The sequence below is a fragment of the Staurois parvus genome, unplaced genomic scaffold (genome assembly GCF_062004578.1).
Source record: "Staurois parvus isolate SC_StPar_1 unplaced genomic scaffold, SC_StPar_1.0 ptg000017l, whole genome shotgun sequence".
NCBI lineage: Eukaryota > Metazoa > Chordata > Amphibia > Anura > Ranidae > Staurois > Staurois parvus.
In genome coordinates, this window is record NW_028317813.1 from 14,453,353 (window position 1) to 14,525,441 (window position 72,089).

The following is a 72,089-nucleotide window of genomic DNA, read 5'->3' on the forward strand; positions in this document are numbered from 1 at the left end:
ACGCCCTAGTGGGGGCGCACTGCGGGCACTGTGTATGGCTGTGAACACCATATGATTTTCATCACAAGATTTTTTTCATCAGCGGACTTTATTTATTTTTCGATCACTGGACATTACTTTGTGATATCATTGTTTTGTTTACTATAGTTGGTTCATTTGAGCACTCATTTTCTGTCCACTGTTATATGTTATATACACATGATATTTATATGTAGTTTGATATATAATGAATTACTGTATTTTTTGCTCCATAAGATGCACTTTTTCCCCCCAAAAAAGGGGGGAAAATGTCAATGCGTCTTATGGAGCGAATATGGAGTGGCCGGTCTGGTATTTCCACCGCCGCCACCATGTCAGAATACCGGGCTGGCCGTCAACTCTTCTCTGCAGCAGGACCATACCTGTTCCTCTGTCCAGTGCTGTGCAGTTTTCCCGTGCCGGCATCTTTAGTGTGTGCATCCGGCTGTGACAGCCGGGTGCCCACTGCGCATGCGCAAGAAACGCTGCGCTTTGTGAATGGTCCGTCGTCTTCTGGGACACATGACTGTGACATAAATGTAAGATTTGAGTAGCTGAGATGTGATCTGTAGAAATATGACATTGTAGATTTAGCTTCATTCCATGTTAATAATAGGATGGGTTCAGGATTCAGTCAGAGACATATGGTCACCAATTAGCATCTGAAAGGACAGAGCTTCCTCTAGGCTGCAGGTGACACCTAGATGTCAATAAAACCTTGTCACCTATGTAGCCAGACTTTGTCACCTTCTGGAAGTTTAAAAGAGGAACCCCAGACGTTTCGGCTTCGAAAACAGCAGGAGACCAGGAGTGGCTCCAATGTGTCTGTCAAGCTATAACTTATATCAGCAAATCAAAGGAATATATTTCATCTCTCATAAAAGCTAAAATATTAGTTGCAGAGAGATGAAAATACTTCCTTCTGATTGGACACACTGTAGGCTACATCTGCATGTAAAACTGCATTTGTAGCCTATGTAGAATTCCAGAGAAATGCATAAAACTGTTATATGGCGCCTGATTGCGACAGCTGAACAGTGATTGGTACTGTCGTGATCGGACTGATGCGCTAGTGTCGGAAATTCAATCCCTGACTTGGTGATTCAAACCGTTCCTGGTCAAATCGACTTTGGGCATTTCAGTACCCAGAATGTCCTGTGGGCTGGTACAGGAACACCCCCCAGAGTTGATTGGCCAAGGGCTAATGTCCAGGCCACATCCATATTCCCATACGTTGAGGACCTGAGATATGGACAGTGTAATTCACACGGAGCCGGTTCTATTGACTTTCGGATCGCGGACTTTCTCTGATTTGCTCCAGTTGCAGGATAACTCTTGGTAAGTTTTATTTGTTTTTATTCCCTTTTATTTTATAGTCAATAGCCAATTGTGTGACTTCTTGTATTTTCCGTATTATTTGTAACTCTTTATGCTTTGTACATATTTTATGCACTGGCCACTTTCGGGATATTAAATCATAAAATTAATAAGTGACTTCTGGGTACTTAAGCTTGGGCTCATATCTCCGGAGAGATTGTATTGTATTACAGTGTCTTTATATGCTTGGTCAAGTTCATTGCCTATCTGTATGCAATTGCACTGCGTGTTGGCAGAGTGCATGCAGATTGTAAGATAGCAGGTCTGCCAGACGGAGGTGTGTGTGTGTGTGTGTGTGTGTGTGTGTGCGTGCGTGCGTGCGTGCGTGCGTTGGCGGCCCAGCAGACCAGTCTGCAGACAAACTGTTGGGTGGTGGCAAGCTACCATTTGTTGTGTGTCCGGTGTGGGGGTGTGTGGACAGTGGAAGAGTGATTACTTTCGGGGTTCTAGCTTGTAGGATAGCTGGAGGAATCCTAGAAGTGAGTGACAATTGCTAGGCTGCTCCTCAACCCTTAGAGTGCACCAGATTGTATGTAAGATTCGTATCTGCCCGTGTGTGTGATCAGCCAGCTGGATTGGAGTCTCCCTCTAGTGGTGGCCAGAGGCAGTGCAGGCTGTGAAAGTGTATCTTATATATATTCAAACTAAGTTCCCCTCATGTTTACTGTTGTATCTTTGTGTCTTTGTTAATTGAGCCATCTATTGTTTCTGCCTGTTGGCTAGTCCTCCTGGAGGTTCCTACATGATGGGATTAGTCTTGTGTCAACTTTCCCTAGTTACCTAATCAGTGTAGGGTGTTTATCCCAATGTGTAATATTTGTTTTTATTGTTCATGTGGGAACTGCCCCTATTTATGAAGTGTATAAAATTCTGTATTTATGTTCCATAATCTGTTCCAGTTTTGCACCTTAGCTAGTGTCGTCTAGTTCTTGGGTGCAATGCCCAGCTATAATACTTTGGTCCCGTGTCCCAGCGGTGAGGAAGCAGTTCTCTGACGGAAGCTCCCAGGTGGGGTGCCAGGTGGTTCATCACTTTTAGAGAGGATACAATGATATAAAATAGATTGGGAGGGTGAAGGTTCACTTTAAGCATGCTCTACCTGTGAGGACTTCACCCTCATTTTTAACATTACCAGTATTATTTTGTAACCCTCCTTGACAGAATTGCATATTATTTTTTTGTAAAAATCTTGCCATCTCCTTGCATCTATCTCTCTTGCCTAGGTAAGAATGACATCAACTGGCACAAGTGTTCTCATTGGACAACACATTTGGAATTATCAAGGGCTCCCACTACTACCTCTCAGGGATGGGGCTGCACCATGCTCTGTGTGTCAATCTCGGCTTGGGATCGAGCATGCACATTTGCCCCCATAACAAGCTGCTTGCTATGTGGGCACTTGGCAGGGGGAGGCGCCAGGAGTGCAATCAGGGGACACCAGAGAAGGAGGGTCTGAGCTGCCCTGTGTAAACCGGTACATAGAGCAGGTAATTATAACATGTTTGTTATTTTAAAGAAAAAATTGGTTTAGAATCACTTTAATCTCAATTTAGATCACATTCGATTGGCCAGGACAGAAAATCACTGGTTTTGTAATTATTGGCAGCATTCAGATGCATCATGCATGAATTCAATCAATCAGATTATGAGATGCATGGTGAAAACAGAGGTGCGATCCCTTGTATCTTCCAGCTCTTGATCAAAATCCACTTCCCTGTGTGTGTCATATCAACTGTGTTGTGATTATCAGTCTTAATGGGAGAGATTGATTAGAAATCGATCCTTTAATGAAGCATGTATGAGCACCACTAAATATAACTAGATTTAGGCAGGACATAGACGGGCCGTTTATCGGCCGAATAAACGAAAAATCGGTCAGCCCTGTTGCCCATGCTGCCACCAATGTCCACAAAAAACGGCCTTTTTTTGCGGATTTTCCAGCATGACCGATAAAAATAAATGAGATCCGCGAAAAACAGCTGACAGGCTGGCCCCACTAACGGCGTGAATATCGGACGATTTTTTGTGCGGACGAAAATTTGGCCAATAAACAACCCGTCCATGGCCTACCTTAGGCCCTGCTCACACCTGTGTGACTTGTTGCGTTTTTGTTGTTGAGCGACAACGCATGTAAAGAAGAATCCATTATTGTCTGAGGGGAATGTTCACATCTGGGCTTCCATGCCACTTGGAAAAAGGTGCAGGAGTAGACTCATCCTTGGATGTGGTAATGTTCAACTCTAGAGAATGTGTGTTTTGATGACAGAGCATTGAAGATGCAACATGCACTGCGCCTAAAACATACGTAAAACACACAGGTGTGATGGACAGCACAATGCTCGAAATGTTAATAATTGAAACAACTGGACATGTATATCTACATTAAAAGACAACAGACACCCAAATGGATGTTTTTTTTCTGCATCCAAAATGCATAGAAAGTAAGTTATATGGTTATCAATGTCATAGTTCACATCAGTGCGTGCAGTTGCAGTGCGTTCTGGCTGCAGAAAAAAGTAGAACAGGATGCATCTTTCCTACACAGAACTGTGCTGTAAACCCTGGTTCACATATGTGCGTTCCTGCGGTCCGCGTTTTGCATGGGCACGAGAGCCCATTCATTTGAATGGACTCCCGTGCCCCGGGACACGCAGGGAAGAAGTCCCTGCACTTCTTCTGAAAATGCAGCCCGCACGGGAACCTCGGTTCCTAGTATGGCTGTGATTTTCAGTGTGGGCGGCGTGCCATTAGAATTAATGGAACCCGCCCGCGGGTCCGCATTCCTCTGAGCGGGTGGTGCAGCTGCACGGATTTTCGTGCGGATCTGCAATGGCACCACCTGCACATATGTGAACCTAGTGTAAAGAAAAAAAAGGGGAACATTTTCACCAGAAAGCATGAGAAACACACCAGAACGTGTTAAAAACGCATAAAAACCCCCCCACCTAATGCGCAAAAAACACACCTGCAGAAACGCATCTGGACTGGGCATTCTTCTGTGTGGGTGGTGTGGCTGATTTTTGTGCCAATCCACAGTGGCACCACCCACACATATGTGAACCTAGCCTTAAACACAAAAAAAACGCACCAGAACACACCAAAAATGCACTGGCACACACATGTCCCTATTTCAATTAACCCCTGGTTCACATATATGCAGCTGTACAGGCCACGTTTTGCATGGGCACGAGAGCCCATTGATTTGAATGGACTCCCATGCGCGTGACACGCAGGGAAGAAATCCCTGCACTTGTCTGGAAAATGCAGTCCGCGCGGGAACCTCACTTCCCAGTACAGTTGTGTTTTCCAGTGCAGGCGGCATGCCATTAGAACTAATGGCACCCACCCGCGGGTCCACATTCCTTTAAGCGAGTGGTGCAGCTGCGTGGATTTTCGTGCGGATCTGCAACGGCACCACCTGCACATATGTGAACCTAGTGTAAAGAAAAAAAAGGGGAACATTTTCACCAGAAAGCATGAGAAACACACCAGAACGTGTCAAAAGGCATAAAAAAAACCCCACCGAATGCGCAAAAAACACACCTGCAGAAACGCATCTGGACTGCGTTTCTATAGTGTGAACCGGCCCTTAAAACAGAAAAATGAAGATGTGCTCCTCCTGCATACAGCATACCGAGAAACGGAAAGCCTTCTAGTTTGGCCTCTGCCGTTTACCGTCCTGAACTCTCAACCAAAGCGATGCAAGGCGCTTCCGTCAACAAGCTGTCTGCTCGTAGCCTTCTCTTTCCAGGCGTCTGATTGGTTGCTGCTGTTTGCGGCCCTACACCATCCTATTCTGATTGGTAGACTGAGCTATCCGTCACCTTGTGCTCGGAGGCGGCGATAGGTTGTGGCGGGATTGGCTGCATACAAAGATGGGATCCTAGCAGGTAATGATGGAGCTGGTTCAATGTGGGAGATGGATGCCATGTGTGCTGCGGGGTCATGGATGGACGTGACGCCCGTCTATTACCATCCTCCATGTATATCTCTACACCTCCTATTCCTATACTGCACTGTGCTAGGAGAAGTCCCTGCACTTGTTCTAGTGTCTGGGGTGGGGGGGAGGATGTCTTCAGCTCCTATTAGATCTGTCTTTATTGTAGCAGCAGATATCCATTTCTTTTTCTCTCTCTAATTATAAAATATATCTTTGTTTTATTACCATTATTTTGAGCTATAAACATTTTTATATATTTACATTATGCCTGTATTTATTTTCTTATTTTAAGAGGTGAACACAATTATATCCTATAGTTTATTTTATAGTTTTTTTTTTTGTTTTTTTTTAAAGAGGGACAATATGTTACATATATCCTAATTTATTATTATTTTTTTTTTTATATAGAATAAATACTATACAAATGTTAAATGGGGAAAACCAACATATTATTATTTTACCAATGTTAAATTGGGGGGGGGGGGGGGAGCTATATGTGTTTTTTTTTTATATAATACCCATTTTATTTTTTTATCTTAAGAAGGGACATATATTAAACACAGCCTATATTATTATTATTATTATTATATATTTTTTTTTTTTTTTTAAGAAGGACAATATATTAAACATATAGCCTATGTTTGTTGTTCAAATGTTAAATAGGGGTGAAAAAATATATATTCCCCCCCCCCCTATAATAATTGTGTGTATAAATTTAAAAAATGTTGACATAAGAAGAGTAGTATTTATTTTAAGAGGGAAATTGGTAAAAAAAAAATTTTTTTTTAACTAGTACTTTAATAAAGTTTTCTACATGGATTATTTTTTCTTGCATACATTTTACCTTTTTTGGTTTTGAGGCTTCCTGATGCACAGGCATGACTTTGTGAAATGATCTTTCCTTAGCCATTAGACAAATGTTATTTTACTTGAATAAATATCCTCTGCAAGTCTTCCCAGATGATGAAAATAACTTTTCCTTTTTCAGTTATCCAGCAGCAGCCATACATGCCAGCCAATATGAATTTTGATGGCTTGGATCCGGGTTTGGCAGAATATGGCCCTGCCTTGCATGCTCCTTTGGATCCAGTCCTTGATCCCCACTTGAACCCTAGTCTTCTGCAGCCCGTGGAGCTGGACCATGACCGTGTTGGGCTGGAAGGCTTGCCTGTCCCGGAGCCTGTGCGCATCATGGAAGGGATGTATTCTGAGCTGCACACAGCTGTTTCTGAGGTTGGCGTTCCTGTCTCTGCTGTGCACTTTGATGTCCATGAGGAGATGCTGTGGGTTGGCAACCAGGGGGTAAGTGTTAATGGGCTGCCTCTTGGCATACCTGCCTTAATTTATCCATTGCTATATAGGTTCTCCTAGACTAAACTTAGTATTGCACTATGCGGCAGGGCCTTGACAAGGCAAGACAATCCTTGATATTTAATTCAGATTCTTAGACATTGTAAAGTGTATGTGTAGCTTTTGTTTATTTGCAGTTTTGGAAAGCGTAAAAAAAGATAAGTTTCAACCTTTTTTCCTTAAAGTCAAACTGTGGGATTTAAAAAAAAAGCCTTGTAGGCCCCATGTACACAGGACACTTCTGAACGATTGAAACTGACTACTGGAAAATGTAGGTTAAAAAGTCTGTTTAGCTGAATTTGCTTAATGCGTTTATGCGCGTTTGGAAGTGTTTTTTTTAAAGAGAAGCACAGGAGAAATGCCCAAAAGTGGTAAATTAACTATTTCAGAGAGAGCAGTATGTGTTGAGAGTAGCTTAGGTGTGAGTTGCTCATTAACATTTCTTTTGTTTCCAAGGGTGGGAAGGTGTCTGGTGGAGGGAGTCATTAAGGCCACCTGGCAGGGGGTCTACATGAGGAATTTGAGGTGTGAATGGTCATTAACATATCTTTTGTTTCCAGGGGTGGGAGAGGTCTGAGGTGTGAATTGGTCATTACAATGTGTGACAATCTTGGTAGGAACATACTGTGTTCAGTGTCCATTTGAGTACCTTAAACGCTTTGCATGCATTTTTCATGATTAAAAAAGGCTCTGGACAATACTGGGAACTGGAACAGTTTAAAAAAAAAAAAAATTTTTTTTCAACGGTTTATAAACGCGTTTAGCTGCGTTTACAAGCATTTTGTGTTTGAAACGCTGATAACATCGACTGCTGAACGCAAGTTTTCTGCGTTCAAAAAAACTACTGTAAACTCAAATGCCTGTAAACGAAGATATGTACAAGGGCAAATAGGAAAACATTAGGGCGAGTTCAGGGGCTGCTGAGAAAACAGCTAAACAGCTCCTAAACGTGAGTTTATCAGCTGCAGTGTACATGAGCCCTAAAGGTTAAATGCTTAACTCAAGTAGATGAGGAATAAGATGTAATATTTGCTCTGGTGCTCCCCTGCACAGAGTTGTGGGCAGTGTTCCTTATCCTCCCATACATAGACTTCAATTTTCTATTAGTTTGCTACAGGAATCGGGCTGGGAGAGCTGTCCTGGACCCAGCTGTATTGCTTTAACTACAACAGAGGGCAATGAGGTCAAAACGTATCTTTGCTGTATAACAAGGATGTCTTGTCTTACAAAACTACCTGAGCAGAGCTCCAATCTTTTGGCACAGTTTACACTTGGGTATTTTAACAATACATTTAGCTGCTTGGCTACACTCTTGTTAATGCAATTCTGTGACGATTCCTAAACAAATACTGCTGTCAGTCATGAGGTGCCTTCAAGCTGTTACACCCAAATTTTGGGCAACTCTGAAGGTATAACTCTGGGGTTCTCTGGTATTGTCAAAACTTGCCCATCCTTCTTCCTTTTTTTTTTTTTTTTTTTTTTTTTTTTTTTCTTCCTCCTTTAGACATTCCTGTTGCCCAGGATAAGTCAGCCAATCATAGTGATGGACCAATAGGAATATATGTGTGCATGAGCCCTACAGCTCAGAAGGCTGAGCAAAATGGTAGAGACAAGAAGGCTCACTCTGTATGAGCAGGCCTCTCTAGGTGCTTTATTTACCTGACAACTGTTACTTTATAGTGAAAGTTTAATATAAATCCCATCTTGTAGTGCTAGGGCTACATGCTCGTTTAAGGCTAATGGTAAACCCATTTCATTCAACTATTTATAGTTTGCCTGAAGGAAGGGGCATGTTTGAGTATTGCAGCCTGCTGTATTTATCTTGAAACATGTTTAACAAGGTGTACACATGAAGTATAAAGTTTATTTCCCCCACAGGGGCATGCCTCCTCCTTCTTCAGTCCTGCTCTTGAGAGATATTCATCTTTCCAAGTTCATGCTGCAAATGATATCCGGCAGATTCAGAGTCTGGAGAATGGGGTTGTTTTCCTCACAAAGAATAACCTGAAATACATGACTCGTGGTGGACTGATCATCTTTGACTACCTGTGAGTTATTGATTTTTCTGTACCTGTACAAGCAACACTACTTAACACCCAGTGAGATGGCATTGGGACTGGTTCATAAATGTTGCCTCTTGGACTTTGATTTCTTTTACTGATGGCTGTCGTCTGATTTACTGTGGGCAGTGAACCACTTTTCTTCCTCCCTTTATGCTCGCAGATCTTGCCCTGCTTCTGTTAGGTTGCTTTACATTACTTCATTGCAATGTATCTAATGTTTATTGTAACCATATTCACAAACTTAAAGTGGTTGTAAACCTAAAAAACACAAATCAATCTAATCCTATAGTTGAATAGATTTTACACTTTTTTTTTTTTTTTTTTTTTTTTTTTTTTTTACTAAGCATTTGAGCTTAGTTTGGTATCTTGAAGCAGTCCCCTTCTCCAGAAATCCTCCCCCCCCCCCCCCCCCCCCGTCTTCCGTCTTCTGAACAGAATAAATCCTACACAAGCAGAAAAATGGTGTCGCCACTCCCCTTCTCCTGTGAGTGACAGACTGTGCTGAAGACAAGACCAGCATGAGCCTCCATGTAACCCACTGTAAAGGGGTGGGGGATCGGGTGTCCCTCTCCCTGCTGGTCTCTGTCTTCACAAGATCGAGAACTCTGCACCAGTGATTTATGACATAGATCGGCATCACTTCAGTAATGCTGTAGTTATCTAGGCACGTCTGCTGATAGCTGATTATTGTCCTGCTCTATTCACAGGACCTAGCTTGTGAATTGCTGTTTACATAGGAATGTTTCTTGGTCCACATTGCCACCTTAGGCTGCAGGATTCCTAGTATTTTTAACATTAACCCCTTCCTACCAGCTTTCTCCTCATTAGCACAGATCCTGTACTGTGAGCAGAGGATGACATGGTCACTGGCAGCTGTGCATTCCCCTGAATGCACTCAGAAGACCTGTTCGCAGGCATATGTCAGATAGCTGTGGAGGGTCTGTATAACTGAGGGTTTGTGACATCACATCTCCACCTAATATTCTCTGGTCCTGAGTCACGCCCACAGACAAGCAGTTTTTGGAGGGCTGAGACAAGCTAATTTTTTTTTTTTTTTTTTTTTTTTTTTTTTTTGTCTGAGGTACACTCACAACTGTATGTTTGTTTTGCCATAAATTAATACATTTTATTGTATGTTAAGAACCACTTTAAATATGTTTTTGTTTTTTTTAAGGATGGATGAAATGGTAGACAATCACAGTCTATTGCTCATGGACAGCAACACCCTGCTAATGGCAGGAATGCAAAATCAGGTCATTCAGATGGATCTCAACACTGTGCAGGAGACACAAAAGGTACCACCTATATGCCGACGACACACAAATCTATCTCTCAACCCCCCCCACCTCAGTCTCCACCCGAATCACACACCTACTGAGCGACATATCAGACTGGATGTCGCTCCATTTCTTTAAACTGAACCTCTCCAAAACCGAGTTTGTCTTCCCTCCCAGCCCGCACACCACCCCCCATTGACTTCTCCATCACATCCAACAACGCCACCATCAAACCCGCCCCGCAGGCCAGAGTACTTGGTGTCATTCTGGACTCCAACCTATCCTTCAGCCCCAAGTCCAATCTTTAACAAGCTCGTGCAGACTCCACCTCCCCAACATCGCCAAAATACGCACGTTCTTAACCCCAGAAACCACTAAACAGCTCATCCACTCCTTCATCATCACGACTCGATTACTGTAACTCCCTCCTTACTGGCCTGCCTCGCCGCTGGCTATCCCCGCTTCAGTCGATCCTGAATACGGCTGCCTGACTCATTCACCTTTCCAACCGCTCCATTTTCGCCACCCCCCTCTGCCAATCCCTTCACTGGCTTCCGATTGCGCAACGGATCAAATTCTAAATCCTAACACTGACGTAAAAAGCCGTCCACCATACTGCCCCAAATTACATCACTGACCTAATATCCAAGTACCACCCAACACGCACACTCCACTCCTCACAAGACCTCCTTCTCTCTAGTTCCCTGGTCTCCTCCTCCCATGCCCGCCTCCAGGACTTCTCCAGGGTGTCACCCATCCTCTGGAACTCCCTGCCCCAACCCATCAGATTATCGCCTACTCTCCTCTCCTTTAGGCGCACCCTGAAAACCCACCTCTTCAGGGAAGCATACCTCACCCCCTGCTAACTTGCCAACCTCCTCCACTCTTCCTACCACCCCATCCCCCACAGCTATCTCCTCCTGTGCTACCATCCCCTCCCTCCTAGATTGTAAGCTCGAAAGAGCAGGGCCCTCGATCCCCTCATGTTTTGCATTGTATTGTTGTTGTTCTGTCCCCCTTTGTAATGTACAGTGCTGAGTGAACTATTGACGCTTTATAAATACTGTATAATAATAATTTTTTTGCTTACTATTGAGCTGCTGGCCTAAATAAACCCCAGATAGCTAAACGTTACAAAAAGTATTTACCAAGAAGAGCAGTAGGCCTACATAAAAAAAAAAAAAAAAAAATTAATACTTGGCATTACAGGAAAATACATTGTTACTTGCTGTATATAAAATGTGTGCAATATAAGGAAACCTGGTATTAAATTTGGCTGCTGCTTTTTACCATGTTTACTGAAATATTTCCTAAAACATCTGTACCACTAAGGAACCTATTCTCCAGAATATTTGGAACTTGCAGTTAATAGTATCTTCACTTCTCTCCCTTTTTTTGTACTGGTAATGCCAATTTCTTTCTTTATACAGGGCACATATAAGTGCCTAACCTATCGTGTGTCTGTCTCTATGCCCATAGACGTTAATAGTAGCACTTTGAAAACTGCATATTTTGTGCTTCGTCTACATGATGTAGCTACTGTGTACTCTTGTTTGATTTGTATAGAGAATTTTTTTGTGAACTATGAAAATTGCTCTTTTCACAGTATACAGTGGACGTCCCTGGTATTACAGTTATGCGACAATCCAATCGCTTCTTTTTCTGTGGGCACACCTCAGGAAAGGTATGTCAGTCACTGTCACATTTTAAATGTTTAGTGGAATACTTGCACCTCTCCATCCTAAATGCAGCCCACTTGATCTTATACGTTCAGCCTTGATCTAGTGACCTCAGCTGCGTGGTCCCACTTAGGGCCACTTGGCATTTCTACGGAAAATGGCTGGTCTGCACTGCACATATACTTCAGTTTCATTCACTTCTGCAGGAAAGCCATACTACTAGCCACCTCAAGTGGCCACTTAGAGTATGGCCTTCCCATAAGCATGTATAGGGTCATAGTACATGTTCAAAGTATGAACCATCCATTCCCCCCCCCCCCCCCCCTTCAAGTTTGTTTTGTTGTTTTTGTTTGTTTTCCCAGTTAACCCTTTGAGGACCAAGGGATGTATTTTTCCCATGTTTTTAATTGCGTGTATCATCTGATTAAGAACTTTTTTTTTTTTTTTTTTTTTTTTTTTTGAGTCAAAATATTAGTTCTTATCAACAAACAACAAATGGATCTAGCTTTTTGCCAATTATTTTATGAAATGGCTTAGTTACAGCAACTGAAGAGTACAAACTTTGAAAGCAAAAAAATTCTTTTGGCATTCCAAAACCTTACGGTCCTCAAAGGGTTAATAGAGTAGAGAACTAATTAAAGACAAAACAATGTAGCTTACAATACAAAAAGCATAATCTATGATGTAATTACATGAGAAATTTGTGTACAGTTTAATGAAACTAACTCTGGTCTGTGGCACTTAGGCTGGCCATACATTATACAATTATTTGCAGATTTTTGGTTTAGATTTACCAAAAACCATATAATAGGAGGACAAACCTAAACAACACTTTCAGTTGTATCCAATTAGGCAGGCCCTTGCACTACATAGTTGAAGGTAAATCTAAAGGAAATTGGGCAGAAAATCTGCAGATAATTGTATAATGTATGGCCAGCCTAATGCAGGCCATAGATGGGGAGAAAAACGGCCGATTTTTCGTCCGAAAATAAAACCGGCCGATTATCTTATCGTTAGTGGACGATTTTGTCGGCCGTTTTTCGTGTATTTTGGACTTTCAGATTATCGGTGATGTTGGAAAATTTTCGAAAAACGCCCGACTTTATCCTCATTGATGGTCAAAAATGAACGATCGTTTTCCGAAAAAGGATCACAAAGGCCACAAAATGACATCATTTCCCGTTATAGGTTACTCATTAATCGGCCGATTTTCGTAATAATTGGTCAGGTAAGTTTTTTTAGACCGACCGATAGTTCGTTAATCGGCGGAAAATCTGCCGTTTTTCTCCCCATCTATGGCCTGCATAAGCGTGTGATGTTAAAATACACAGGTGGGGTTATTTACTAAAATTAGAAATTGCTAAATCTGTTGCAGCTCTACAGAGGAACCAATCCGCTTCCAGGTTTTCTAGTCCAAGCCTAATTAAACAAGCTGAAGTTAGAAGCTGATTTGGCTACCATGCACAGCTGCACCAGGTTTAGTAAATAACTGGAAAGGGACACAAATATACCTGTTCTAGGTCACTGACTTTTGTCAGCAAGTATTGCTTGACTGTCATGTATATGCACTGGCTTCAACTAGCATTTTTAGAAAGAGATCAACAATGGCAGCATACATGTTTTGTTCATGACAGGATTCCTTTTAGCAGTCCTTGGAGGATTTTTGTAACATTTCCTATCATAGTATGATTACTGAGAGCAGTTTTCATGTTGCTATAGAGGAGTGCACTTTGAGAGTTAAAGTTCAGCACCTGCTGAGCAGTGGGCAAGCGATAAAGTGTGTGGGAATTATTTTGCATTCTGCTTTTCTGGTATCTGTGCTGATCTGTTGATGTTGTAATCCATTTGAGACCCCAGTGAATGAAGCCAGAGGCTTTTCATGGAAGGTTTTTTTTTTTTTTTTTTGTTTTTTTTTGTTTTCCCCCAAATATAAAAGAACCTGCAATACAGACTCACTGCTGACCTCTTTCAGAGAATTCTACTTGCCTGGCTGACATGCTAATCCAATGGCTTCTTTTTCTGAATCTCCTAATTGGAACATGTATGCAGATCAAGGGTACTGACTTCATTTCAATTTTCTATTTTGCGTACTTCTGGGCTGATTACTCTGAATGTATTGCATCCAGAGAGCCAGGAAACCATTTTACCTCTGGGCTGGTCTGTTTACACACTCAAAGTGCAGCAACAGGCTTCTTTGCTTTAAAAAATACACCTTTTTAGTGCAGTATTTTGCTGTAGTTTGTAGTTCCCTCTTAAAGTTAAACTGCATAACATTGTATATACCTGTGCCGGTAAGTTCACAACACAACGAAAATACAACCTATTCATGCTCACTCGCACTCCTCAGAAGTTCTAAAACCCATAAGGTGACCTCTAGCAGACAAACCGGTCTTTTTTTTTTTTTTTTTTTTTTGCATAATGTTCTACTTTGCCTCTACAGCTGTTGCAAAAGAGGCAGGGAAATTGCAGTGTGCTCCGAAGAACCACTAAGATTGCACTTTCCATTTTAGGTTGAGATGCCGCATTTTTCGCTCCATACGATGCACTTTTTTTTTTCCTCCAAAAAAAAATGGGGGGGAGGGGGGAAATGTCTGCATCTTATGGAGAGGCTGACCCAGTATTGCTATGTCAGAATACTGGGCTGGCCGCTCAGCTCTTCTCTGCAGCAGAACCTTACCTGTTCCTCAGTCCAGCGGTGTCCTCACGGTCTTCTCTCCCGGTGCAGGCATCGTTAGTGTGGGCACCTGGCTGTGACCGCTTACGGCTTCACAGCTGGGTGCCCACTGCGCATGCCTGGGAAGCGCTGCGCTTTGTGAATGGTCTGGCAGTTTTCTGGGACCTGTCCTGTGTCGGAAGTGGGAGCGGGTACCTGTCAAATTCAAGTACCCACCCTAACCAAATGTCCGCAGTATCTGGTCATCCCTGTAGTGTTTGTAGATAGTGAGTTTATATTTAAAAAAAAAAAAAAATCTTCCATACAGAATTTCTTTGCTAACCTGTTTGACAGAATTTAGGGACTTTGTGTCCACGATTGGCATGTCTAGCTTTTATTTTTCATGTAAAATTATAATTTTCAATTACTTGGCTTTTTTTTTTTTTTTTTTTTTTTTTTTTTACCAGGTTTCCCTTAGAGATCTGCGCACTTTCAAAGTGGAACATGAATTTGATGCCTACTCTGGTAGCTTGTCTGACTTTGATGTCCATGGAAATCTGGTAGTGACCTGTGGTTTTACGAGTCGTATGGGTGTGCTGGCTTGTGACCGGTTCCTAAAAGTATATGATTTACGAATGATGCGGGCCATCACCCCTCTGCAAGTCCATGTTGACCCCCTCTTTCTGCGATTTGTTCCTACCTATACATCACGGCTAGCAATTATTTCTGAACGAGGTGAGTGGGGTGTTTTTAAAAAAAAAAAAAAAAACATTTCTTTCCATAGTTAAAATGCTCTTCTCCTAGTGGCAAGTCTCTCAGCTCTATTTTCAGTCTGAAACATTGTACACTTGGTACATATATCTTTGACCAATATAGGTCCCCATCTATTGATCCCTTACAATTCTTTCTCTTTCTGATTTTATAGGTCAGTGTCAGTTTTGTGAACCAACTGGTTTGGCCAATCCTGCAGACATCTTCCATGTCAGCACAGTAGGTCAGCTAATAATGTCCTTTGATGTGTCTGCTAGCAAGCAAGTTCTGGCATTTGGAGACTCCGATGGCTGCATCCATTTGTGGGCAGATACCCCAGAAGCAACATTTAACACTTACCCACGTGACTCAGAATTTGCATTGCCCTGCATGGTGGACAACTTGCCACATCTAGACTGGAATCAAGACCTTATGCCTCTTTCCCTTATCCCCGTTCCACTGATTAATGAAACCTTGCTTTCTGATTGGCCTGCTGCTAACTGCACTCCTGCGCCTCGGTATGTTAGTCCTTTCCCATGTCAGAAACACACAATTGCGTACGCACACACATTATTCACTCTCTTTGGGTCAAGATGTAAAACTGCTTTCTGTTTAAGAAGGTTTCTCCCTATACTAAATAAAAAAAAAAAAAAAAATTGTGTGGGTAGCTAGATCTGTTAGCTGTCAACTGAGCTGCAACATATTTTTGTATTGCCTACTCTTGTATCCCTATCCTGAATGGATGTATCTAATACACAAGTGTAGTAATCAATTTCCTATACACTTCCATATAGGTAAAAAGGTCAAGTTGTCTGTCCAAGCGTGTGTGGGGTGGATGTTTGCAGGAACATGCTTTTAAATACTGAAAACTATTAAGCTGTGTGGTCTGACAACAGATGTGGTTGAGCTTGAGCTGTTACCCTTCACACACAGATTTCTCTTCAATCGTATCTCTTCTCCACATTTACTGACCATTGTCTCTTCTTCAGTCGCGCTCCCCCTGTAGATCAAGAGATACTGCGCACAATGAAGCAAGTTGGGTTCATTGGCTACTCTCCCAATCCTAGAACAAAGCTCCGGAATCAGGTCTGCCTTTTTTTACGTTCTGTATTCTTTGCTTTATGTGGTAGTCGTATAAAAACTGCATAAGTGTTTTGCAGAGAAAAAAAAATGAATTTTTCAATTTTCCTTGGACTGTTTTCATAATTTGGTCTTCCGGAGAGAGATGTATAGCAATTTGATGCGAGTATTGGTGTGTGGGGCGCCTTTTTTTTTTTTTTTTTTTTTTTTTTTTATAGGGTGAATGGACTTGTAAAGATGCTGTAATGGCAGTGATTTTTCCAGCAGTCTCTTGTAACATGTTCAGTCTCTCATTGTCTCCTGCAACATGTCCCCATGCATGACTGCATTATTTCCCCATCTACTACAGGATATCGTGTGTGTGTGTGTGTGTTTGTCTACTACAGGATATCGTGTGTGTCATTCTCCATGTAATACTCGGCTGTTCTCTTGTTTGCTCATACATTTTCTAGGCAGCTGTGGCAAGCTAGCCACTGCAGATGCTTGCTATATTTGTTTTATGTGGCTAGGGTTATCTTGACACACTAATAAAGAAGCCGATATAATTTAACTTCTCTTATGTGCCTTTTTTTGTTTAGGTGCCCTATCAACTGGAAAACGATTTTGATACCTTTAACCAAGTTCCTGAATCGCCAATAGGACGCGAGGAAGAGCCTCACCTCTACATGGTGCCCAAAAAGTACCGGAAGGTCCAGTAGCCAATTATCATCCTCTGTTCTCTTCTGTGCTTTTCTTGAGATGTATTGATACCATAGTAACCAATTTACTAAAGCAGTCTCTTTTCCCATGCTGCATATATAGCCATATTAACACAGATTGCAAATTTTAGAAATATATTGGTTGTAAAAAAATTTTATGTACTGTGAAATGTTGAGTACTTGTAGGATTGCCAGACCTCGAGTAGAATCAAGCTTGATTCCTGTTGTGCCTTTGCTGCTGCTCCAGGGCTTGGGGTACAGAGGTCTCTCTACTAGTTAGGCATGGTTGTAACAAGCTAAGTTTGTTTTGCCATGGGCTGTATACCAGCCATATTCCCCCAGCAAATCTGCTAAAGAGGAAAGATGTCAAAGTGGTATTTTACCTCTTGTGGCTATTTCTGCAGGAATGTGTGGATGGCTTAGGTTGGTGGCACCCCCCCCCCCCCCGAGTGCGCAATATGTGAATTCGTGCAGTTAATAGGCAGCAGCTGTCGGGTTACAATTGTACCCGGACACTCCAGCTCAAATGAACTAATTCTATTTCTATAGCCTGGTCCAATAAAGACCACTTCACTAGAGGTACTATAGTTTTTGTGCTTTTCTCACATTGCATGCCTGTATGCACTACCAGCTTAGTTGCAGTAGATGGTATTGACAGGTGGAAGTCACTGTATATTTCCTGTAACTGTAATGCTACTCATGGCCATGGACAAAGTGAAGTCAGTGCAAGCTGAATGTGTGACCATTCACAGCAATCACTTAATAAAGCAATGTTGTATAAAGACTGTACAGTACGTTTCACACAGGATTCAGCTTGTATATGAGTAGTGTGGACAGAAAACGTATGAAAATTTTCAGCGAACGTCTGCAAAGCTTTTGGCAAGCTTTGAGCAGCTTTGTTTTAAGCCTTTAAAGTGTATGTATTATAGCAGGCTTTCAAAAAGCTTCTAGTAGTGCTGATACCTCATCTTGTAGTGACTGTTAGCACACCATTAGGGCTGGAGTTGAACAGTAGCTTTAAACGCTTCAGCAAAGCTAGGTGAAAGCTGCAAATGCTTTGTAAAGGCTTGCTGTTCACACTAGCTCTCATACAAGCTGAAGCCCTACTGAAATAAGCCTACCATAGATTTTTCATTCTGGCCCTTATTGCCAATGGGTAGAGAGATGTGAAATGCTACACTGTGCTTAAACCCTTTGTAGCTACTTAAAATATTAGTCTGGCCATTAGGGCACAAACACCTCAGCCACAATGGGGTAGAAGAGCAAATTTCTTTTGAAAAGGAGATCAGAAAGTGTCTGTTGCCTATAGGAATTTTGGGGGTGATACCAGCCATCTTTTTACTAACTTGCAGTCTAGCAAGAGTAGAGTGTGTGTTCGTTCGTTCGTTCGTTCTGCAGTTAAGAGCATAAATGGTAAAAATCTATAATTTTGAGATTCTCTTCTGCAGATGTCCAAAGTGTCGTCATAGGAAGCAGGAAGATGTGCTGTAATAGTCCTCCAGAAATGTTATCTTTTTCCACATCCTGCAGGAATAGGATATTCTAACCTTCAAGAGTTATTTTTTTTTCATATGTTTTGCAAAGTAAAATTTAATTTTTAGATTAGCTGAGAAAATCCATGATTCACGATGGGGTTTTTTTTTTTTTCTGTTTTGTTACAGGTAACCATAAAATATTCCAAACTTGGACTAGAAGACTTTGATTTTAAACACTACAATAAAACCTTGTTTGCTGGCCTTGAGCCTCATATTCCCAACGCCTACTGCAACTGCATGATTCAGGTAAGTAGGGGCCTGTCTCGCTGTGTGTAGGCGATGCTGGCTGACTGGTCACAAGTGTTGCCTGTTGTGCTGCACACAGGTGCAGTCATGTCTGATTGGGAGTAGGGAAGCGGCACTTGACAAGCTTAATATATGTTTAGTACTTTACACAATAAGCCAAGAATTGAGGGTGATTGTTTGACATAAAGTAGCAATCTGAGACAATCTCCTCCCTCCTTTTTTTTTTTTTTTTTTTTTTTTTTTTTTAACAAAATCCCAGGCACTCAGTCACATGGTCTCCGGCTTATCGGGCTGGAAATGCATTGATGTGAGGGCTTCATCTTTGGTGCATACTGTCTATATGGGCAGAGGGAGGTTTTTGCTTGAATTTCTCTTGCTTGGGCATAGCCCTTAAACTGCAGCATGTCATGCACCCATTCTGCTGGTAGTGTCAAAGGGGTGTTTGTTGCCAGTTAAGGTATAGACGGAGAATATAGAATCGTGAATAATTAAAATGAAGCGAGGACCTAGGCAAATAAGAAGCCAATTTTGTAGGCATAATGCATTTTAGGTTTATAATGAACTCCTGTTTGAAACAGACTGGTTACATGATGGCCTTTAAAAAAAGCTGCAATTCTAAGAATGGGGAGAAGGGTAGGCTAAACCCCTTTACTGATTCGGCACGCTCCCCCTTTCCTGTTTAAGTAATGTAAAGCTTTAAACATGCTCCTGTGCTAGCAAAAAATGCCCTAGGCCAGGGCTTGACAAATCCTAAGTCACGATGGCAAATTAGAAAGTGCGTCCCGGTTCACACACTGCCTCCTATTTGACTTTAATGCAAAAAACTGCACCCTTATTGACTTCAATGCAAAAACTCCTGTCTATAGCATTCTTATGTGAACACTTGTCTCCGCATGCCACTCTCCTCTATCACTTGCAAATCTGGAATGCACTGCTATAAACTTGCACAGGACCCTTTTTCCTATTGGAACTCGAAATGCAATGCATGTGGATCACATCTGTGTGAACCTCCTCAATAGGAACGTATAATATATAGCCTGTCATGCAAATCTGAGTTTGAAAACTGATCCAGAATTGCATATGTATGAACCAGGGTGGCTCAATTCATACCTGGGCATCTTGGGATCGTGGCAGAATCGCTGTGATTGCACAGAGCAAGTTCAGATGACATTTTTTCCAATGGTGTGATTGGCACGTGACAAATGGCGTCAAATGAAGCTTGTCGCCCAAAAGATGCCTTGCTCTGGTCACTGACAACTCTCACTACACAAAAATCCTGTCTCCCAACTCTTAGCTGGCTGATAGGTTCAAACCAAATTTGTAAAGCCCTGCTCTATGGCCATGTGGGAATGTTACTTTAGAATCTTAATGCCTTCTTTTGTAAATATACCTCTTTAAATGTAGAAATAGGCTTTGTGATGAACCATAGCCAAATATATTCAAATTACACCCTTGAGTAACTGGCAAAGAATCCTGTGCTAGCTCTGGTCAGAAAGGGGTTCCGAAAGAGTGTCAGATATTTTATTACTTAGGATTTTGGGCAGTGTGAGCCAGGGTTCCAAACGTGTGTTTTTGTTTTAAACCATATTGATTTACATCGCTGAAGGTGTGACTTGTTAAAATGGCATTCCATATGATAGGCTGGTAGAGTTGAAGGCCCTGACTCTGTTCTGTTATGGTTGTTCCAGTTTGTCATAGAACATGTATGTATGTATTTTATGGCTCTAATTGCACCAAAAAGGTGCAGGACCCTTTTTGGGGTCCACACTAGAATCTGATGACATGGGTATTCACACCTATGCGATCAGATTCTGCACATTACACCATGTTTTTGCAAACTGCTTTCAGGGTCTTAATATACACACCCGCAGCAATTCGCATGAACAGGGTGTGATTCTAATGTGGTGTGGAATACGCTGTGAATTCCACACCACATCAGTGAACAAGGGCTCAGCGTTTGTATTCTCTTTTCTCCCCAGGTGATGTATTTGATGGAGCCAGTTCGATGCCTTGTACAGAACCATCTATGTCAAAAGGAGTTTTGCCTAAGCTGTGAATTGGGATTCTTGTTCCACATGCTGGATTTGTCACGTGGTGATCCTTGCCAAGTATGTATATTACCGTGGGGATATAAGCAAATTCTAGAGACTTGGGAAGTTTTCAACAAACTGCTGCTACCTGTCTGTCGGTGAATAGATACTTGATAAACTCACTGGTTGCTTTGTTGCTGATCAGTGTAATGTATTGGAAGTTGCTCTTCAGGAACTCAAATGTGTATGCTGTACGGAGCTGGTTTCAGTTGCATTTACTCTGTTTTACAATTCTTACCATTTGTCAGCAGGATGAAACCTCTTATGTAGCAGAGTGTGTGAAATGTGGTGTGTGGGGTTTTTTTTTAATGGTACATTTTGTCGTGTGTGTGTGTGTGTGTGTGTGTGTGTGTCCTATCTGAAGGAAAATCACATTTTTTACTATAAAAAGTGTAACATTTTTGTTTTGTAGTGCTGAAGAATGTCTGTCTGTATTGTGTACCACCCAAGTTGCCAATCTACAATGTTTCTACACAAAGGGCTTCTGCTACACTACCCTTTTTACAGGAATTAAGATCTATTGTCTGCACCAACTTTGACCGTAGTTGTCTGCAAGTGGACCTCTGTCCTTTATAAATGAATAACTGCAGGTTTCTTGAGTACCTGAGCTGACTGTTTTTTGTAGGAACCTCTATTCATCCTAGCAATGAACAGAGGTCCATTTACCACAAGTGAGAGCTGTCAAAGCTGTTGCATGATTGGGGGTGCAACAAACAAGGATCTTTATGCTTTTAATTCATTTTCCTTCGTATTTGCCACATTTTGCAGCCATAGCCCTGCTGTGAATACCTGCAATTGCTCGTTCTTAATACTATGAGGCTGAACCCTGATCTATTGTATGAGTTGATACCTAAATTGGTGCTTTCGCAGTGGCTACATTTTATATTCCGAAGTATCCAGGGACTTATGATTCCTAGAATATCACACCTGATACCCTGGGCTGTTTTTATGAAGCCGACTTCTTTAAAGATTCCCTGAAGTAAGCATTGCAATTGAGGTATCTTCCCAGCCTTAGCACAACACAGAAGAATGTAGAGTCAAATTTATGTAGTGGGTTCATGCATTATCTATAATGAACATTTCAATTTATTTTAATAGTCCCAAGTGCCAGAGCCACTGGCTCTGGAGAACATATTGAGACAAATGGCTCAGTGTAAGCTTTCACATTCATAAGGCATAATGTCTGGAGTCCCTGTAATGGTGCTTGTAATACCTTGTGTGTGTTCCACCATAATCTTATGTTTTTACATTATTTTGTAAGGCCAGTAACTTCTTGAGAGCTTTCCGAACCATTCCTGAAGCAGCAGCACTGGGACTTATTTTGGCCGATTCAGATGAGGCAACTGGAAAGGTCAATCTTGGCCGTCTGATTCAAAGCTGGTGCCGCTTCCTTCTGACTCAACTTCACCAAGAGACACAAGAGCTAGAAGGCCCACAGGCTTATCGTGGTATTGGAAGTGCCAGGTATAATAAGTGTGTGTGTTGGGTCTTTGTTTTGGTTTTGTTTTTTGTCCCCCCCCCTCCAGGCAGCGATGTGCTTTTATGTTAAAGTGATCAGTGGCTTTACAGATGCCTCCAGGGCCTCTGCTTTCAGAAAATACATAATGTTCAGATGCTTAGTAAAAAAACCAGTGCTAGAAAATTACTTTTTAATTTATTTTTTAAACTAGTATGAGAAATGTCTAAGTTGCCATGGATGGCAAGCAGATCAGTACATCTGCACTTAAAAGCATGCAGATGTTTTTTGTTAATTGCTGCATTTTGAAACCTAATAGGAGGTAATGGACACAATCTTACAGACTTTGCCATTCTACTGATAAATAAGTAAAAGGTTATTGAGACCTTGGAAAGTTAATGCCTCATATGCTGAAAATGCATCCTTAGAAATGGCAACCTAGGTATACTCCATTTATTCATTTTAATATTCTTGGAATTGACTAATATTACTGCACAATAATTGTTCAGATTGCCTCTTCTCTTACCATGCTGGACACCTATGTGTCTGGAAACCTATTTTGCTCAGTTGTTTACACTGAAGGATTTACAAAAATTATTCAGATAACTGGGAAATGTAATAGATTTAAGATTAATAGATTATCTAGTTTGGTGACAGGATTGTACTTTTTACAGATTCTTTAGGGAGTTTCATATTTTTAGTATGCTGTTGCTGGCATTGAACCCCTATTTTTCTTTCCCCCCCCCCCCCCAGCATGTTTGCATCCACAGGGGGCTCTGTGATTGGACAGCTGTTTGGATGTGAAGTGGAGAACTGTAGCATGTGCAGATGCGGCAAGGAAACCGTGCGCCTTTCCACAACCCTACTCTTTACCTTGTCATACCCTGAAGTCAACAGTAATCGTGAGTATAACATCTCTTGGATATCAGGAGCAGTAATCTTTCAGACACCTACACTTTTTTTTTTTTTTTTAAAAATTCACAAAGAGCTCATGTCCAGTGTTTGGCTTACTACCTCAGAGAACAGCCTATGATAGAGCTTGATTTGACTCTGTTTCTATCAAGGTGTTCTTTTCAGTGCAGAATCACTGACCATGTTAGCAGCCAGCCTCCCCTATAATTCTGTAGTGAGAAGAAAGCAAAAACTGTTCTAGGGATGCACCGAAATTTTGGTGGCCGAAACGTTTTGGCCGAAATGAGAAGTACTGATTACAGGTGCCGAAAAAACCCCGCCGCTCAGTAGTTCTCAGCCTTGCCTGAGAAACCATTGAACGATGCTGGTGCTGGGCATAGAGTTGAGTGAAGGAAAGATGGCCTCTACTCACCTCTATGCCCTTGGAGGACCGGAGCAATGTCACTTCTGGGCTTTTTAAGAAAAAAAAAAATAGTGGGGGCCCCCCCCCCCCCCCCCCACGTAAGAGCAATAATTCTTGCACTAGATCTACTCTAAAAATTTCTACTGGTTAGCAGTGTAAAGTTAAAGCCTCGCCAATGGATATTTTAAGTACCGCAGTTTCACGCCATTCCACAAGCGCACACAATTTTAAAGTGGGACGTGTTGGGTATCTATGCTCTGCAACATGCTCTTTCATGTTTTACAAATATATTGTGTTTTCCCCCCAAAAAAATTTCATTTTTAAAATGCGCATTTGTTTTTGGCAAAGTGCATTTTGAAGTTTCAGTACACCACTAGACTGTTCAGGTGTGATATGTATGTCCTTTAGCGACTATTTCACTGTTTATGCCAATGTTTGTTTTTTCAGAGTTGGCTATCATTCATACCCAGATCTTGTGCATGTGCTTCGGTGTATGTGGTTTCAGCACATATAAGAATTGGGAAGGGGGTGGGCTACTTATGTAGCAGGGTACTTTTTTTTCAGGTCTTTCCAAGGAGCAGCAGGGAAACCCCACTGAATGTATAATTGTCCAAACCTTTGTAATTCCTACTTCTGCATGAAAGGATTTTACTGAATATGATTTTTTTTTATGTATTACCATACAGTTACCTGAAATATATTTTAAGTGGGCCTTTATAACTTTACCTACACTCTATAGCAGATTTAATGCTACAGGGTGGACGTTCTGTGCAAAATCGCATATATAAATATAATTTTGCACTTCCGCCACAGGTGGATGCCCGCCTGCTGCCAGAGTGCTGCTTCTGCTGTGATTGGACACCGCAGAAGTCAATTAACAGGTGCTGGCCAAAAGATGAGCGCTGGCACCCGCTGATTGCCAAGGACACTGACATAACACAGCTTTGATTGTGTTAAGTCAACAGCGATCTGCTAGGTTTTATTCAGAAAATAAAATCTTAGCCGTTTGCCTAGTATAAACAGTGCACACACAAACCCTAGCTAGGCACACAATTATCCCTTTTGATCACCCTAGATGTTTAACCCCTTCCCAGTGTCATTAATGACAGTGTATATTTTTAGCACTGTATTGTCACTGGTTCCCACAAAGTGTCAATTATTGTAAAAATGTCTGCCACACTATCTCAGTCCTGCTATAAGTCGCTGACCACTGCACTACTCCTGGTGATCATAAAGAACCCCAATCTATAGGCAAAGAATGACACTCTGCCTGCGAATGTAAGATCACCCTTTCAAATGCTCGGGAACAAGAGTCAAACCTTCATTTTAAAGCTGAAGATTAATCTACCTATATTTATGCAAATATCCAATGCTTTCATGGGCATGTGTCAGTATGGAAGAGGGCATGCAAATCCCCCTAGGTAACAACCGCATGTAACGCTGAGCCTGAAATCCAATGAATGCAAGGGGAAGGTCAGACAGTCAGGCTGGAGAGGAAATGGCTAGATGCAAAGCCTCATCCAGCCAGGAATGAGGCAGGCTATATCTGACTTTTATTTCAGTGCATATGTTGAGCTTATCAGTGTACATCAGAAGCTGCAGCAAGCAATTTTTTAGGAGCCTGTACAGCTATGCAGGACTGAAGGTAAGGCTGGCGTTTCAGCTTTAAATGAAATATGTAGTGAATGTGCAGCTTCTGCTGTGTTCTCAGTAATGCTCTGTGATACCAATGTCTTTGTCGGTCCTTGTATTATGTTTGGTAAAGTCCGTAGTATCCACCGTGAATAAAACTGAGCCATCATACTTTTACATTTTTGTTAATTCCAGGTAAAGATCCACCAGACTACGAGTTTGTAGAGATCCTTAGGAGAAGTATCTGTCTGGAGCAGAATACTCAAGCATGGTGTGAAAATTGTGAGAAGTACCAGCCTACAGTAAGTTATTGAATGGTGCAGCTCTGTATTTCATCTGGAGAAGAATAAACTATTAGAATGCTAGAAAAAAAATTGCTTTTCCATGATGAAGTGATCTAAGTAGTTTCTTGGTGAAAGGGGAATACAGATGTGTATCTGTGAAGGCTTACCTGTTCCTTGGCTATACTGGTAGCTGTCATCTAAGGGACTTTTCATAACTGTCAGTTGTTTTGTGTGTGGGGGGGGGGGGTTTCTTCCCGTATTTCAATGTCCAGTGCATGTTGTGGGTGGTACAGTGGATTAAAAACTTAGTTTTCAATGGCTGATATGGTTATCCATGCAGGAGTGTTTTGTGGCCCTTTTTTACAGGGAGCAAACGAACGTTCCTGCCAGGAAATCAGTCAAGGTCATGGGGCACATTACAGCCACAGCAAATGCATGGCAAGAGACTGAGCATTCACTCAATAACTGGACCTTTTTTTACAGCACAAATTCCTTCCTCACCAGAGGCAGACTGACCATTTGGAAAGTCTGGCACTGCCCGAGGGCCTGGGGTCAGTAGGGGGCCCCATGAGATGCCCCTGGTACTTTTTTTTTTTTTTTTTTAATAGGCTTTGAGTTTGGGCAAAGACACGGGCCCCATGATCCCCTATTGCCCAGGGGCCCCATGAGTTGTCAGTCCTCCCCTGTTCCTCGCCCTATACTTAGATTAATTTTTGGGATACATTGCCCTCAGTAGCTTTTCAAAATGGTAGGCTTGACTTTACCTACTTTTGTGGCAGCTGCCTGAGATTTCCAGGATCAGTTGTCTTTAATGTAACTTTTTATTTATTTTTGGCATGTGAGTTGAGTAACATGCATTCAAGGGGTTGATTTGGCCTCCAAGTTCTCCATATTTCAATTTCTTCAAGCATCTGTGGGATATGCTGGTAAAACAAGTCTGATGCATGGAGGCCTCACCTCACAACTTGCAGGACCTAAAGGATCTGCTAATGAGAACTTGGTGCTAGATACCACAGCATGCCTTCAGAGGTCTAGTAGAGTCCATGTCTCGAGGGGTTATGGTGGGTAGTCCTAATGTTATGGCTGATCAAGAAATGTAGAAGGGCAGGGAAGCCCAAAACTGTTCTTAGTTTCCAGCTCGATGTGTCATGTGAGGAAAACATTGGAAAACAACCACTTACTATTACATCTCGCTTCTGGTCCTTCAGCATGGATTGTATGTTAAGTAGTGTTTGGAGCCCACTTGATTGGTGGATTCAGTCCTTATCCCAGACAGCTTCTAAGCAGATGTTTGTTCTTCTCACAGGTACAAACCCGCAATATTCGTTGTCTTCCTGATGTGCTTGTTATCAACTGTGAAGTTAACAGCACAAAGGAGGCAGAATTCTGGAAGACTCAGGCAGAGGTATAGTTGATGACTTTCCTAAATATGCAGCCAGAATGTTTCTGTAAACCCTACATTATAGAAATACTGTATATGGATAGGTAGGTTTATCATATGCCAGCTTTGCCACCATCTTTACAAAAAGTATTTTGAATTTTATTTGTTTTTGCAGTATGCTTTCAAAAAGTCGCTGAGGAAAATAGAGCCATCTTTTTCAATTCCAAATGAAAGCCCAGGAGAATGGTAAGAACCTACATTGACTTTCATAAAGGCCACATAATATAATTTTTTTTTTTTTTTTTTTTTTTTTTTTTACAAATTCTTGTATAATCCTTAAATGATGTGGGTACACATGCTGTCACATTCATATAGTTCACTTTTTTTCTTGTTAGGAATGCATTCAATATTCCTGAGACTGCCCCTCCTCCACCACTGTTGCCTTCAGTGGAGGAACTTCGCAACGTATGGGTGCCGTACTCTCTGAAGATGAAGTTGTCCAAAAACAAAGAACTTGAGGTTCTAAATTGTGAAGATAATGAGGAGGTAAGAGCTAGAAATTAGTAAGGTCAGTTGCACAGGGCTGCGGTGTGGTTTGTCTGCGCAGGTGTAAGCAGTTTTCGTGTGGTTAACATGCAATTTGTTACTTCGCTCATTTTCTGAAAGCACACCAAAGATGCAGCTTTGCAGGTCTTTTGGTACGGTTTCAGAAAATGCACGATCTAATAAGTCGATGGGAAACTGCAAGTTATCCTCAAGAAAACCAGAGGTACAGCTGTGCTGTGGGCAAACTGCAGTGCAGCAGTGTGAAACTGGCCCGAAGCAAAGTCATATTCTCCTCCTAGACGTTAGAAGATTATGACATCTTTAGTAGTGGTTTTGTCTTTGAATTACTCTCTTGAGGGTGTTTCTAAAGAGAACAAACTAAATAAAACCCCAAGTCTTCTTTCCTTAACCACTTGCCCTCCTGAGAATTTTACCCCCCCTCCCCCTCCCCCCTTCCTGACAGGCCATTTTTTGCATTTGGACGCTGCATTACTGTAACTGACAATTGCGCCATCCTGCAACGCTGCACCCAAATTAAATTTTACGTTTTTGTTTTTTTCCATGAATTGAGCTTTCTTTTGGTGGTATTTTGATCACTTTTTTTCAATAGTAATGGCAGCGATCAGTGACTTATAGCAGGACTGTGGCGGGCATTATGACACTGGGGGGGAAGTAACTTGGTGTCACTGACATCTCCAGTGACACCAATACAGTGATCAGTGCTAAAAAAACACACTGTACTAATGGCATTGGGCAGCAAGGTGCTTCACTGCAAGCACAGCCATCTAGAGCAGTGTGCCCAAGCCGACAGGGAGGACTGTTGGTGAACAAAGCAGTCTTCCTCCCCATCAGAGATCCTTGGTAATCACCAGCCGGGACCCGGTGGTTGACAGCTGCAGAAATGCAAAATCAATGTGTGGTGGGTTTTTTTTTTTTTTTTCTCCCCCCCCCGCACCTGTCGTCACCCTGTAGCAGTAGATCGGGAAGCGGTTAAAGTAATACTTGTCTAATGCTACAAGCATACTTGCTGGATCATAACTAAATGTTTTGGAACTGTTATTAATACGGTCCCATATGCTATTTAATAAAGTTCCAAAAAGCACTGGACACCAGCTCATTGCTTATGTGCAACAGGGACCCACCTTACAGAACATGGCAACAGACACCAAGGGGTAAAGTGTTTATCTGAAACTTACGTGCCACTGTTAGGCAGGTAATATTTCACCAACACACTTTAAATGGATCAGGGGTCATTAAAGAAAAATTGAACTCTAAAAGCTGTGGGCAAAAAAAGGCAAAGGAGCAAATGACTAATCCCCAGTATTGCACATTGTCTCCTAGTAGATGATTTTGTTCTACAATGTGTCACTGTGGTAGAAGGAAAGGGCTTTGCTTCTTTGTCATTCGCCACCGGAAAGGAAAATGGTAAGCAACATAGTGACATCACCAAGGAGGCATTTAAGACAAAGGTATATTTTATCAGGGAGCAGCTTGGTAACAGCTGACTTTTTTAATTTGCTTGTATTTTGCCTTCTGTGACTTCTCTAATTTTTTTTTTTAGCATGATAAATTCTTTAAACAACTTTTTTTTTTTTTTTTTTTTTTTTTTTTTTTTTGTGTCCTACAGCCAAATCAGCCAGAGGATGACAAAGATGAAGCCACAAACATATATGACCTTATGGCAACTGTTGTCCACATCTTAGATCCTCGTACTGGTGGCAGCTTGGTAGCCCATATTAAAGTAGGAGAGACTTATCACCAAAGAAAAGAAGTGAGTGTTCTCGCTTGGTTAGGTATGACATAGATTGTGAAAAACAATCCCTGATATGAAAGCTATGTGGTAAATTTCTTAGGGTCTGTTCAAAGGTACAGATGCAAAAGAAAATGTCTCTAAAATATATCTTTTGTAAAGGAGAGACACGCAAAGCTCTACCTCCTAACATTTTTTTATTTCTGCTTTAAGAAGCTAAGTAATTGTAAATTTTGTTACAAAGTCAATTTTCCACAGAGCAGCCCTGATCCTCTTCTGGGGTCCCCTGCTTGGCCTGAGGGGGGGGGGGGGAAATAATCTACTAAGACCTTTACTTTGCAGAGACTGAATACTGTATTTCCCTACCTTGGACGCCATGTACATGAAGTTGGCTTCAAGTGCCTTGTTTTGCACTAGGAATCCACTTATTTTTGTTTTATTTTCCTTATTCTCTTCCAAATTTCTTTTCATGGTTTCAAAATGCAAAATAGTGTTTTTGTATGATTCATGCACTTTACCAACTGTCAACCCTATTTTTTATTTATTTTTTAGGGCGTGACACATCAGCAGTGGTATTTGTTAAATGATTTCCTTATTGAACCTGTTGATAAGGTATGCTAGTGGTATACAGACCTTTTTTTGAATCTGTCTAATAACCCCCTCCATGTATGTGTGCAAATACTATTAAATATTTTTTTGTTTGTTTCTGCTCTCAGTGCGAGGCTGTCCAGTTTGATATGAATTGGAAAGTTCCTGCCATTTTATTTTATACCAAGAGGAACCTAAATTCCAAATACCACCTGACAAGTAAGAGGAGTCCATTTTTGCTGTTATCCTGAAAAATGTTCTTTTTTAAATGTTTAATCATGTTTTTATTGTTTTGGATTTCTTTTACTTACCATTTTAGAAGTAGAAGACCTATAGTATAAAGGTAATTATCTGGAGTCACATTTATATCACAGATTGATGCAATACAGCAGCGTTTCTCAATCTTTTCAATACCGATGTATTCTTGAAATAACTTTCTGGTCTCGAGACCCCTACTAAAAATTACTATATCTACAACTCCTGATACATTAGTGTGATGGTCAGTGGGAAGAATACTCCTTACAATTGTGGTTAATGGAAAGAGTTACCCACTTACAGAAAGCAATAAAGAGAATTTTCAAACAAATTCCCAGCTCAACTTGCCAGTCTGCAATAAACAGAATTGTCCTTTCTAAAAGTTCCCGTTAAAAACACGGGTTTAGTTTGCACACATTCGCAAATACATCTGTAAGCTGCAGAGCCACTTCACAGCACGACATTCTCTGAAGTCCTAACTATAAATTTATGAAAAGATTAGTGTCAGTGGAAACTTATCTGAGAGGCAGAAATTGCGAATTGCTAAAGGAACCCTGGTTGAGACACTGCAAATATCATCATAAAACTGTTCCGTATGAATTCAAACAGGTCTTTGATCAATAGAAACCATTAACTTGCCCAGTTAATCTTTTGAGACAGCAATGTAGCCTGGTTTTATGTTCTGAAATATCCTACATGTGCCACTGTGATATTGGTAGGAACCTAATCTTAATCAACCATTTAGCATCCTAGACAGTGACCTGTGCGGTTATGCTTGTCTGCAGTTAAGAACCCAATCGAAGCCAGTGTGTTGTTGGCAGAAGCTTCTCTTGCCCGGAAACAACGAAAGTGCCATGCCACGTTCATTCCATTGCTGCTGAATGAGATGCCACAGGCAGGAGAGCTAGTTGGGCTGGATGCAGAGTTTGTTACACTCAATCAGGTAACTTGCAGCATTTTAACATCAAATAATTGCTAGCATTACGAAGTGTTTGGTGGTTTTGAAATCTGATTGCCAGTTTAGTAGATTCTGTAGGTTCATCATCCTATGCTGAAGAAACAGTCACTAGAGTGACACTTGAGCTATTGACAGCCAGAAATGTATCTGAAGTTACCAGGATCAAAAATCTCTTCTGTATGAAGTATACTCCTAGCACTTGCTTAAACTTTTGAGATGCATACAGGGATCACAGCCTTCCTGATTAGCACTTTTAATCCAGAACATTTTCACCCATACAAACATAAGTTATTCTTGTTTTGTGTATAAATTTCTTTTTTTTTTTTTTTTTTCTTAGGAAGAAGCTGAGCTTCGAAGTGATGGGACAAAGTCTACTATAAAACCAAGTCAGATGTCAGTGGCTCGAATTACATGTGTAAGGGGACAAGGGCCTAATGAGGGTATTCCTTTCATAGATGACTACATCTCCACCCAGGAACAGGTCTGTGTATTATGTGCTCTTTCTATGAGCATGAAAGACTTGTGTTATCGCTGCATACTAGTGCATTAAGTGAGTCTGTTCTCTTGCAGGTGGTCGATTACCTGACGCAATACTCTGGAATTAAACCTGGTGACTTGGATGCCAAGATCTCATCCAAACATTTAACAACACTTAAATCCACATATCTTAAATTAAGGTTCCTCATCGATGTAGGAGTCAAGTTTGTGGGTCATGGTCTTCAGAAAGATTTTCGAGTGATAAATCTGATGGTATAGCTTTTTTAAACTGTATGGATAGAATGGTTGGTTGGGCCAAAACTTTGGGCTACTGAGTTTTAAATTATACTGATTCCAAACATGGGTAATACGAACTAAACCTATAATTATGGGGGGTAGCATGGTTCTGGTTGATGAAAAACCACATTAATCAGTACATCCAAAGATCTAGGCAGCTGAACCTGCTTACAAATCTTTACTTTTTTGAAAGTAAAGTTTGGCGCTGCCTCATGAGCCTTCATTGGATTGGTAGCTTCACGAAGCAAAGATCCATATATAACTCTACCACGTACAACCCCCTCATAGTAAAATGCCCAGTCATACTGCGCAGATCTGATCTGAAAACAATCCTTGTCAACCTGCCAACAGTGCTGTGTTCCTGTGGACCAGTGACCACGCTGGCTTTTGAATTCCCCCATCAGTAACCATCATCCAGCATCAAACACCAAATGACTATATTATGTTTCATAGAGACATCCCATTATCACTATTGACCCCGCCTAATGCTCCGACGACTTCTTACACCTTGCCTCCAAAAGTAAACCAGGGAAGAGCACTTCAGACAGCTGCTGTTATGTAGCAGGATTGTGTAGTTTCTGCAAGAACCCTTCAATCATGTCTGGCAGCTACACTTTACTTGCTACTAAACAGCAGCATATGAGCTGCTTAAAAGCTCATTAAAGTGGAACTACAATGCATCTGAGTGCCACAAACCAATAACACTCCATCCATCCATGTCTCAATGCTTTGTTGCTGAGAAGTCTCTTTAAAAAAAAAAAAAAAACCCCAAAAAACTAGCATTTCAGGCCATGGCCATCTTGTAATCCAAATAATACATGTAGGATTTACTTCCCGGAATCTATCTGCTCTTAGCTCAGGCATACAGGCAGCAGAATTTTACTTGCCTCAGAACCCCTCGAACCCCTCCTGAAGACTCCTGGGATGTATGACATTTTGCTAGGCCTGGAAACCAGGAAGAAAATCCAAGAAATAAGTTTAAAAGATACTTTCCTATTGGTTTGCTAATGCTAGCAGCATATGTAGAAATGATCAGTGTTGACAAGAGAATTTCTGCTTTAAGCGAAGTGTGTGTTGTGGTGGTGTGTGGGGTGTTTTTTTTTTTTTTTTTTTTTTAACATTCCTTGTTTACTAGATATAATAATAGTAATAAGGTTCCCTTTGAGAGGTAAACCTCTGAGCTGTCATAGCCTGTGTTTTACTAGAGTTGTATAGATGGCAGGTGACATGCACTAAAGGTACTTTTTTGCTTCTCTGCAGGTGCCAAAAGATCAGGTGATTGATACCGTATATTTGTTTCACATACCACGCAAAAGAATGATCTCTCTTCGATACTTGGCATGGTATTTCCTTGGTAAGCCTTGCTCTTGGGTTCTGCCCCTAAATGCCCACATCCACCTGCAGCTACCATGGATGGGGGGTGGGTGGCATATCTGGATCTCTGATCTGGAAACCACAGTAAGAAAATCTTTAAATTGGAGCCCCCGGGATATGAATAACAAATTAGGGTTTCAGTCTGACATTTTACTCAAAACTTTACTGTCTTTTTGGTGGTCAGAATTAATACACTTCTGTATGGAGTGGCTATGCTCATTACTACAAGTTTTATACAGGAGTGTTCAGTGACAGGTGCTGCTGTATTTTATTCTCGGTCTCCTTTTCTATAATCAAAGCTTGTATAGCTATATTTTAAGACTGTCCATTGAGGGCGTGTTTTTATAGCTGGTTTGCTTCTATACTGATTTGTACTTGGAATATGGATGCTGCAATTGCTGTGCCCTCCTAAGAGTCATGCCAGTTAAAATGTGCGGGATGGGTACTAAACATCTTGGGCCTTGGGAGGTATCATCCCTATTTTTAAATATGTATACAAGAATTGCAGATTGGCACTTTGTATATACCTCCAAAGGTATGATGCAGACAAAACACAGCATCAAATTTCACTTTAACATACACCAAATCCATTAAAATGTAAAATCATGTAAATATCTTAGCCATACATATGTTCTTGAGAGAGATTTGTAAATTGGTTGACTCGCTTCATGAAGACCTAGGATCTCAATATAAAGCTGCTGAAACCACATGTACACTCCTTTTTTTTTTTTTTTTCTTTTTTTTTTTTTATATAATTAACCACTTCCCGACCGGCTGTTGCATATAAACGGCCGGACGGTGGCAGTGCAGGGTTGGGTGGCCGTCTATAAACGGCCTCCCCGCACCCTGCTTGTGCGTGCTCCCTGGGAGCGCGCAGCACCGCGATCCGGTGCCCGCTGTGTCCTCCGGACACAGTGGAACACCGATCGTCGGACGGGACCTCTGTACGAGGTCCCGATCATGTGATCACTGATTGGCCAATCAGTGATCACATGCAAAGTAGTAAGCAAGATGTCACTTGTGACATCATTGCTTACTACGTGTGAAATCTGTGAATGATCAGGTCACATGGTACAAGCCTATTCACAACAGGCTTGTACCATGTGACCAGCTGTGACCAATCACAGCTCACTCAGTACTTCTCAATCAGTGCAGGAATGCACACAGAGAGAAAGAGAAATGATTGCTTTTACATCGTGTGTGTGTGTGTGTGTGTGTGTAAAAAAAAAAAAAAATCCTCATCACCCCCCACAAGTAGTACAGTGTCACCATGGTGACACTGTACTGCTAGGGTGACAGTATGTAAAAAAAAAAATACAAATAAAAATGCAAAAAATGTTTAAAAATTATAATTTTTGGTTAAACTAATTTGACTTTTTTTTTTTTTTTTTTTTTTTACTAAAAAGATAACAGAATAAATTTTGGCAAAGATTTATGATGAAATATTATTTATTTGCAAAATTTTATAAACACTTTTTTTCAAAATTTTTGGACTTTCATTTACATAGCAAAAAAAATAAAAATCCCAGCGGTGAATAAATACCACCAAAATAAAGCTTTATCTGTCTCAAAAAAAATGGTAAATTCATTTGGGTACAGTGTTGCATGACCGCGCAATTGTCATTCAAAGCGTGATAGCGCTGAAAGCTGAAAATTGCCCTAGTCAGGAAGGGGGTAAAAGTGTCCGGTCTGGAAGTGGTTAGGGAGAAACTTCTTTTTTTTTTTTTTTTTTTTTTTTTTTTTCCCCATTCATAAACAGTTTGCTTAAATTTTGCATAACATGATTATTATTGTAACACTAATTGCCAAAAAGTACCCACTGTAGATCATGAGAGAAAAAGGTGGAAATCTAAAGGAGAAAAATGGGGGGGAAAAACTTTCACCTTATATTCACACTTGTGGAAATGTACAGCTGGTGACAGCGTACCGGGCCCATGGGGAGGGTCTCAATTCCAGAACACCTCACAACTCAAAGAATCCTAAGAAGGCTGGTTGCCTGTCTGTCAAAATGACTTTGAACAAGTATGCAGATCAGGAATTCTGACTCCACTTGTTGCTTGCATTTTCTAGGTTAATGATGGAAGCCAGACAACCAGGTCCACCATTACTGCTTAGAAATGTGCAGTGCTTACATAAATATGTAATGTAGACAGTACTGAGCATACTTCTATGTTGTGTGGCAAATTATTGTGATTTGTAAAGGTAAAATGTTAAACAGATGCAGAAAATCTGTGTGATTATGTATTTATAGTTCTATAGTCCTGGGATGAGAACTTGGCTTGGCTAAATACAATCTTTAAGCAGCATTGTACACAAGACAGCAGCTCTGTATTTATGAGTAGATCAAACTTTTTTTTTTTTTTTTTTTCTTCCCCAAGAAAGTATTTTAACAAGACTATTTCCCAGACCAACAGGGATCAAATAAGTTAATTGTTGGGGTTTACTTGCACTTTAACCACTTAAATTCCACTCTATACCCCAAAAGATGGGGTGTGGATCAGGTGCACTCTGGACTGCTGTAGCCCTTAACCACTTCCTGTCCGGACACTTCTACCCCTTCCTGTCCAGGGCAATTTTTAGCTTTCAGCGCTATCACACTTTGAATGACAATTGCGCGGTCATGCAATACTGTACCCATATGAATTTTTTACCTTTTTTTTGAGACCGATAAAGCTTTATTTTGGTGATATTTATTCACCGCTGGGATTTTTATTTTTTTTACTATGTAAATGAAAAAGTTCAAAATTTTGAAAGTTTTTTTTTTTTTAAATAAAATTTTGCAAATATTTCATCATAAATCTTAGCCAAAATTTATTCCGTTATTTTTTTTAGTAAAAAAAAAAAATCCAAATTAGTTTATAACCAAAAATTATAATTTTTAAACTATTTTTTTACATTTTATTTTATTTTTTTTTATTTTTATATTTTTACATACGGTCACCCTAGCAGTACACTGTCACCATGGTGACACTGTACTACTTGTGGAGGGTGATGAAGATTTTTTTTTTTTTTACACTGATTGCTTTTACACCCATATAGGATGTAAAAGCAATCATTTCTCTTTCTCTCTTACACCCATATAGGATGTAAAAGCAATCATTTCTCTTTCTCTCTGTCTGCATTCTTGCAGTCATTGAGAATTACTGAGTGAGCTGTGAGTGGTCACAGCTTGTCACATGGTACAAGGCTGTTGTGAATAGCCTTGTACCATGTGACCTCTGTGATCATTCACAGATTTCACACATAGTAAGCGATGATGTCACAAGTGACATCTTGCTTACTACTTTGCATGTGATCACTGATTCGCCAATCCGTGATCACATGATCGGGACCTCGTACAGAGGTCCCGTCCGACGATCGGTGTTTCACTGTGTCCGGAGGACACAGCAGGCACCGGATCACGGTGGTGCGCGCTCCCAGGGAGCGCGCACAGCTAGAAAAGGCGGGTGCCGTTTATGGACGGCAACCCGACCCTGGACTGCCACCGCCCTGCCGTTTATAAACAGCAGGCGGACGGCAAGAGGTTAAGCTGTGTTTGGACACAGCTTCTCGCATGCTATTGACATGTAAAGACATGCTGGTTATCTGCCTTTCCTTTCCTCATCGCTGTCATGGAAATCCTGACAGCGCTTTGTTTGCATTGATAATTATGGCACTGATCATCAGTTCCACCTCATCACTGCCCACCAATGAACAATAAAATTAGCAAAATTGTCTAACAGAAGTAAGGAGAAAGGGGTGTGTGTGTTTTCAGTCTTTTTAAAAACCCAGTGGTGATTAAATACCACCACAAGAAAGCTCTGTCTCAAATGATAAAAATTTCATATGGGTACAGTATTGCGGGACCACACAATGGTAATTCCGAGTGCAACAGTGCTGAAAAGTTGGCCTGGAATGGGGTTTAAGTGCTAAAGTGGCTAAATGCTTTCTGATTTGACATTCAGAAAATACTGAATATACAAATGTGTTTTCTGATGCTTTATTCTAGTGTTTGTTCCCAAACAACCCCCCCCCATTCCACAATGTTAGGACATTTCCATATAGCTACTCTAAAAATTGTAAACCTGGTTTTTATACTTTTTTTTTAAACCTTTGTAAAGGTCTCTTTTGGATCAAGCTAATGCATAGTTTGTTTTATAGACCTCAAGATCCAAGGAGAGACACATGATAGTATTGAGGACGCACGAACCGCTCTACAGCTTTATCGCAAATACTTGGAGCTAAGTCGAAATGGAACAGAGCCAGATAATTTTCGGAAAGTCCTAAAGACTCTTTATGAAAAGGGTCGGAAGATGGACTGGAAGGTTCCGGAACCAGAGAGCCAAAACAGCCCAAAAAGTAAAGTCAGCGTGATTCTTCTTGACCCTGACCCCAGTGATGACATCACTTCAGTGACTTGCCCTTTCCCTCACTTGACCGATTAACCTACTGCTGCTTTCTTTAACTGACATTTTCTATAAAATTTCTTCCTTGACTGCTTTGTGAAAGACTGGCTAAAAACTTTTATGATGTAATTTTAAAGTATCTTGTGCTGATCCTTTGCAGTCTTGTATGCCAGTGTTTCTCAAACTTGCTTCAAACTGAGCTCCTAGGCTTTAGCAAAGCACAGCTTATAGACTTCAGGCAGTAATAGAACAATTTTTGTAGAAAAAAAATATTTAAAGTGTAGTTTAGTGTTTAATTATATTTCAACACAATGATCTGCAGCTGCTCCAAGACTCCAAAATCGCCAGTTTGAGAGTGTGCTGTAAGCAAGCATTCAGTTCCTACTTTCAATGTTAGTGTAGTTTTTATTAGTCTGATCATCTTACATTTAATTTTACATTCTTTTGTGGATGGATACATGGAAGAGCAATGTTACAATCCAGATTCCTATCCCAGATAGTGGGAAGAGATTTCTATGGAAGGCACAGCCATAGTATTCAGCACTTGCCTACACTATAGGAGGCCAGGCTGGAATGCATTTTTTTTAATATACATGCAACCGGGGGGGGGGGTGCAGGGAACTATGGACCATATTAATTGTTTTGGCGAGCAAGGCCAATGTAAATACAAGAGTTTGCCACATCTTTATTCATTGCATGCATTAAACTCTCTGAATCTTTAGCCCCTACATCAAAAGTTATTATTGTATTGTAGGCGTTTGATACCTGAGTAGTGAGATCCTTTTATTCAGAGTTTGGGTATTTCACCATGACTTTGCCAAATATTTACATTTTGTCTTCTTAAGACCTCTCTAAGCCAGTCATAGTTAACCCAAGATGAATACAGTTCATCACAAGCCCAAAACCTAGATCCATAAACATTCCTAAACCAGTTATAAATATAAAGTATTCACATACTTTTATAATAAAAGGGCGATGAATTGCATAAAATTGGAATATAATTCTTAGCTCTCCAACATTATAAGCAAGAAATCTAGCCTGAAGGGTCTGGTCCTCCTCAGAGCTGTGGGCCCCTTCAAACCACCAGAATTTATATTCTAATGAATTGCAGAAGTTTAGATTCAGGTGTAGTTGATTCGCTATCAGGCTTACTGGGCAGCTGAAAACCTTTTGAGGTACAATAAGCTGCAATCCACAGCTCTGCATTAAGTGCTGCTTTCCGTGATTAGGTCATGTCAGTCTCCTGGCTAAATTGCAATGTTTGATGTAATGTTCGTATGTTTCTCACACAGACCTGTGGACATCTGTTTGTGATGTGTGTGCGTGTTTTTTAAATCTGTTGACTGACTTTTATACTTTGGGACAACCACCTCTTTTAACTACAGTCCAGGGTGCCAGTTTGGGAGGTTATCCCATGGGTCCTTACCATGTTTGCCCAACTGTTGGGCTGCACTGCTAGGAGAAGTAAAGATTATAAACTGTGGGGCTGTAGACTGTGGAATTGGGTAATTTAGCAGATGCAGTTCCAGCTTCACACTCCATACAAACCTGTTTTTTATCTAGTATATTCCCAAAGTAATTGCAGTTATGACAGTGTTGTAATTTAAAGATCTGAGTTTTTCTTATTAAAGCATTCCTAAACCCAAATACAAAAATGTTATATTGTAGTTTACCAACTTTTCCAGTTTGTTGTGATGAATTAGTTGTCCAGTGTTTTTTTTTTTTTTGTTTTTTTTTTTTCTTTTTAAGGCTACGTTCACACTAGCCTTGTGTGCAGGCGGCAGAGAGACGTTTGGGAAGCGTTTTTACTGCTTCCCAAACGCCTCTGCCAACTCTGCACATTACAGCACATGGTGCTGTTCTAACAGGAGCGTTTGCGTCGCGGCAAAACGGACGCCTCTGGTCGAGTCAGGAGGCTTTAAAGCCTCCTATTCTCGTCTATGGTGCCGCTCCGCAAACGGCCGGCGTTTGCGGTGCGGTTGCGACGCGGTTGCGGGGAGTTTGCGGAGCGGTAACACCACTCAAATGCATTATAGGCATTTGTGGGGCGTTATTAACGCTCGGCAAACGCCTAGCAACCGCCGCTAAACCGCATATGCCGAGCGTTAAAAACGCTCCGCAAACACCGGACCAACGCTTGCCAAACGCTATAGGGGCGTTTGGCAAGCGTTGGCAAAACAGCCTAGTGTGAACGAGCCCTTATGCATATCCACTTTTTCATGGATAAGAATATCCATAACCATGGCAATTCAAGTAGCATGATCTGTAACTTTTGTTCCTATGAAAAAAGTCTGCTGGTGAAATCGGTCCCTTTTCTGCAGCTCTCAAACAAACAAGGTTGTTCTGCACATTCATTTTGCGCTTGTCCTTGCTGTATATGCTACATGGCCAAGTATAGCAATTGACAAGCATAAGGTACTTAAGAGTCCTTACATGTAGATAAAGTCACCAACAGATGACAATGAATAACATTTTCTCTTTAGTCCATGGAGCACCCTTGCTCCAATCAGAGCCGTCACTAATGTATTTCAGCCTATCAAGGCCTTACTCATAGTTGAGTAAGGCCTTGATAGGCTGAAATGCATTTGTGATGGCTCTGGTTGGAACAAGTGTAGTGTTTGGATGAAATTAAAGAGAATTTGTATTCATCCTCACCGGGTTGCTGACTTTATCTACATGGAAGGACCCTTGTGTTGTGGGCTGGAGACCACAAGTCGGGTATGGTGAGTGGAAACAGCTGTTGCTGGCCCTGATTGTAATTTAAGCCTGTTAAGTACTCTGTACCCACATGCAAGATATTGGAACTGCAACCCAATCATGCAAAGTAAGGTGTGCCAACCAAGCCACACTACTTTCAGTGCTCTCAAAGCCATAGAACGATTAGGTAAAGCATATCTAAACCCAAGAATAAGAATAGAATATAGTTTAGCTTACTGGGTCTTGGATGGGTCAGTTGCACTTCACTTTTTTCCCTTGGTAATCCTGCCAGTAACGTGTCTATCCTAGAGTGACAGTACTTGCTGTACTGTGGCAGCTTGTCACCTCAGTTTGGGACTACAGAACAACTTTTTCTTAGCATTGTTCTTAGCCATGAGGACTACAGAACCACACCCCTCTGTTAAAAGCTGATGAGTCTGCCAGGAATCATAGGTATTTTGAATACACTTTTTTTTTTTTTTTTTTTTCTTTTTTTTTTCTTTTTTTTTTTGTTATAACCAACAGAACAAAATTGAGCAAATAAGAAGAGTTTACATACACTTTAAAGTTGTTTAACAGGATATTTTGAGCAATGATAGTGTGCAAGCTCTAACAATAGGGATAGAAGATTTACCACTCCTAATTGCAGTGCTGCTGTCCTTAACCTGGACCTAAGTGATGCTAATTGATTTAACTAAAAAAAAAATGAGGTAGTTTTACAGAGGTGGGTTTATCCAGGGTGGACACCTTATTAACAAAGTCTAGACCCCTGCATGTTTCTTTAACTAACGTGTATTGTCACAAGCTTGGTACTGTAATTATAGAAGGATGTTTTTGTTTTAGTAGTAATTGTATCTTTTTGATGTGTTTCTATGATGTGCAGCTTTAGTTAGCAATTTTTTTTTTTAATTTTTTTTTTTGCCATTAGATACCAATTTTATGTGACTTTGTACCTAACCCATCTCCAATTTTTGTTTTATCCACAGATGCGCCAGTGTATTCTGCTATGGTGGGACTTTAATGTCCTTTTTTAATTCTTTCTTTTTATGAATTTGGTAAAGTGGAAATTACTTTCCATATACTATTTTTACTGTTTTTTATTTGTAATGAATTGTGAAGCCGTTCTGTGAACGCAAGCACATCATGTTTTAATAAAAGTGAATCCAAAATCTTGTGCCCTTTTTTTTTATGTATTGCAAAAGTGTGTGTGTGTGTGTGTGTGTGTGTGTGTGTGTGTGTGTGTGTGTGTGTGTGTGTTCTCCAAAATACATCACCCCTCCCTAGTCTAGGGAGACTAAGGAAAAATTGACAGGATCATTGGACAATTCGGTTGTCTAAACCTTTTTATTGAATTTTGAAGTGGTTATCCATCATGGTAGAAGTAGCTTACTATAAATTCAGTTAGTCCTAAGGCTTTCCAGGCTTGTAAAGGGGATAGGTGTGTGGTGTTTGTTTGTGTCTTTTTTTTTTTTTTTTTGTGTTTTTTTTTTTTTTCCCTCCCCCTAATGTGAAGGAATGTGGACCAGAAAAAAAATGTCTGATACTACAAAGTAGGCTAGGGGTGAGGCTGGAAGCAAAGTCTATCGCATCAAGAAAAAGGCTGAATAGCTGGACAACAGCTCCAAATAACATTCAAAAGATCTGGGGACACCAACAGCATTTGGCAATGTGTGTATTGGAATATACGTTAGAACATATAAAGCTTGCTAAAACCCATGTAAAAATATGTAGATCTGATCTTTGGTGGAAATTAAAAATGTAAAGACTGCCTCCACAATTCCTCCCAATCATCCCCATCAAAGCCTTGGAAAGCTCTGCAGGCAGACAATGTGCATATTTACTAATTGTAACATTTAGACCAAGAGTGCATCATTCTGGGCAGCACTGTCTGTGTCCTCTTTTATATATTAAAAAAAAAAAGCCAGAATTTCTAGCTCCGCTTTGGCTAGACCATTAGGCACTGTGGAAACTGAAATTTTATCTGAGATTTCCAGATGTATACCTCACAACAAGGCTGATCAAGGCAGTGTGATATAAAGAAGACTGTTTTTGGATTGCTTATCCTCCATTCTTCCTTGCTTTATCCCATGTCTTGAATTTTCATGCAGGAAATAAATGCATAATTTAAGAAGTGGTGTTTGTTTTTTTTTTTTTTGTTTCGTTTTGCAAAAATGCAGTAGCCTTTAAAGAATATTACTCCCAACATTTCATATTCCAGATGTCTGTATGATGTACTTGTGTTAAAAAGTATCCTGTTCTTGTATTACCCTCCTGTTTTCCCATTTCAAACTGACTGGCCATGAAAGCACACCCCTCCCAGCCTGGTCAGTTTTTCTGGATGTGCTGGAAGCACAGCCTGTCTGTTCCCAATGAACAGATTTTCTGCAAAAAAAAAAACCTTAGTAAGGTGTAACAAAGTGGTCGGTGTGTCCATGTAATAGAGATAGGGACACAATTCTAAAGGACTCTGTTTGCCCAATATCCCTCCCCCACACCAGCCCTGAAAAGTAGCAATTGTAACAAAGTTCTCAGAATCCAGTAAACACCAATATTTGTCAAGTGAAAATGTTAACCGCTTTTCCTGCTGCCCTATAGTAGAACTACTGCTACAGGGCGGAAGGGCTGTGCTCTATAAATCATATGATTTGCATACCTGGGTAAGGGGCACACGTGCCGCCAAAGGTGGCTAGGGATGTCAATCTCTGGGTCCCACCCAGAGATTCCTTGACAGCTGAGACCTGTGTGTTAACACAGGTCTCTCGTCTGCCAGCAAGGACATGCTGATGTGTATTTCTCTGCACAGCGGAGAATTACACAGCAGCATGTTTCCCTAGTACAGTGATGGCGAACCTATGGCACACGTGCCAGAGATGGCACGCAGAGCCATCTCAGTGGGCACGCCAGGAGGAAGAGAGTAAGAGGAAGAGAACGTGCTCTCCTGCGCACCTCCGGGGGGGCGCACCGGGCGATCTCCGTGATCGCTGTGTCCTGCGGACACAGCTGATCACGTGACATGGTAAAAGGCCAATCACAGCGGCCTTTTACCACGTGATCAGCTGTGTCCAATGACACGCTGATCACTGGGAAATGCAAATGCCGGTTCTCGGCTACACTTTCCTCACGCTGTCAGATCGTGAGGAAAGTACTGCCGAAAACCGGCAGTTGTCAGAACAGGGATCGGCACCGATCATCAGGGTCACTGATCATCAGTGCCCTGATGATTGGTGCCCACCTGTGCCACACACCTGTGCCCAGCAATGCGCCCACCTGTGCCCAGCAGTGTGCCCAGCAATGCACCCACCTGTACCACCCACCAGTGCCCATCAGTGCAGCCCAGCAGTGCTGCCAGTCAGTGCCCAGCAGTGATGTCAGTCAGTGCTGTCTATCAGTACCCATTATCAGTGCCACCTATCTGTGACACCTCATTAGTGCTGCCCATCAATGATGCCCAGCAGTGCCGCCGGTCAGTGCCGTCTGTCAGTGCCTCCAGTTGGTGCTGTCAGTGCCCATCATTTCCTTCATATCAGTGCATCATCAGAGCCTCCTCATCAATGCTCACCAGTGCCGCCCCATCAGTGCTACATATCTGTGTCGCCTCATCAATGCCCATCAGTGCTGCCTATCAGTGCAGCCTCACCAACGCACATCAAAGAAGAAATATTACCTGTTTGCAAAATTGTAGAATAGAAGCAAAGGAAACCTTTTATGTTTTTAATTTTTTGCTCTTTTTTCATTTATAGTGCAAAAAATAAAACACCCAGTGGTGATTAAATACCACCAAAAAAAGCTCTATTTGTGTGAAAAAATGATAAAAATTGCATATGGTTACAGTGTTGCATGACCGCACAATTGTCTTTGTTAAGTGCAACAGCACTGAAAGCTGAAAACTGTCCTGGGCAGGAAGGGGGTAGAAGTGCCCGGTAGGCAAGTGATTAATTCCAGTGTTGGCACTTTGAAATAAAAAAGTTGGTTTTGTGTTGCAGTTTGGGCACTCGGGCTCAAAAAGGTTTGCCATCACTGCCCTAGTAAAACACACAGCGCATGATGTGACCCTTTGCCTCAGATAACCCCTTCCTGCCCACTGTCATTAACACAGTGATCAGTGCTATTAAAAAAGCACTGACACTACTAGTGTCATTGGGGTGGCAGTTAGTTCCCACCCAGTGTCAAAATTCTCGCCGCAGTCCTGCTATAATGTGCTGATCACCCCTATTGCTAGTATTAAAAAAAAAAAAAAAATTCCAGTGGATATGCCACCATTTTGTAGATGCTATAACTGTCACGTAAACAAATCGTGAAATAAAATCCCAATTAATATAAATTAAAGACCTGTAGCAGAATACATTTTGGCCTAAATTTATGAAATTTTTTTTTTATTTTAACACTAAAATATTGGTCACTATGAAATCTAAAAAAAAAAAACTGATTCATATAATAAAAAATTAATGATCAAGGAATATTGGTGTAATCATGCAACCATATTTCATTTCAAAAAATTGCTTATGTCTTCAGAGCAAGAAGTGCAAATCTTGTTAATGTTAAGCATATTAATTTTTCCATTTAGTCATGTTTTAATATTTAATGTGCACTGCCAGTCCCCTGGACTTTCATATGATTTTACAGCCTTCTGTTGAGGAGTTACAAGGCTAACAAAGTGCCAATATCGCACATGCAATTATTAGTCCAAACATTTCCACACCATTTTTTTCCCTCTAGCGCCACGTGCAGTTCCTATTATTTACACCACAATGAGAAAGCTGGGATGACATCCTGGAAGTTTGAGTGCTCCAGGCGCACAGAATGGCCTATACTCTTACTTTTGGCATTGGTCTGCACAGCAATTTATACTCTTCAATTACAAATATTGAACAGTAGATGGCAACCTGTACATTCTTTTTAGCGACTGCTTGGCATATCAATGTGTTTCATTTTTTGTTTTTTGTTTTTTTATTTCTCAGCAATAGATATGTATCATAATAAGGTGAGTCTTAAAGTGGGTTTTAAATGCATTTTTATATTAAAATAACCATGTTATACTTACTGAACCTCCCTTTCTGGGGTCCCCTGTCCCATTATCTTGGCTCCTTCTCTCAGCAAGTATCAACCTTTTTTCTTTTAACGTTAAGGGCGGGAGTGCATTAAGGTAAAAACTGTTTTTTACCTTTTCAACCACATTTGTAACATACTTCTCTACGCATGTCCCCAGAACAGACCTCTAAGATTGTACACTCTACAAGGTACCAGATTTAAACTATGGTTTCCTAACCATCCTCTAACATTATATTTGTTTTTTTGGCTGTGTTCTGAACTCTTCATGGCTGTTATGCAACTAGGTGGATTCTCTGTGTTCCTAAGAAGTGGAGGGAACCTCCCACCATGGCACAACCCTAATGTGTCTGGCTCTCTGTAACGTCACTAATGATGAGGATGTTCCTGCAGATGGCACTAGACCAGGGGTCTCCAAACCTCCTAAACAATGGGCCAGTTTACTGTCCTTCATACTTAAGGAAGGGGGGCAGGCGGACTGTGGCCATGGGAAATATAAAAGGTCCCGACGTCATGGCCATGTGTCTTCTTTGGTGTTAGTAGTAGGAATTACGCCCCATTGTTGGAGTCCTTGGGAGAAATTGTGCCCCATCGATGTCATGGGGACCTTTCTTTGTTGTCATTGGTAGGAATTGTGCCCCATTGCTGGTGTCATTGGTAGGAATTGTGCCCCATTGCTGGTGTCATTGGTAGGAATTGTGCCCCATTGCTGGTGTCATTGGGATTAATTGTGCCGCATAATTGGTGTCAGTGGAGGGAATTATGCCCCATTTCTGGTATCGGAGGATGAAATAGTGGCCCAAAGGCCAGATAAAAGCAAGCAAAGGGCCGCACCCGGGCCACAGTTTGAAGACCACTGCACTAGAATAAGGGCCTATAAACAAAAAAACCCCCACTTTTTCAGATGGAAGCTCAGTGCAGTCCCAAAGCATAAAGCGGAGACTAGGTCAGGACAGACTGGAGGTCAGCGCTTGTGGTAAACAAGGTTAGTTGAGAAACAAGCAGATGGTCAGGGCAGGCAGCAGCCTAACCTACTCCAGAAAGAAGCAATAAGTCAAGGCAAGCTTGAGGCAGAATACAGTAACCAAAAATGGTTTGATTTAAACTGGGGGTAACTAGGAGTTACAGGTGTTCTAGAGCATAAGAATACAGAATACAACTCAATACATAACAGGTAAGCAGATCAGTAAACAGACATTATTGATCAATCGTTGACTGTTCTGAACCTAGTTAAAGCTGTACTGATCTTGACCAGCTGTTCAGCTGCTGTATACCAAGATATTGTCCTACAGGTGACAGGAGTGAGTGTCTAGACACTGCAAGTCAAAGCATTCCAGAAAAGAACACAATGCAGGAGAGTTGATGGATCTAACCACCTGAAAGTGCTATGCACATGCATGAAGATTGTTACAGTACCACTCCTCATATTATTGCTTCTGGCCCCTTTGGAGCATGGGAATTCGTTTCTGTGATCATTATCTAGGTACCTTCCTGTCAACACGATACTGGAGCTTGTCCTTCACCATTCCATTGTAGGATCCAAGATTTGCTACATTTTCATCATCTGAGTACTCAGAAAGAGGACTAGAAGGCATAGTGCTCGCCCAAAGCGTGTCATCTGGTCCTCTATCACCCAGGTGACTGTTCATTCTCCAAATGGAGGAAAATCAGTGATAAAATTTGTGTAGATGAGTGTCTGTTGACTTTGGCTAATGGATAATAAGCACATCATGTAGCTATGAACCCAAACAAGGATACAAAGGCAGTAAAATTTTCCTGAGGGTACATGTGACACTTCAGATGTGTGGGGAAACAATCATGTGCTCGGGATTCAATTCAGAAGCTTAGGGCAGGAATAAGTAGAACAGAATGTCCACTTTCACATTCTTCTTTGAAAGATGATAGATCAGGGTGTAGTCAAAACTGAAGAACAAAAAAGTCAAGCAAACCTGGCAGGGTAATTGCTTTAAGGTAAATATTAAATAAGCACTACCTACCATTTTCACAGCTCAGGGGAAAGGACTACGCCAGCTCCCACTGTAGAAGCCTCTACCTCCAGAAAGAGAAGGCAGTTGTCTGGATACTCAGAAAAGAATTTGAAGAAAATGCCAAGTTTTAATTTTCAAACTACCTCTAGAGGCCAGGTTTACAATTTTCTCTTTTACTTGTGAGTGAGGTGATTTAAAACTATTAAATTAAACAATTTAAAACTGCATACACCTTGTCAGGGTACGCTTGCAGGGCAGGAAAGCAGTCAAGGAGTTCAGAGGTCAAGGAATTTTTAATTTTTATTATGGTTACCTTATTTGGACCACAATAGCCGATACATGGTTTTAGGCTGTGTCTTTAGATCTGAAGAGAAGGTGAGGTAGACCTGTATATGAAACATCTCTCTGCACATTTTCCTTAATATACGCTAACATAGCTTAGGTCACAGGTTAGGAGAGAGGATACTATTGACAAGTTTGTGGGGAAGTGCCTGTAACAGGTCAGTAGCACAAATGTAAGGATGACAGCAATGTCCTATTAGGATTCAGGAAACTTCGGTGTTGTGATGACTAGGCATAAAGAGGTGGATGCAAAACCTTAATCTGGCACTGCAACTGGCCTCCTAGAGTCAGTTTATCTCAGAGGAGTGTGAAAATAAAGGTAGGGTAACTCAAATGTAATGGTGGTGTTCACTCACTTGGGTTTCCCCCAATTGTATGGCTGACTCCAAATGGAATGCACTGGTTTACAAAGTATTTGTGTCAATGTGTTGACGTTACCAGATACCAGAATGGGTATTTTCAATGACACTATAGGAATCTGTTAAAGACTCTGTTAGAGTTCCACCAAAGATAGCTGCTTGTTCACTGAGACATAATTCTAGAAGTGACTGTAGCTGATAGTGTGGGATAAAATGTGAAGATTGAATTGACCTTGGTGAACCCTCCGGACCAATGGAAGACCACCTGTGCTTTGTAAATTTAGGCACTGTTATCCTGAAATATAGTATTGCCTAGCAGTCAGTTCAGCAACAGTGAGCATAGTAGGTATCTCAGGATGATTAAGTAGCAATCTCATCAATCTTACACATTAGCAGAATTAGGGCACTCAAGCTATGTCCCAGGAAAACATTTCACATCATTATTACTTGTCTCCGAAACCCATTACAGCTGCCATCAGCTAGATTCATGATCTTCCACTGGGGCACACATGCACTCATCTATCCAAATGTCGGTTGTTTTCTTTAGATCATTTCACATTCTTTCACTGCTAAACATTTACTGTTAATGATTTCTGCATATTTAGGCAAGATGATTCCCGACAAAATTAGTTACTTGCGTTCTGCTCAGAAATCATGAATTGGTGCCCATCACACCAAAGCTCTGATGGTTTCACTCAGATTGGAGCACTTTGCATTCTACATAAAATGTCTTCCACTGGGATTCTCATGTAGACATGTCCCTTGAGGAATACTGTCATTGTTCATTTGCAATGGAATAATTGTAAACGTGCTTGAAAACCTAATAAAATGATTGCAAAAAACATGCTGTTTTCATAAATACACCAACTTACACTTTCTGTGTTCAGCTCTTGCTGCAATATAAAATTAAAAAAAAAGTTGAATGTGTTTAGCATATTTGTTCCAAAGATGAAAGTGTGCCAGTAGTTGCAGTATTTGCAAGTATTCCTGTCATAATGAAATATTGAATGAAACACAGTAGCACCTTACCTTTTTAAAATAGAGGGTATTTACAGGCCTCACTTCTATCACAGATCCAAAAAACAAGGGGATTATTTTAATTTTAGAATGTAAACCAATGAGCCATATAATCATTCTTTTATGCCTCTGTGGCCAATCTGCACATCTGAATTGTTGGTTTATTTCACAGAAACAGCCTAATTTTATTCTAAACTTCATACAGCTGTTTACCTCTTGCTGCCAGTACATTTACTGCAGGCACGCACCACAGTCAAGCTAGGTGACGTACCCATACGTTTCAGTCTCTCTTCCAGGTTTCGGATGCATGCATAAGCCCCCTGCTGATCCATGCTGTGACTTGGCACAGCACAAATTTGTTAGCAGGTTTCAGTCAATAATTTTGGCTTGTTTAAGCTGTGGCCAATCACAGCAAAGAGTTCTGTGCTTACAAAAACAGAAAATAGTGATCTGGCTGTTTCTTCTCCTTGAAAAGCAGGGAGAAAAAACAGCCAGATCTGTGAGTAAACGCAGCAAACATTACACACATTACAGTTGTTAGGCACACAGTTAATCCCTTTCCAACTATTGTCATTAGTACAGTATACAGAATTATATCTGATCATTGTATACAGGATTTATATAGTGCCAATAGTTTGTGCAGCGCTTTACATTATAAAGGTAAACAATACAACAACAGCACGATTCAATAAAAGAGGGTACTAGTGACATCAGTGTCAGTTAATTTGCCTCCAGCCAGTGTTTTAGCTTCAGATTGCTCACCTCACTATCACAGTCACACTTTAAGTTGCTGATCACCACCATTAATAGTATAGCATCTATAGCTGCATAAAATTCCAGTATGTATACCACAGTATGTGGACACTATAATTTCACATAAACCAAAATTATACACTTATTGGGACATGTAGCAGAATACATTTTGGGCTAAATTTATGAAGAAACTTGATATTTTTAGATATGTTTTTTATCAGTAGAAAAGATAGTTTGTAATCGAATACCACCAAAAGAAAGTTCTATTTGTGTGAAAAAGATATAAATTTCATTTGGTTATAGTGTTGCATGACTGAGTAATTGCCAGTTAAAGTAGCACAGTGCTGAATAGAAAAAAAAATGCACTGGTCATGAAGGGGTAAAGCCTTCTAGAGGTCAAGTGGTTAAGGCTAGTTGGCCTTGATTAGTGCAGTGTATGGCTTCTATGTAGTAGGGCTTATGGACTGACACAAGGGACCTAGACACCCCCTGCTGCTCAACCTGTAGCCTGGGGTCTACATTGAGACCTTTGGTACTTACTGTGCAGCCCTTAGGGCTTCTGCAGATAGTGATCTGTTTTGGTGCTAGCACAAACCAGTTATGGAAAAGTATTCTTTAGACTGGCTTCTGGTAGTTAAAGCAGAGGTTCAGTCTGTAAAGTAAAAATTAAACGTCAGCAGCTACAAATCCTACAGCTGGTGACTTTTAATAAATGGACACTTACCTGTCCCAGGATTCAGCACTGTCCTCACCTGGGCTAGTTCTCCACTAGCCTCCATCGCTAGCATCCTAACTGTGGGCAGCTGGCTGTGCAGCTTTTGGCTTCACAGCCAGGTGCCCACTGCCCATGCACAAGTCGTGCTGCTCTTTTTGAATAGTCCACCAGTCTTCTGGGACCTGTCATGTGTCGCAGAAGACTGCAGGGAGGAAGAGGGGATGGAAAGTGAACTTCCGCTCAGATCGCCTAGACGATCCGAGTGGAAGTGGGAATGGGTACCTGTCAAAACTAGGTACTCACTCCCCTCCTTTCAAAATGACATGCCAAGTTAGGCAGAGGACTGGGGGAGGATGTCTTAATGCAGGACTTCCCCTTTTGGGTGGAGCGCCGCTTTAAATAGTTTGGTTTATTTCTTTCACGATATGTTATTTTTCTTGTGCTGCTCATGTGGCACAATTATTATTATTATTATTATTATTCAGGATTTATATAGCACCAACAATTTGCTCAGTGCTTTACAATATACAAGTCATTTTTAAGAGGCAGTAATTAGCACAAATATGGAAGCATTGACTTGTAACAGCAGCAGTCTCATATAATGTGTCTCCAGTCTATGACTGCTTCCTGAAGCATTTCTCCAGTCTCAAACAACATCTATAGCATGTTTGCATCCTCTAACCATCTCTTGTTGAATGTCTGCAGTCTTTGACAGCTTTCTGTAGTGTTACATTCATTGGATATTATGTGCTGCCCTTTGGCAACATCAGGGGCTGAACTTGAGGCCCCCAATATCAAGTTATTTCACCACTACTGCTTTATTGGTGAGATGGGATAAATATATCAAATGTAAATTGCACTTGTAAATGTTTCTCAGAAAAGTTAAATAACAACACATACACAGTAAAAGTAGTCCTGTGACATCCCAAGTGGATGTGTCAAATGAAAGATTAAGATTATGACTACACTGTTTTAGTAATCATTTTTCCCTGTACTTTGTTCTTTGGCTAGAAGGCTGACCGCATCCAACAAGAGGTGTTCAGAACTTTACGTTCTCCCTAAAATCAATTGGCTTTGGTTGCTGCAACTCTGTTCAGAACCCACTGACCAATCTGGGATGTACAATACACTTGAGTTCTTATTGTTTTTCTCTGAAGTTGGCAAGCACGCATTGTGTTGCTAGAAGTAATATATCCATCTGTATTAAAAGAAGATGAACATCGCTTTATCCGTAAAGCTCAACACAGAGATTAAAGGAGTAGGTTTGGCTTTCAATAACCTTTGCCCTTCTGCACTGAACTGTAGCAACTGTCTGTAGTCAATTAAAGGGGTCACTAAACATAATTTACACGTTAGTTCAAGAGAGTTTCTCAGATGACTATATAAGCATTTCATGTGGATTATCAGAAAAAAGGTTACGTTTAAGGGAATCCTGCAGAGAGAGAAATATGTAGACTGCCATTACTGTCTTCTCCTGATGAAAAAAAATTGCCTGGCTGTCATATTGAGCCAATGTTTTCAATACTTTTTGAGTCTCTGACCTAGAACACATATGCAGATCAGGAGTTCTGACATCCATCCCTGGCTTTACATGTGTCCCAGGCAGGGGCGGACTGACAACTCATGGGGCCCCCGGGCAATAGGGCATCATGGGGCCCCTGTGTTCTTGCCCAAACACAAAAAAGCCTATGAAAAAGGTACCAGGGGCATCACATGGGGCCCCCTACTGACCCCAGGCCCTCGGGCAGTGCCCGAGTTTCCAAATGGTCAGTCCGCCCCTGGTCCCAGGAGTACTAAAACTAAAGATAGCCATGCAAAGAGATCAGCATCTTCCATATTTCTCCATGTGCAGGTTTCTTTGATGGTTTGTTAGTGTGTCAAATTTTCAAACACACAATTATCCTCTTTTTTCGTAACCCCTCACATGAAAACCACCAAATGAATATTTTAAACCAATCATTTGGCATAAATGGCAGCTATAAGCAATAGGTTGTGCAATGACAAATATTTACATTTTTAAATATAGTATATGGGCTTTTCTTGATGCAGATCTTTCATACTACCCAACTCCTTTTAAATTTGTAATTTACATTTTAAAAAAAAAATAGGCTAAAAAACAATGCGACAAATAACAATAATATAAAATGTGTATATAAGAACATGACATTACATTTACACAAGGGTTGCATACATTGACAATAAACTGCAGACCATAAATTACTGTCTCTGTGACCTGTTAGAATTTTTTATATTTGTCTCTGTCTATATGCAAAATATATTTATTTGTAATTAAAATGGCATTTTTCCTACTGGGTAAGGTGGTAGTTAACACAATCATTTTCCATTGAGTAATAGTGGCACTCAGAAACTGGCCCTCAGCTATGTGCATATGGTGATTTTGTGATAAAACCACATGTAGTATGTTAATGGAGGTTCATTTTTTTATTTTCTTTGATGCTCCCGAATTGTATTTCTGAAGCAATTCTATATTTGCACTTTTATTTCAAGTTTGAATGTATTCATAATATTCATCCTACAGTTAGTGGTATTTACAAATTTGTTTCCTTTAAATTAGGATTTAAACCATGCATGTTATCATTCATGCAGACTCTATAGAACTGATGAATACAATCAATAATTTAATGTACTTTAAAGCTCTTTTTATGCTGGTATGCAATATATACTGTATACTTAATATATTTTCATTTAACTTTTCATTTTTTTTATTTGCGTTGGCAACAACTGATATATGGTTACATAGCAAGTTTATTGGCAGAGACACAAAAATGTGAATGTGCTTACAGCATACATAGATATGAAATAAAGACAAGAATCTGCATCTTAAACATTAATCTGTCTATTGCCTATTTCCTGAGAAGAACAATATGTCAAAGTTTTGAAAATGTCCTTTTGGCCTCTTGTTAGGATCAAGCAGTGCTTCCGGAAAAGGCTATGTTCTTTGCTTTGTTATGACATGCGTAAACTTTGCTTAGCAGCTCAATGTGATAAAATGACTTTGGTTCCACCACATACCAGGCTGGTATTTATGCAGATCTTCCCCTTTAACTTGCTTAATATTTTTCAAATCACATTTGATGTTTCCATACACCTGCATAAAATCCCATTCCAACTCTGTGAATTTGAATTTGAATAAAAAGCAATAGTAAAACATTGATGGTGGGACATCATCTTACTCCAGAACGTGTAACCTGAAACAGGTTCTTCAGTTATTGAATTCATCCTACATAGTCCATAGCTGAAATTGTGAAAAATGGATGTATTTTCTGGTACCGACCAAATAACCATTAAACAATGGAATTCAGATTTTCTGTTTTAATAATTTAAAGCTGAACTCCAAGAATAATCTTTATTGCTTACCTACATTGGTCCAGCTTGGCACACTGTAAGCAGGCATATCTCATACCCGATGAGCTGCTGGGGAAGCTGAGAATCACTGTAGAAGTTGGTGCTACTCCAGTCATAACTGTGATCTTCCAGGTTCTGCTCAGGTTCTATGTGAACAAATTCTTATCTACACAGAGAGCATAAAGGATCACTCATTGGAGTTTATTTACTAAAGCTGGTGAGTGCAAAATCAGGCTGACTTCTGCATGGAAACCAATCAGCTTCCAGCTTTTATTGCCAAAGCTTACTTGAACAAGCTAAAGTTAGAAGCTAATTGGCTACCCTGCACAGCTGCACCAGATTCTGAGTGCTCCAGCTTAAGTAAATCTACCCCATTGCCATGCAAATAAAGCCTTGTATATTTTTTTTTACTGCAAGGCATTTTGTTCTGAAGGGGCAGTCACATCATGATTTCCACATTGTGGAGGACATATGTCTCTTCTTCAATAAAACAAACTTACCTGCCAGTTTGCAGATTTATTTCAAATGTAAATGAGCTGGGCATGTGCAGCTCAGTTTAAATTCTTGGCAAGGAGGTATGTAATTTCCCAGAAGAGGTTGGCGCTGGCAGAGGATCAAGGCAGGGTGAATATCTGCTTTATATCTCAAAGTGATTCTAAAGGTTAATTTTTTTTTTTTTTTTAAATAATAAAGATGTCTATACTTACCTGCTGTGTGCAGTGGTTTTGCACAGAGTAGCCCGGATCCTCCTATTCTCGGGTCCCCCACAGGCTCTCCTAGTCCCTCCCTCCTGTCGGGTGCCCCCATAGCAAGCAGCTTGCTATGGGGGTACCCACTGCTCTGTGTGCCCAATCAGACATGGAGCTGTGGCTCGGCCCTGCCCCCTCTCTCTCCTCACTGGCTTACTGGCTGTGATTGACAGCAGTGGGAGCCAATGGGCGTGACAGCCGAGGCTATCATTCACATCACTGGATCGCAATGAGGCTCAGGTAAGTATTGAGGGGGCTGGTGGCACTGCTGCACACAGAAGGTTTTTTTTACCTTCATGCATAGAATACATGAACTTACAAAACCCTTCAGCCTTTACAACCACTTTAACTACACCTTTTCACATCCCCCTACCCAATTTTATAATCTTTATTCATAAAATCACAGTATGCATATCTTAAATCCAGCAGTCTTCTGGCCAGTCAAGTTGCATCATGGGTCATTTTCCTCTGGCATTGGCAGTAGCCATTCCTTCCTGCACAGATCAGTGCTCACACAAAACTGCATAACACCCTGGTCACATCAAAGACGATTTTGAAATTGTGCGACTTACATTGAAGTCGCACGATTTCAAAATCGAGTGACCTGCCGATTTTGTTGCGATTTGCAGGACATCAGACACAGATGTCTATACAAATTGCAACAAAAGTAGTGCATGCAGTACTTTAGAAATCAGTGCGGCTCTGACCAAATCGGAACCGCACCAATATAGTGGAAAATAGGGTGCGGCTTGGCATATGATTTGTATTTGCAAGTTGCAGAGCATGCAAATCGCATGTGTATTTCAAAAACTGCTGATCTACTGGGATTTTCACACACAACCATATCTAGGGTTTACAGAGAATGGTCTGGGAAAGCGAAAATATCCAGTGAGCAACAGGTGTGTGGATGAAAATGCCTTGTTGATGTCAGAGGTCAGAGGAGAATGGGCAGACTGGTTCGAGATGATAGAAAGGGAACAGTAACTCAAATAACCACTTGTTACAACCAAGGTATTCAGAATACCATCTCTGAATGCACAACACATTGAACCTTGAAGCAGATGGGCTACAGCAGCAGAAGACCACACCGGGTGCCACTCTGGTCAGCTAAGAACAGGAGGCAGAAGCTACAATTCGCACAGGCTCAACAAAATTGGATAATAGAAGTTTGGAAAAACGTTGCCTGGTCTGATGAGTCTTGATTTCCCTAGAGATGGTTGTGTGTGAAAATCTCAGTAGATCAGCAGTTTTTGAAATACTCAGACCAGCCTGTATGGCACTAACAACTATGCCATGTTTAAAGTCACTTAAATCCCCTATATATAATTAATATTATAAATACCTTTTTTCTTTTGTTTAGAAGTGATTGCATAATTTCTGTTCTCAGATACATAAGGGGCTTTTAGAGGTAGGGGTGGGGAAAAAGCAGTACATTGGTCTTCCCAGTGAATGGCTATTCATAGTGGGTATGCCAGCACATGTCTTGGCCATTGGAGGACAGATAGACTGTTCTCCTAGCACAGCTAGAAAACTGACCAGATGTGCTGCCTAGCGTGGTCAGTTTGAATTAGGAAAGCAGAGGGTCTGGCAGGATCACCAGGTATTTCACACAAAGGAAGCAATACAAAGAGAACAGGATACTTTTTAAAGTGTTACTAAACCCACAACAGTAAAATCAGTTTGTGTATGCATTAAAACATGCTTGTTATACTCACTGTAGAACAGAAGGGGTTAATCCTCTGCATTGTGTAAAAAGGCTTTTTGATCCTGACTTCTCTGATTCTCCCCTTTTTTTAGTCTACCCCTCTTATCTCCTGATAAACATATCGTGTTGTGTCACTCTGCACATGCTCAGTTTGGTGTGTGTTGCTAGAGATATTTTTTTTTCTTGGGAGAGTGCATGTGATAAGCACAGGGCCAATCAGCACTGTTCAGACAGAAGTCAGGGGTTCTGCATCCTCCTAGAGCAAAATGAAAACTCCTCCTACAAGCTTTAACATGTGCTCGGCTGGACACTTATAGAAGTTACACGAGTGCTCTAACTGCTGATGAGAAAAGGTATTTAGCAAGTTATATTTACTAAAATAATGTTGCGTGTACTGTGGCAGACCAGATATAGTGGATGCAGGGTCCTGGGTTTAGTAACACTTTAATACAACATGGTATAACAGACACATATCAGGAATATAAAATGTTGGGGTAACCTACATGGGGCTAACAAAAAATGTGCATTTCTGTCCACCCATTCCTGAGATTTACAGCCACACTACACAACAAAGCCACGATGATGACCTGACTACTCTAATGGAGTTAAGCAATACAATCAGGTCAACTCCTTGCTTCCAGTCTGTAATTGGACAGTGCAGCAGCAGCATACTAATGAGCCCATCACTCTGCTCTCTCCTCCCTTCAGCCTGTTCCTTGTCAGTACACCTAGTACCCCTCTTCCTCTGGAACAAAGTGCAATAAAACCTAGAACAATATTTTGCATGGTTACCATTTACCGGTAGTTGCACTGGGATGCAATTGTTATCACTCTGTATCCATATTTGTTGATTTTATATATGTTACATTCAGAGATCTTTCAGTAATGCCATTATGCAATATCTGATTTTAGCAGGTTTTAACAGAAACATTACTAATTCCTAACAAATAATTACAATAAAAAATAATGCATATAATTACTAGTCATTTTCAGCTCAAATGTATATTCCCCACCTTAAATAAATGATTGCATCAGTTCTCGAGTGACTTGGATCTCCTTAATTTAACATTTGTTTTTTTTGGATCCTAATCAGACGCCTAAGACTGTTTTAATTCCTCCAAAGCTTCAGACACTTGAGCAAAGATGTTGGAATGCAGAGTGTGATGAAGGGGAAAATATTACAGAGAAAACTTGCATAACTGTGTGACATAGGCCCATGTCTTTTTTTACAGGCTAAGCGTCCCCAATGACGTACCGTAGGATGAACACATTGGTTAGATCTTTGCATGCTGACGTCACACAATGCTGAAAGTGTTTATTATTGTTTTTATTTTAAAAAGAGGATTTTAACTACTTTAATACCAGACACCTTCACCCCCTTCCTGCCCAGGCCAATTCCCAGCTTTCTGCGCTGTCACACTTTGTATGACAATTGTGCTGCCACATAACACTGTACCCATATGAAGTTTTTATCCTTTTTATTTACACAATTAGAGCTTTCTTTTGGTATTTAATCACCACTGGTTTTTTGTTTGCTAAATAAGCTAAAAAAAAGACCGAAGATTTTTTAAACAAATGCATTTTTCTTCATTTCTGTTTAAAGTTTTGCAAATAAATAATCTTTCTTCATAAATTTACACCAAAATGTACTCTGCTACATTTCTTTGGTGAAAATAACCCAAGTGTATATTATTTAGCCTGTAGGAAAGTTACTTAGTCCACAAATGGTATATACAGTATATTTGAAAATAGATCACTCCTGATGTACTGACAGCCGATCTAATTTCTTGAGGCCCAAAAATGCTAGGACAGTACAAATATTCCCCAAATGACTCCTTTTTGGAAAGTAGACAGTCCAAGGTATTTAGTAAGAGGCATGGCGAGTATTTTGAAGTTGTAATTTTTTGTGATGTTTTTTGGAAAATTAAGAAATTTTTTTAAATTGTTTTTCTTCACAATATTTTTTAAAATGCTGTCACCAATGCAGTACAGCGTCGTCATATAACTGGTGTGGCAGTGATCAGGGACACTGACGGGTGACAGTATGTAAAAGAAAAAATAAAATGGGAAAAAAATGTAATAATTGTTTTTTCAATTTGTAAAATATTTTTTTCTTTTTTATTATTATTTTTTCTTTTTTTACTATTTTTTTTTTACATACTGTAACCACAGCAATACTACTCTGGGGAGGTGATTAGGATTTTCTTTTACATACTAAGATAGGTTATAACAGTGAATTTCACTGTTATAAGCAACCATTTTTTCTGAATGAAATCTATTCATTTGCTGGACACCGCAGGTGACAGATTGTACTGCAGATCCAGATCCAAGATCTGTGATGTCTTGGATTTCGATGAGTGTACATCCTTATTATATAGACAGATCGTGCTGCAGATCCAGATCTGTGATGTCTTGGATTTCAATGAATGTACATCCTGATTATATTGTAGGTTTTGGTCACAACTGGATTGCATATATCACATGCGCACTTTAAAGTGTTACTAAACCCAGGACCCTGCATTCACTATATCTGATCTCACACAGTACACAGAACATGGAAGTGCAATTATGTTAGTAAATATAAACTGCTAAATACCTTTTCTCATCAGCAGTTAGAACAGTCTTGTTAAAGCTTGTAGAAGGAGTTTTTTTTCTGCTCTAGGAGGATGCAAAACCCCTGACCTCTGTCTGGACAGTGCTGATTGGCCCTGTGCTGATCACATGCACTCTCCCAAGAAAAAAAAAACCTCTCTAGCAATGCACACTAGACTGTGCATGCGGCTACAGGTTCAGTCTATTTTATCAGGAGATACGATGTGGACATTTGAACAAGAGTAGGAGCAAAGAAATCAGGATCAAACAGCCTTTTTACACAATGCAGAGCATTAACCCCTTAGGTTCCACAGTGAGTATAATAAGCATGCTTTACTGCATATACAGACTGATTTTACTGTTGTGGGTTTAGTAACACTTTAACCTCCTTTTTTATTTAAGGGCATTACATCTGGTGAGTGATGACATTGAAAATATGCAATAGAAGGACAATCTTTGATGTTCAGAATTGTGCAGAAGAGTTCTCACTCCTATTGCTAAAACCTTGTTATATATAAACTTTAAGTGTAACTAAACAAAAACAAAAACCTAATTGCCGCTTACCAATCAATAAATGTGATAGCTGCATTAGTTTATTTAAGGCTTTTTTCCATTCCTTTATTTTCACCTGGTGACCCAGCCAGTAACACACTGGATCAATGGGGCCACCCTTGGAGAGCAGCATTGTAAACCTGTGGAGAAGGTAGCATTGGAAATGCTATCAAATTTAGGTGGGCTTGACTAACAAATTAAAGCCAAAAACTGTAAGTAGTTACAGCAACTGTTTGTTTTCCTTTTGTGATAAAGCACCCCTGTCAGTGTGAAATGGTTTGTCTTAACATTTCTTGGACAGCTTGGTGTGGACAATTTGATTAGTGGAAGAGGAAAACCAACAGAATTGCTGGATTGATCACCAGGTGAAAATAAACCCAAAAACCTAATATAGAAAATGAATGCAGCCTCCACATAAAACAATCGGTAATTTGCAAAATTCAAATTTTTTTGTTTTTGCATTTAGATACGCTTTATAGAGAAGTTTCAGATAACTAGTTCATCCAATCAGGAAGTCTCTAATGCTGACCAGGAAACAGAGCTGCTGTGTAGAAAATAGAAAGTTTATTTGATTTACCTAAATCTGGGTTCTGAGTAATCCCCTGAAGCCAGAAATAACACATCTCCCCATACTGTGAAGTGGCGGTGTATTTCCTACTTTCTGACTTGTTTAGCTTCCTGTGTCCCTGTTTGATGTATTACCAATAAGATACCAAAGCAGGCCTAATTAGAGACTGTATGAAACCTCTTGTGACGTCTATCAGTGTCCAGCTGAGCACTGGTTATAGCTTGTAGGAGGGGTTTTCATTCTCCTGACTGTCCTATGAGGCTGCAAGACCCTTGACCCTTTGTCTGGACAGTACTGATTGGCCCTGTGCTGATCACATGCACTCTCCCAAAGAAAAAAAAATCTCTAGCAATACACCCCTGCAGGAAAAAATTGGATCATGCTTCTCTGGGCTTTCTTTCCTTCCTCTGGATCAACTAAGGGTATAGGATTATAACTTTTTTTTTTTCAATGGTTGAACTGAATGGACTTTTTTCAGCCAGACTAACTATGTAACTAGGTAACACACTACACTGGGCATGGGTAGAGTGACTCCTAGAGCTCTGTAATATCAGCAAATGGATTGGGGACAGTAGAAGAAGGGGAGGATCAGAGAAGACAGAATCAAACAGCCATTTTACACAACGTGGAGGACTAACCCCTTTCGTTCCACGGTGAGTATGACAAACATGTTTTACTGCATATACAGACTGATTTTACTGTTGTGGGTTTAGTAACACTTTAACTAAAAATGCTACTAAAATACCACGTGAGCTATTTTATGAAGTGATGTAGTATTGTAGTAGTGAAAGCTAGCAGTACTTTAATGCCAGTTATAGCCAGTGTTCTTAACAACCAGTAAACAACATGGTTGTTAAGGAGCGGGCTGTTGCAGCGTCTCTAACAACCATCACTTATCTGCTGTCATAGGACCCTTCAGACCTGGTATGGATTTTGAGGGGAACCCCATGCCAAAATTTTTAAAAAATGGCGTGGGGCCACCCCCAAAAATCCATATTAGACCCTTATCTGAGCATGCAGCCCAGCAGGTCAGAAAAGATGGGGAAGGAATGAGCAAACAGTCTCTTCCCCACAACTCTGGGCGGTGGTTGTGCATTACCATGTGCTATTTCATCATGGACAGCAAGTTAGAACAAAGAGCAAATGTGTTATTCTGTGTGAAACTGGGCAAATCTTCTACAGAGATGTTTGACATAATTCGATAAGTTTACGGCAATGCGGCAATGAGTTGTTTAAGGTATTTTGAGTGGCACGCATACTTCAAGAGCAGAAGAACATCACTGGAAGATGACAGGAGATCAGAAAGACCTTCAAAAAGCTCAACCCCTGAAAATGCCCTCTTCCCGAAGATAAAGATCCAGCTCAAAGGTCGCCATTTTGACAACATTGCGGAGATCTAGCAATTTACTCAGTTTCGCATAGAATTTCACGTTTGCTCTTTGTTCTAACTTGCTGTCCATGATGAAATAGCAGACGTGGTAATGCACAAGCACCACCCAGAGTTGTGGGGAAAAGGCTACTCGCTCGTCCCCCGTCCCCCCCTTGAAACTGGGAAAATTGCTGGATCTCTGCAATCTTGTCAAAATGGTGACCTTTGAGCTGGAAGAGGGCATTTTTGGTGGGTGAGCTTGTTGAAGGTCTTCCTGACCTCTCGTCATCTTCCAGTGATGTTCTGCTGCTCTTGAAGCACACGTGCCACTTAAAATACCTCAAATGACTCATTGCAGCATCACCGTGAACTTGCCGAATTATGTCTAACATCTCTGCAGCAGATTTTCCTGGTTTTACACACAATTTCACTTTTGCTCTTTGTTCTAACTAGCTGTCGATGATGAAATAGCAGATGTGGTAACACATGTGGTCAGAATAGCACCAGTTGCACAGCTGCTGATGTACACAGTACGATGTCTTTTGGAACACTGACTTATGCAGGTCGGTGCTCCCTGTGACTGTGCATGCACCTTGTGCTGCCATCTGTTGACGTGTTACAAAACCTTTTGAACCACCGCATATTAAGTTTGATTTGTAAGGCTTATCTTATCAAGCATATCTGAACCCAAAAACAAAATACAGTATTTTGCAGATCACCAGTCTCTAGAAGTGGTGCATTTGTCTTTCAGGAGTCTTTTTTTCTTTGTTTTCACCTAGTTATTCTACCAGTAACACACTTCCAGTCTCAGGGTGACAATGCTCACTTGCCATACTGTATCAGGACAACAGAAACAGAATAAAAATACAGGACTCCGACTCTCTTCTCCAAAACATAGATGGGAGGAGTTCTGTAGTCCTTAGAGATAGCTGACAACAATGTAATGGCAGTTAGCACAAAAACAAAGCACAGAAAGTTATCAGGTCACAAGATGACAAGGTCAAATGTTTTTGTTTGCTCTTTTCAAACAGATATACCAAAATGCTTTCAATATTATATTGGATATACCAAAAGGAACCGGATGAGAGACATTCATGGTTTGGGTTTACATATCCTTTAATTCTTTAATTTGACTGCAGTGTGGCTTTGACCAGATTACCAGGCTCAAATGAATGCTTCGAAATCATAGCAGGCAAAATATATATCTCTTGTCTAGCACAGAAATATTGAGTGGCATAGAGACTACATTGTTAAAAAACAATCTAGTTGAAGCTGTGGGTCATCTGTTGGAAACCCACTAGAGACATTATTTGCTTGGAGTTTGTCTACTCTTTGTGTGAGTTTCCTCTAGGGTTTCTATTTTATGTCTTCTCTCTCACACTGGAGGCAATGTTTCTACATCCCCTTGATATCTGCGATAACTACATGAAACCTTTCAGAAATTCCACGTCATATACTTGCCTTATTCTGCACTTCTTCGCAGCTGGTGCTCTCCTCCACTGTCCAACAGTGCTGGTCCTGAATTGTGTGGGACAATATCAGAGAGCTACAACTGGTCAGGTCACCGCAAATGGAACAAGGAGGAATAAGGAAGGTTTATCAATGTATTTATCATCCCATGGTAAAATGTGCAGTTACCTTCAGGCTAGGAAGGGGGACCAATTGCAAGGGTAAATCTTTTTTTCCTCAGACTTAAACCATCTGACAATTTTATATCTCTTGAGAACTCTTTTGGTGAGATTCCTGTGCATGGGTTCCTGAGTCTGTCCAGCTCTCTCTACGGGTATATAATTTTCTGAAAAAAGAGATACTAGAACAGCAAGGGGTAAGGTGGTCTCTCTTTTGGAGTATCCAGCACATATAGAAAATCAGGAGCTGCGCCACAGTATATGAAGCCACCAAACTGATGCCTACACTATAAAACAGTTGCTATCTCATTGATATGTATATCAACTAACGATGTTTGTTTGAAAAAGGACAGCACTATTGAAAATACAAAGTTAATGTGCTGTATGAAAACAGTCTTAATGGTGCAATATTCTTATGGGCGAGATAGCCAGTGCTACTCCCGATGTACTCCAACAATAAGTGTTTAAATACCAAAGTGCTATGGTGCTAAATGTGCAAAAATAAAAATATAACAATAAAAAACATATACTAAAAAAAGTGCTATATGCAATGGGCAAATGCTGAATGCAGAATATGCAAACAATTATTATGCAAAAATGTTAATATATTAATAATATAGCACTATTTCATTCCATGTGCAATGTGCATCCAAAATTAGTAAACTATAAAATATAAAGTTCATACAAGTAAAGAGTTCATGTAACAAAGTTCCATGTAAAACACAGATTCCTATGTGCAATAAACTCTCCACCACCGTAATAAACTCTTCACTACCTCCACCATGCAGTGCTCTCTACTACCGTAATAAACTCTCCACCACCTCCACTGCTCTTCCCCACCATAATAAACACTCCACCACCTCCACCGTGCAGTGCTCTCCATCACCGTCATAAGCTCTCCACCATCACCACCGTGCAGTGCTCTCCACCACCATAATAAACTCTCCACCACCTCCATCGTGCAGTGCTCTCTACCACCATAATAAACTCTCCACCACCTCCATCGTGCAGTGCTCTCTACCACCATAATAAACTCTCCACCACCTCCACCGTGCGGTGCTCTTCACCACCATAATAAACACTCCACCATCTCCACCGTGCAGTGCTCTCTACCACCATAATAAACTCTTCACCACCTCCCGCGTGCAGTGCTTTCTACCACTGTAATAAACTCTCCACCACCTCCACCGTGCAGTGCTCTCCACCACCGTAATAAACACTCCACCACTCCCACCGTGCAATGCTCTCCACCACCGTAATAAATTCTCCACCACCTCCACTGTGCGGTACTCTCCACCACCATAACAAACTCCGCACCACCTCCACCGTGCGGTGCTCTCTACCACTGTAATAAACTCTCCACCACCTCCAACATGCAGTGCTCTTCATCATCTTAATAAACTGTCCACCACCTCCACTGTGCAGTGCTCTCCACCACCGTAATATACTCTCCACCACCTCCACCGTGCGGTGCATTCCACCACCATAATATACTCTCCACCACCTCTACCATGCAGTATTCTCTACCACCGTAATAAACTCTCCACCACCACCGTGCGGTGATCTCCACCACCATAATAAACTCTCCACCAACTCCACCGTGCAGTGCTCTCTACCACCGTAATAAACTCTCCACCACCTCCACCGTGCAGTGCTCTCCACCACCTTAATAAACCCTCCACCACCTCCACCATGTGGTGCTCTCCACCAAGGTAATAAACTCTCCACCAACTCCACCGTGCAGTGCTCTCCACCACCATAATAAACTCTCCACCACCTCCACCGTGCGGTGCTCTCCACCACTGTAATAAACTCTCCACCACCTCCACCGTGCTGTGCTCTCCACCACCATCACAAACTCTCCACCACCTCCACCGTGTGGTGATTCCACCACTGTAATAAACTCTCCACCACCTCCACCGTGTGGTGCTCTCAATCACCTTAATAAACTGTTCACCACCTCCACTGTGCAGTGCTCTTCACCACTGTAATAAATTCTCCACCACCTCCACTGTGCGGTGCTCTCCACCACCGTAAAAACTCTCCACCATCTCCACCGTGCGATGATCTCCACCCCCGTAATAAACTCTCCACCACCTCCACTGTGCAGTGCTCTTTCCACCATAATAAACTCTCCACCACCTCCACTGTGCAGTGCTTTCCACCACCGTCATAAGCTCTCCACCATCTCCACCGTGCAGTGCTCTCCACCCCCGTAATAAACTCTCCACCACCTCCACCATGCAGTGCTCTCCACTACCGTACGTACTAAATAAACTCACCAGAGCCCAATCCTGGTAAGATTATAAACCAGCAGATAGTGCAAAACACTCTGGGAGTAACAATCTGCAGCTTCACAGCTCTCCACTCAAATGGTCACTCAAGAGAAATAATCCAAGTAGTTCTATTGCTCTCACAAAGGAGGGAGCAAGAAAAAGGCAGCTCCCATAGTGTAAAACTATTTAAAATACTTTATTACATAAAACCAATCAGTACACTCACATTTGTCTCCACTGACACTGTATGCAGCCATATTCAGAAAGCTGAGTCGCCTCCGGCCGAAACTCCAAGCCGCAAGTGTGAACACAGAATGCTTGTTGACATCAGTGGTTAAATGGGAGGAGGAAAGTATATACAGTATGGCTTACTTAAGCTGGCCACACTGAAAATTTTGATCAGTGTGTGACAGTGTCCGTTTGAAAGAAGTTGATCATTTGATCAATGTCTATTGAAGGGAAGTACTGAAAAATGTCTGTCAATGGTTGCAGCCAATCGGCTGATCAGTAGGCCCTACTGTCCTGAGGGCTCCACTGTCAGAATGCAATGTACTGTTAGGGACATTCCTCCATCTACCTCATTTGTGTAGTAGATGGACAAAAAAAAGCTAACAGTGTAGGGTCAGCTAAAGCTCAACAGTCTTCATTTATCCATAATTATCAGGTGTACTAGTAGAAGGCATTTTCAGACTGCCCACAAATGAATGTCAGTGGAAGAGGGCCTCTTCACCATAATTACTCTCCCCTTACAAATACATTACTAGACATCATAAATATATAAGAAACTGTCAAATTTGAATGACTTTTTCCTTAAAGATAAACTCCTTCCAAAGAGCTACATACTGGTTTGAAATGCAGTTACTATGTATTGATTTTCTTAACTACCATAGGATTTGCCAGTCTTGGATCCAAGAACCTTGCCAGATCCAGGTGCTGGAACTCTCCTCAATTAAGGAAAACAGAGACTCCAACCTCCAAATAAACCAGTAAGGAGGAACAACCCTACAACCCACTAATATGTGGAGTTGATTTCATGATTTTTTAGCATGTTTTCAACTTGACTGGTGTATTAGGAGTACCTAGATTTCAACTTTAAATATACATATACAGATTTTGTATATATTGCTATGTTTGCAAGATGCATTGCATTTGCATGCTTTAGAATTTTGTGACCTGATAGTAGTTGTAAACATAAATGAAGGTGACAGTATCTCCCTGAAGCGTAATTTCTTATGAATGTTTAGCCACTTTTACTGATATGGTAGGTTTTGTTTCCTTGAGTCTGGGTTCATACTGATGCGGTGGAATTTGCAGCGTTTTATGTGCGAATTCTGCACCGCATCACAAATGCACCACATTCATGAGAACTGCTGCGGGTGTGTATATTAAGTTAACAACACCTCAAAATTGGTCCACAAAACGCGCTGCGATATGCAGAATCGTATCGCATGGGTGTGAATACCCATGCGATCCCATTCTAGTGCAGACCAAATAAAGGGTCCTGCACCTTTTTGATGCGGATGCAATGTGATGTGCAGTATTGCATCGCATGGGTGTGAATACACATGTGATCCCATTCTAGCGTGGACCAAAAGAAGGGTCCTGCAACTTTTTGATGCGGCTGCAGTGCGATTTGAGCCATTCAAAATGTATGGCTCCAACCACACCGCACACAATTCGCATGTGATTTGCACAGGAATGCAGTGCAGTTTCTGTGCGAATCGCATGCGATATACCGCACCGAACAAGTGTGAACCCAGGCTGAAGGTCCAATGATGTCCCAGCTTTATTATATGGGCTTGCTATGCAGGCTTTGAGGACTCCTGGTGAACACCTGTCTGAATGCATCTATACTTGCTGTAGGGCACATTTCTTCTTTACCAATTTGTATATACTGTATGATTTTACTGAATATTCTCCAGCTAACTTAATTAAGAATAGTTTATCAATGCTTTATGCAACCTATAAAAACAGAAAATAGAAAATAGTTTGTTTGACTGAAGGCCAGCTGGATTAACAAGCAAAAATATACATACCTGAAATGCACCAATTCTCAAGTCCCCTTTGGTACCATTGTCTGCAGCAGGCTATACTATATCATAGAATTTTACCTTGAAATATTATTTTACTTTTAGGGTAGGTGTCAGTGGATTGAAACTCCCACTGGCTCCTTTTATCTTTCAGAGACTCTGGTTGTATGAATTCCCTATCATAGTTCCTAATTTTGCTTAACTTACTCAGGAATTTTACTCCTATAGAGGAAGTCCCACTCCTGCTGTTGTGCTCTCCATCATATACAGTAAACTATGTTGTAATTATAAACTACAGCAGGGAGATTGGGGTACCCTTGTTGGGAAACTCATATCTAGTAATTTTGTCAATGAATTTCTAAAAATAGTAAAAGTTGACTCATCTAGCCAACGTCTATCAAAAACTGGAAAAATAGCTTTGGCCAGACACAGTTGCAAAGGTTGTGGTAGAAGCCCTAAGCAACCAATCAGCAAACATCAATACATTAAAGCTGGTTTCCAGAAGTCATGACTAGCTATAAATTATTGCCTTTGCATTGACTAACTTTATAAACTTGTGGCAACAAATTGACTCAATCAGTTTTCCAAGAATATAGCCATATTATATGATAGCAGCATTGAAGGAGATCATTACATTTTGTCTAGTAGAGTACAAGCACAGCTGTTGAAATAAAAAAAGTAGAAGAATCTGTGTGCTGTTTAGTGATGATATATATATATATATATATATATGTGTATATGTTATATATTTATGAGCTGGTACAAATGTACAAGATGAAATACAAATATACAAAGAACCATAGATATCACATTGTCAGCAACAATACCAGCTCTTATATACCCTACACACACACATAAGGCATGTTCTTGATAGGCTTGAGAAACATACGTCTCCTCTTCAGTGTTTACATGCCCATTAAATCACAGTTCAGATGGCATTGTCTAAACAATATATAATTCATGAAATGTGACCACCCTTTGACTGACAGATAACAGCTGCGCCATAATTGAGGTCAGCAGAGTCAAGAAAAAATAAATCATCGATACAATAGTATTCAGAACATTGCAATTATGCAGGCATGGCATTTCATATGGTGTTTTATTGTATGTTTTTTTGGTATGTCTGTATGTAAAGCTTGGTAGAATACATGACTAATAATGAAGGGTTCCACCATACATTTTGTAAATGTTAAAATACTTCATTTACTAAAAACTTTAAATTAGTATCTTTCAAGAATCAAACTGTGGATATACCATTATTTTCTGGATCATGTGTAAGAAGATTTTTCTGTAGATAGACATATTGAATGTTTGGACTGAATTCCTTTGCCCAGCTGTAAGGGTTTGATATAGAAGACCTTTATTTAATATTGCTACATTAGATTTCAATTTCTACTTCTACATCTTATTTATATGTGTACTCTACAGACAGAAAACTCTATCTACCCTATCAATCTCTTTTCCATTAACTTTAATTTCAAATGAAAAACTATTTGTACTGGCAGTTGAAACATTGATATTGATATTAAAATACAGGATTTTTATAGCTCCAGTCTTGGAGGCAAGAATGGAAGGAGGCGACAAGGGAGTGTGCTATATATGCCATTATTATACATGTGCTAAAAATATATAGTATGCCATTATTATACATGTGATATATATATATATAGTATGCCATTATTATACATGTGATATATATATATATAGTATGCCATTATTATACATGTGATATATATATATAGTATGCCATTATTATACATGTGCTATATATATATAGTATGCCATTATTATACATGTGATATATATATATAGTATGCCATTATTATACATGTGATATATATATATATATATATATATATACAGTCAGGTCCATAAATATTGGGACATCGACACAATTCTAACATTTTTGGCTCTATACACCACCACAATGGATTTGAAATGAAATTAATAAGATGTGCTTTAACTGCAGACTGTCAGCTTTAATTTGAGGGTATTTACATCCAAATCAGGTGAACGGTGTAGGAATTACAACAGTTTGCAAATGTGCCTCCCACTTGTTAAGGGACCAAAAGTAATGGGACAGAATAATAATCATAAATCAAACTTTCACTTTTTAATACTTGGTTGCAAATCCTTTGCAGTCAATTACAGCCTGAAGTCTGGAACGCATAGACATCACCAGACTCTGGGTTTCATCCCTGGTGATGCTCTGTCAGGCCTCTGCTGCAACTGTCTTCAGTTCCTGCTTGTTCTTGGGGCATTTTCCCTTCAGTTTTGTCTTCAGCGAGTGAAATGCATGCTCAATCGGATTCAGGTCAGGTGATTGACTTGGCCATTGCATAACATTCCACTTCTTCCCTTAAAAAAACTCTTTGTTTGCTTTTGCAGTATGCTTTGGGTCATTGTCCATCTGCACTGTAAAGCGACGTCCAATGAGTTGTGAAGCATTTGGCTGAATATGAGCAGATAATATTGCCCGAAACACTTCAGAATTCATCCTGCTGCTTTTGTCAGCAGTCACATCATCAATAAATACAAGAGAACCAGTTCCATTGGCAGCCATACATGCCCACGCCATGACACTACCACCACCATGCTTCACTGATGAGGTGGTATGCTTAGGATCATGAGCAGTTCCTTTCCTTCTCCATACTCTTCTCTTCCCATCACTCTGGTACAAGTTGATCTTGGTCTCATCTGTCCATAGGATGTTGTTCCAGAACTGGGAAGGCTTTTTTAGATGTCGTTTGGCAAACTCTAATCTGGTCTTCCTGTTTGAGGCTCACCAATGGTTTACATCTTGTGGTGAACCCTCTGTATTCACTCTGGTGAAGTCTTCTCTTGATTGTTGACTTTGACACACATACACCTACCTCCTGGAGAGTGTTCTTGATCTGGCCAACTGTTGTGAAGGGTGTTTTCTTCACCAAGGAAAGAATACTTCGGTAATCCACCACAGTTGTTTTCCGTGGTCTTCCGGGTCTTTTGGTGTTGCTGAGCTCACCGGTGCGTTCCTTCTTTTTAAGAATGTTCCAAACAGTTGTTTTGGCCACGCCTAATGTTTGTGCTATCTCTCTGATGGGTTTGTATTGTTTTTTTCAGCCTAATGATGGCTTGCTTCACTGATAGTGACAGCTCTTTGGATCTCATCTTGAGAGTTGACAGCAACAGATTCTAAATGCAAATAGCACACTTTAAATGAACTCTGGACCTTTTATCTGCTCATTGTAATTGGGATAATGAGGGAATAACACACACCTGGCCATGGAACAGCTGAGAAGCCAATTGTCCCATTACATTTGGTCCCTTAACAAGTGGGAGGCACATATGCAAACTGTTGTAATTCCTACACCGTTCACCTGATTTGGATGTAAATACCCTTAAATTAAAGCTGACAGTCTGCAGTTAAAGCACATCTTGTTCGTTTCATTTCAAATCTATTGTGGTGGTGTATAGAGCCAAAAATGTTAGAATTGTGTCGATGTCCCAATATTTATGGACCTGACTGTATATATATATATATATATATAGTATGCCATTATTATACATGTGATATATATATATAGTTTGCCATTATTATACATGTGATATATATATAGTATGCCATTATTATACATGTGCTATATATATATAGTATGCCATTATTATACATGTGCTATATATATATAGTATGCCATTATTATACATGTGCTATATATATATATATAGTATGCCATTATTATACATGTGATATATATATATATATATATATATATATATATAGTATGCCATTATTATACATGTGCTATATATATATAGTATGCCATTATTATACATGTGCTATATATATATATATAGTATGCCATTATTATACATGTGTTATATATATATATATATAGTATGCCATTATTATACATGTGCTATATATATATAGTATGCCATTATTATACATGTGCTATATATATAGTATGCCATTATTATACATGTGCTTCTACTATGGAGGCTCTCAAAATTGTTAGGTTAGGACTGCAGAAAATACTGGGGTGCAGTGAAGAGGCTCTGCAGAGTATGCATGTATTTGCAAATGTGTGCAAACTAAACACCTGTTTTTAATGTGATCTGTCAGACAGGACAATTTTGTTGGTTACAGGCTAGTTTGTAAGTTGAGCTGGTATGTTTTCCTTGTTGTTGTTTGACATGCATCACCCTTCCATGTGCTCCTTGCTGCAAAGGTCAGTTATTGATTGGGGCAGTTGCCTTTTTTTTTACTATTGATAAATTGGTGAGGGGTGCCCTGGACACCTTAGCTGCCATTGTGCTATATGCTGGGTGTCCAGTGAACTCCTATGACTTTAAGGAGGGGTGGGCTTCTTCCAGGCATACCTGCCCTCAGTCTATACATTATTATGCAAGTGCTTCTACAATGGAGGCTCTAAAAATGATAGAATGGGGCAGTTGCTTGTATAGGTTCGACATGTAGCTGGGGGCAAAGTTGGAGATGGCTTTGTAAGTTATTGATAGTATTTTGAATTTTATTCATTGGGTAAGTGTAAGTCAATAGAGGGATTGGCAGAAAGGGGTAGCAGACACTGAACTGTTGGTAAGGTCAATGAGTCTAACAGCAGCATTCATGATGGACTGAAAGGGAGACGTTGTAAAGGTAATCCAGTGAAGAGGGAGTTGCAGTATTCGAGGTGAGAGATAACCAGGGAGTGAATAAGAAGCTTTGTGGTGTCATTGGTGAACAAGGAGTGTATTCTGGGATGTTGCAGTGGTTGAGATGGTAAGATTTGGACAGTGATTGGATGTGGGGCTGAAAGCAAAGTTCAGAGTCCAGGATTACACCTAGTACCCTGGCAAGCAGGGATGGACTGATAGTTGTGCTATCAATCTTGACAGAGAAA

The 72,089-nt window shown here is 40.6% G+C and overlaps 1 protein-coding gene across 1 annotated transcript; it reads left to right on the plus strand.

The window, feature by feature from the left end:
- The first annotated feature begins 5,213 nt into the window (after window positions 1–5,213).
- On the plus strand, window positions 5,214–41,320 carry PAN2 (poly(A) specific ribonuclease subunit PAN2). Its single transcript, XM_089680212.1, has 26 exons — window positions 5,214–5,285; window positions 6,324–6,637; window positions 8,564–8,733; window positions 9,923–10,043; window positions 11,632–11,709; window positions 14,825–15,092; window positions 15,283–15,625; window positions 16,097–16,193; window positions 16,766–16,876; window positions 18,547–18,666; window positions 20,646–20,774; window positions 22,018–22,220; window positions 22,966–23,114; window positions 25,355–25,461; window positions 26,750–26,848; window positions 27,000–27,070; window positions 27,220–27,370; window positions 28,998–29,141; window positions 29,673–29,732; window positions 29,837–29,927; window positions 30,749–30,906; window positions 31,259–31,402; window positions 31,492–31,671; window positions 32,956–33,049; window positions 37,210–37,407; window positions 41,138–41,320. Exons 2-26 carry the CDS (start codon window positions 6,344–6,346, stop codon window positions 41,170–41,172), a joined length of 3,615 nt encoding a protein of 1,204 aa, XP_089536338.1. The 5' UTR covers window positions 5,214–5,285; window positions 6,324–6,343; the 3' UTR covers window positions 41,173–41,320.
- Window positions 41,321–72,089: the final 30,769 nt, after the last annotated feature.

Coding starts and splice junctions, on each gene's coding strand:
- PAN2 (XM_089680212.1), top strand. CDS start 6,344: ATGCCAGCCAATATGAATTTTGATGGCTTGGATCCGGGTTTGGCAGAA. Junction 29,928..30,748: donor TTCCAAATACCACCTGACAA/GTAAGAGGAGTC, acceptor GCTTGTCTGCAG/TTAAGAACCCAATCGAAGCC. Junction 31,672..32,955: donor TTCGAGTGATAAATCTGATG/GTATAGCTTTTT, acceptor GCTTCTCTGCAG/GTGCCAAAAGATCAGGTGAT.